The sequence below is a fragment of the Borostomias antarcticus genome (genome assembly GCF_949987555.1).
Source record: "Borostomias antarcticus genome assembly, chromosome: 27".
Taxonomy (NCBI): Eukaryota; Metazoa; Chordata; class Actinopteri; order Stomiiformes; family Stomiidae; genus Borostomias; species Borostomias antarcticus.
Window position 1 is genome coordinate 352868 of NC_140260.1, and position 72089 is coordinate 424956.

The 72089-nt window shown below is 45.1% G+C and overlaps 1 protein-coding gene across 1 annotated transcript; it reads left to right on the forward strand.

Annotated features, from left to right (window-relative positions):
- Positions 1-6454: 6454 nt before the first annotated feature.
- LOC311326408 (polyadenylate-binding protein 1-like) lies at positions 6455-24996 on the forward strand (the record flags this gene model as incomplete). The annotated part of the gene is made up of 4 exons (XM_084459301.1): positions 6455-7000; positions 16714-17176; positions 24573-24648; positions 24780-24996. 4 exons carry the CDS (start codon positions 6455-6457, stop codon positions 24994-24996), a joined length of 1302 nt encoding a protein of 433 aa, XP_084315427.1.
- Between the last annotated feature and the right edge of the window lie 47093 nt (positions 24997-72089).

The window sequence follows — 72089 nt, forward strand, 5'->3', positions numbered from 1 at the left end:
TATGGCCATTTCCTAAAATAAAACAACATATTCGTATCATCAAACCATGAGTCCTTGTTTCTAACAAGAAATTGTTATTCAAAATAATCATTTAAAAAAGGGAGCACCAACACATTATGTAAAACAGCGCCCTCTAATGGTGAAAACAAAAATTCCCTTAAATCAGGGTGAACAAATGGAAAAAATGCATTACTCAAACCAAAACAATAAATGAATAGCTTCATTATGGGGTTCTCAAACCATGAACAAATAATTTATCTAAACCGCTCCCAAAAGAACACTAGGGGTGTTATAATTTGAGCTCAATTTCAATAACCACATTTCTGCGTTTGAGGACAGAGGGTTATGAGCACGCTCAGGACGTGATGGTTCCTTGGGTCTGACAACCACTTGGTTACTATTCTTAAATTTAGCCCAGATCATATCTATCTCTTACCCACAGTCAGTTGGGCAACGTGGGGGTGAGGCGGTTGACCAGCGTCCCCACGAACCAAGGTGTCAGGCCATCTTAAAATGGGAAGTCAGTTACCCCGGTTGTATCCAATTCTTGGGGCAGCCTCCATCTCTCGTCCCGTGCCTGTGTCTACTCTGTAACCAAACTTCAGAAATGATACGTGACACATTTGTTTTACCATGCAGCTATCTCTGTGGGCCGTCAGACGCACAGACAGAGCTGCATGGGCAGTTTACATACAATAAAAGACAGACAAAATAAAAGACATTTCAATTTCTCACCACTCTTGTGGGTAACACCAATTCTTAGAAATTATGCGCCGGAGGCACATAAACATAACAAAATAAATCATAGACCGCAGTTTTGATAAATTGGAGTGATGTCTTTTCTTTTTCTTTTTTTTTCAAGAATATGTATCTGAGCATATTAAGTTAACATGACAATACAGTGAATTGAGCTTGAAGTTAGCAACATCTAACAACTTTAAGTGGCAGTCATTTCAAATTATTAAAATACTTGCGGTTCCAACCGGTTTGGCATTTATCCGGTAGTCCAGGAACGCCAATTCTCTGTAAAACTCAAAACCAATGAATGTGCATCTGAAATCAGTAAAACATGAAATCTTAAACAAAACAAAATTCTCAAAATTGGGTTGTCAGACAAATGTATCAGACTAAGATATTGGCAAATATGAATGATTTTTCTTTTTTCTCTTACCTCTACCCTCCCCCCCCCCCCCCCCCCCATGTCACGTACACTCTCACTCTCCCTAGAATGGGAGAGGAACCAGAGGGAGGTGTCTCAGAAGAGTAATACCCTAGGGGGGGCGTTATTTCAGACATCCCTGTTTGGGGTAAGGGTATGTAGCAGCCGTAAAGATGACAGTTGGTCGAACAGGAAGGGACGTTTGGACAGGAACAACGGACGTGGCCTGAACCAACAAAACTGTTTGGATAGGTGTCACAACAAGGAGGGGCCAGTATTGGGGGTTGGTTGAAATAGTTTACATCTGCTTAACAAGGGACATGGCCTGAAACAACAAAACTCTTGTTTGGATAAGAGGTCAGAACAGGAAGAGGGTCTATCTGTCCCTTCACTTCACACACACATGCTTCAGTGCACTAAAAATAACTCCCATTTTAAAAGAAAATATGAGAACAAACAATGTAATTAAAAAGTTACAGAAAAAAAACTAAACACGTTCAGTCAACCAAATTACTGCTGTGCTGAGAGATACTTTTTTTTTTTTTTTTTATCCTGTTATATATATTATTATTTTTTTTTCCCAAGATGGCAGTCATCAGAAGCCAAATTGGTTGACCCTCGAGAAGAGAAGAGGGAACAGGAAGTCTCTCTTTTTTTTTTTTTTCACACAAGCAGCAAAACAGGAAGTTAACCACGTTTGCACAGAGGATAGAACTAACTACCACGTGGGTAAAACAACATGTGGACGAACCAGCTAGCATTGAAACAATAGAACAGAGGAGAAAGCTAGTTTGTAGCTAGTTTGAGCAGAACAAGAACAGTAGCCTAGCTAGAACGCAGCTAGCACGAAAATCAATCACAAATGTACACAAACCAAAACCCAGCATAACCCCAAAACACCCAACATAACTATGGGTTTCAACAGTTAAACAGGACCTCAAATCCCAAAACAAAAACAGATCTACCTTGGCGTAGACTCAAACATACAATGGACCAAACATTGAAGAAGCCTCAGCTTCACATGAAACACAAAACGCAGCACAAACAGACATCCAAGTCTACAAACAAAACAATAAGGATTACGTCGTAGGTACGACTACCTAGCTAACCCCCCCGGGGATTCCAAATAATCTTTCGAAGTGAAACAGCCATCTTCGTGTCGTGCTCCTTCACAACACGAGAAACAGAAATAAAAAGAAATAATGAGCCCAAGATAACAAGCTCTCTCGCGCCGCGGCAACCTCCACAACGCGGATCCCAAAAACAATCAAAACAGTAGGCTTTCCGAAAGTGAGACGTCGTGTAGTACTAAACACACCCGTTCTCAGAAATGCACACTTACAAAACCAACCCTGGTATATTGGCCTTTAAGCGAACATGCGGTTCAACAACCGGCTTTCTACCCAGGACACGTGTGCGCGACACCGGCTCGAATAAACACTATTGTCTAAGTTTATCACACAGCTGAACAAACAAAAGACCACTCTTAACTAGGTTCAGTTAACAACGTACCAGACTCCAGCAAATTCCAGGGTGACTCGGGCCTCGGGGGAAAACCGCACCAACTAGATGCGTCCCCGAGATTGAACTCCCCCGTCCTTTGAGAAAAGGACGACACGCGTCCGTGAATGCAGCCCAAAACACACCGAAGTTCAGCAGTCGTTCCCATTTAGAGCATTATCGTCGCCATATTGTAAAGGATTTTTTTATCCTTATTTTAGTTAGATTGTCAAAGAACACGCTGAGTGGTCGATCAAGCTGGTTTTAACAAAGTACAATAGTTTATTCTATGTTACGATTCTGCAGAAGCGGACCCTCGCACCGGAAGTGATTCCAGGCAAGAGTGAGACATTGGAGGAGGGTTCGTTGGTTTATACATTGAAAGAGGAAGTGACAGTTTCAGGGGGAAGGCAGGGAAGTGATGTCACACAGGGAGGGATCTGTAGTTCTGACAGACTGATCTATGAGAACGAACTACAAGGTTTAGAATTACAGTCCAGGGGGAAAACAGAACACACTGTTGAGACTTGAAATTCATTCACAAGGGGAAGCTTGTCAACGACATGCGACAACAGGTCCTTATCTCTCACATACCTTGAGATGTCGTATGTCCACACCAAGGATTGAACTCACAACCTTCCGGTGATAGGCAGCGCACATGGAGGTATAATATAAACAGTGCACTATCCACTCAGCCACCACTGACCTGGGAATTCTGTGGAGTCTTTTTGTTTTGATGTTCTTGGACCACTGCCTCTTGTGGTAGCAACAATGGAACTGCAGGTCAATAACACGACGGAAAGAGGAAGGGAGCGACAAATAGGATTCCCTCTTCTTGGTGTGTCGGCTTACAGCCAACACACAAAAAGTTATGTATCCAATTGTATCCAGTTCTTTTTAAATGTCAATTTCTCTGCCATCTTGGGACACATGCACCATACACACATGTGAAATATCGAACCAGCCTTTGCTCATTGAACGGAGTTTATGGAGTTTCATGGGATAAAGTCGCATGGTGACATGGCTACTTTTCTACTAGACCGGTAAGCTAGCTAACTAGCTATTGTTATCTTTCTTGGAATCTGCATAGCCAGACCTAACGTTATCTCCAAACTACTGCATCTAACGTAACTTATTACATGGCACTCTGAAATACTTGATTGTGATTACTGATTAGTGTAACGTTATGTTCCTCTCGGAGTGAAGATCTTATCACAGTATGACTGAAACAGTGCTTTCTCTGGCAATTTGGCAACCAATACGTTGTGTTGTTGCAGTTCTTATCTTTAGACACTAGATGGGGAAATAATCCACATACAACATATTATACCTTTAGGTGCTGTAATAATTAAAATAAAAAAGTTTCTGGGATGTGTTCCCAACAGTATATTGTTTGTTCTAGATACCCCACTCTCTTGAACATTTGTTCTATTATATGTTAGATGTTTGTATTTTTATACATGTAAAACACTAACTACCTAAATGCGCTTTCAAAACCACTGTCGCACCCACATTAGGACTATTTATTTTCAATAAAGAGCCTATAGGCCGCGCGCTCTGTGCCGCTCCTTGCTGAGGTGATCGGAAGCGTGAAGGGATTTTTTCTTCAGTGAGCGGAATGATGTTACAACGAAAGATAGGTAGGCTATTGACGCTCAAATATTACCATACCACCGTGAATTACCAATTCACCATTGAATTGGGCCAAACACTGGTGCTGGCACCTAGGCCTACTCCTCAAAATGCCTAGCCTACCTTCCCTGATGACAACTAGCGGATCCTATAACCTAATATATCAATAACATTTTCCAGATGGGCATACAACGATTTTTGAAGAGGAAGAGAGAGGAGAATGATGAGACCAGTCAGGTAGGTTATTGCCGGCTAGCCATGATTCACACCGGGGGATTAAGGAACAAGGCAAACTACCTGTAGTAAGCTAACAGTTTTGCCCGCTTCCCAGGGACCAGTAAACTCTGTTCGGCCAAGAGGAATGCCTCATGCAGTTGTCTGATCGGACAAGTAAAAAATGAATATGATAAATTGGCCTTGTGTTACTAACGTTACTTAACGTTATCTGAAAATACAGTTTGAGCCGAAGCGGAGCTGCTCTATTTGAGCTACGCGCTGCTGTCTGTCTGTCAGTCAGCCCTTCAAGCGAGCGTTGTCAAGGAGACATCTACCTACTACTGTAGAGGGCCTCCGGTGTCTACTGTAGAGCACCTCTGTTACGCGCCTCTGGTGTCTACTGTAGAGGACCTCTGGTGTCTACAGCGCCTCTGGTGTCACTGGTCAGAGCATTGGACTCCCACCTGGGAGACTTTATGTTATCATCAGTGTAACTGCTTTAGCCACTGACCGCTACCATTAATGCTAGGAAGCTTCTGCTAGTTGTTGTGAGCTCATGGGCTAACTATCCCGCTCTTATTGTGCTGGATTAGCTTTGGAAGCATTGGAACTGATGTGTCCAGGCGACAAGACCTATCTTAATGTATCAGACCTTATTTCATGTCATTTCAATTCACAGCTATTTCAGTGGCATGGCTAGCTTCCATCCTAACAGTCCTGAACAGAAACAAGCCAGCCACGCACATAAACCAGGCTGGACTTGGTTTGGGTAATATGTAGTGTATACTGTATAGTACACTAGATGTAGCAGGCACAATCTGGATGTAGCATGCTGCATCTGGCGTAGCCTACTTAAAAGAACCAGAAGCACCCAACAGAGGGAGGAGCTGGTTACTGGGTTCAACAGAGGGAGGAGCTGGTTACTGGGTTCAATAGCGAATTGCGCTGCCACCACCTTTTATTAACCGGTGGGGTCCGGCGTCAGAACACACACACACCACACAGGCGTTAGAAAAAGGACATGGCTTTATTAATCATTTCATTTCAAATGCACACATCAGCATCGGGATGCTCCCCAAACCCCCTATAGCTGCCCCATCCCCAGGCGCTCCAGGCTTAAATTATAACACTGCACTCTCACTGCAAAATAATATAAACTGCACTGCAAAAGAATATAACTGCACTCTCACTGCAAACGAAACATGCGCGTGTAAAACCAAAACTCCAAAACAACCGGCCTGCCACACCGTCTGAGATCAGGACACATCACTTTCCCTCTCCGAAAGCTTAGCTTCAGTTAATATAGGATTCACTCATTAACAATGGTTATGGTTAGCCATAGTTTGTGACAGGCTGTTGACATGCGACAGCCCTGAAAATGATGTTGAAGGGAATTCCAAACGAGCGTTATTTTGACACTCTACTCCCCATGCCCATTTTACACTATTGCCACCCAGTGGATATAATCGGAATTACACACTCTATTCAAGGAGGGGAATCGGGACAAAATGAGTTTGGTCGAGTTTTTATTACAGTGATTTGATCACGATTCAAAGACCAACCGTGCGGTAACAGTGCCAGCATCGTATATATAAGGAATACATTGATTCTTTTGTATGTGGTTTTAAATGTTTAACTATGATTGGTGCATTTCATATATTCTGTAGGCTTAGTTGCCTTAGTCATATTCATTTTGTTATTTTTATTAAATTTTTTGCACAGGTCATAATAAGAAACTTATTTAACCTAACTATATAAATAGTTAATACTTCTTCCTTGACTTGAGTCAGTCATGGCAATTCTAGAATTCAAGTTTGGCCATGACAGATTGTGTCACAATGATATGACATCATATTGGAACACAATCTATGACAGCCACATTCTAGTTCATAGTTCCATTTTTCTCTGTCAGTGGTCAGTGACATTTTGAAGTGGTTGGTGTATGCAATGCAATCCAGTGCTCCTAACTTCTCCATGGCCTCCCTGTACGTTGGGGATCTGCACCCCGATGTGACAGAGGCCATGCTGTGTGATTTATTTAGCCCCATGGGGACACTCCATTCTATCCGGGTCTGTAGAGACAGGATCACCAGGCGCTCCTCAAGGTACGCATATGTCAACTTCCAGCAGCCAGCTGACGCCAAACGCGCTCTTGACACCTTGAGCCATGAAACAGTCATGGGCCGACAGCTCCGGATCACGTGGTCTCGACGCGACCGCACCCTGAGGGACAACGGAATTGGGAACGTCTTCCTGAAGGGTTTGGAGAAGTCCATCGACAGCCAGGCCCTGTATGACACCTTCTCCGCCTTCGGCACCATCCTCTCCTGTAAAGTGGAGAGTGACGAGAACGGCTCCAAGGGCTACGGCTTTGTGCACTTTGAGGCTCCGGAGGACGCTGAGAGGGCCATCAAGAGGATCAATGGCATGCTCCTCAACGGAAAAAAGGTGTTTGTTGGCCCTTTCAAATCCAGAAGAGTACGAGAGGCCGAGCTGGGCGACCAAATCAAACAGTGTACCGGCATCAGTCTCTACATAAAGAACTTGAAGGAAGAGATTGATGAGATGCGACTGAGGAAGGAGTTCTCTCCCTTTGGTACCATCATCAGTGCCAAAGTCGTGATGGAGCGCGGCCGCAGCAAGGGCTTTGGGTTTGTGTGTCTGTCCTCCCCTGAGGAGGCCACCCGGGCCATCGCAGGGATGAACGGACGCATCCTGGCCACCAAGCCCCTGTATGTGGCCCTGGCCCGGCCCAAGAAACAGCCACGGGTGTATCAAACCAACAGATACAGGCAGCGAATGTCCGTCAGGCGTGCCACGCCCAGCATGGAGATCAAACTGCCTGCACAGCCCTCTGGATCCTCCATGGCTGCCATCCCTCACGCGTCCATCCAGTGTGTCTCCGCCCAGACCACGGGCCCTCGTCCAACCTCGGCTCCTACAGCTCCTGCGCGTCCTGCTGTCTACCCGCTGGGCATTCGGGAGCGTGCGAGAGAATGGAGGTCTCGGACGACCTCCATTCTGGCTGCCACTCCACCACAGCAGCGGAAGCAGATGCTGGGTGAGTGTAGTGGTCTGGTTGACTGTTCACTGTTAATTGTCTGGTTCACTGCCAATTGCCTGACCCACACTTAAAGCCCTTGTAAAGACTGTGCCCCCAGTTAATTTCAATTAACTGTCCAATTTTCCCCTCAAGAACACAACATGGAGCCTTGGTCCAGCCCACACGGGACCATGTCGGGTTACCAAAAGGTAAGTAACCCCCCTAAAGGTTTACATTTCATATACCATGTAAGCATAGTTAGTCAACTTTATCTGGTTTTGTACAGTCCTGGACCTACACCCACTCTCTATTGAGACCAGACAACTCTTTAATGTCAGGCCACTATAAAGGTTCTCAGGATCTTGTCATTTCTCAATATCCATAGTCAATTTCTATAGCTGAGCTTAAGATGGAGAACCGCAAGCTCAGGATTTACTTACATACCATGAGCAATGAGCAAAGAAATTATTGGATTAGCTTCAATGACTTTCTTTTCATTAAAACAGAAAACTCCACCTCAGATGATCTCCTCAACAATTGAGGATGAGGTCAACGACCTAGCGCTGCAGCTGGAGACCAAGCTGAGCCCCCCTCGGCCAAGGGAGAGTGGGAAGATGGGATTTTGGCCTTGTGTTGCCCCTGCGCCAACTCCACCTACTGACCTGGCAATAGAGGCAGAGGGCAGGCCTCTGAGGAAGGACAGACAGACAGGGCACTCCTGCTCCTACATCCGTGCTCCTGTGAGTGCCCTTAAGCCTGCTCCACCTGTGATGGCCTCTCCAACACTCGAGGAGGAGGTCAACAACTTGGCACTTCAGATGGAGGCCAAGCTTGTGTTGAGCTGCCCTCTGGTCAGGGAGCAGGCTGGGGCTAACCCTCTGGCTAGGGAGCAGGCTGGGGCTAACCCTCCTCCTGCCAGTGGACCTGCCAGCACAACGCCTCACACCGTTGGTCCCAGTAAACCCACTCCACCTCTGAAGGCCTCCCCAACAATCGAGGAGGAGGTCAACGACCTAGCGCTGCAGCTGGAGGCCAAGCTGAGCCTCCATCACCTCAGGGAGAGTGTCGCCCCAGCTGCCTCAACTCCACCGATGGGCCTGGCGCTGAAGGAGGAGGACAAGCCTCTGAGGACGGAGAGACAGACACGACACTCCTGCTCCTCCACCCGTGCTCTGAAAGGCTCTGGACGAACAACTCGTAGACAGGAATGGGGTGAGGTCAAAACAGCCTGGACAGCCATTTGTTTTTTGATGCTTTCCATTTTGCAGGTTAAACAATATTAATTTTGTGATTTCAGATCTGACGGACATTAACGTCCATCTGAATCCTGCATCAGTGAGCTCGAGCTTCACTATTCAGCTGGGTGTTGCCCTTCAGACGAGAAAAAGCTGGTAAAGTCTATCTATCTATCTATCTATCTGTCTGTCTGTCTGTCTGTCTGTCGATCTATCAATTTATTTATCTGATATAATGTTCTGGGCTGAATTACACTGTCAGTGAGGATAATGCACTGAAAATCTTACTATTGTCTGTTTTGACAGATTTGACAGATCCAGTTTCGGATGTTCGCCTGCCTGTGCGGACAGTGCACACACACACACACACACACACACACACATACACACACACACACACACACACACACAGAACTACACACACACACACACACACAGAACAACTACACCCCCCCCCCCCCCACAGACACACACACACACACACACACACACACACACAGAACAAAAACATACACGTGCACACACACACACACACACATACAAACATTTGTATTCTCATGTTAGCTTTGACACCTAGACATTTCTAACATAGCACATTTAGATCAAGGTCCAAGTCAAATTACCTTAAAACCTGAGGTCATTATTTTGCTAGTACACTGCGCTACCAAGTGTGCTTCATGTTCTGCTGGAATGTTACCCGAGTTGGTGGAATGTTTTCCAGAGCTCCAGACTTCTGTGTGGAGAGCTGTCCTTCTGGTTCCTGGTTGAAAGAAGGTTCTCAAGGGTTCTAGACTTCTGTGTGAAGGGCTCTTCTTCTGGTTCCTGTTTGAAGGTAGGTTCACTACCTAGAGGGTCACTGTTACTGCTGGAGAGATTAGAGGTGCTGATGTACGACCCAACCAGAGAGTAGCACGGATGTGAACGATGCCAGGAGAACAGCTCTCCACACAGTAGTCTAGAACCCTGGAGAACCTACTTTCAACCAGGATCCAGAAGATCAGCTCTTTACACAGAAATCTAGAACCCTTGAGAACCTTCCTTCAACCAGGAACCAGAAGGACAGCTCTCCACACAGAGGTCTCGAACTCTGGAGAACATCCCACCATCCTGGGTAACACTCCAGCAGAACATGAAGCACACTTGCTAGCACAACGTACTAGCAAAAGAATGACCTCAGGTTTTAAAGTAATTTGACCTGGACCTTGATCTAAATGTGCTAGGCTTTTCTCATACATTCCGTTACATTACTACATACTGCATTTGTTGTACTGAAATAAATATTTTCAACAATATAGCCTACATTTGTCAATGTGTTTTTGTGCGTGGCTGTAAGCCAGCGTTAGTATAGTATAGCAGTTGTCCGGTTATAACTCCCTCCCTCCGTCACTCTGGACAATGTTGGCCTGCAATTCTCTGTTGGCAACACAAGAGGCAGTAGTCCCAGCACACCAAAATCAAGAAGGACACCAAAACCACCGCCCATCTCCACTGCACAAATAGAGTAGTGGTGAGAGCATTGGACTCCCACCCTGGAGACTGGGGTTGAAGACCCGGTGGGGATGACTTTATGGGACTATACCCCAAACCTCCACATGTTCATCCTTTCACTCCAACCTTTACCCCTTGCCTTATAGATCAGATCCTGTCCCAACTCCAACCCATATTCTAATCCCAACCCACACTAGGGATTGGAAGAACAACACCAAAACCAATTCGCTGATCTCCACTGCACAAGTAGAGTAGTGGTCAGCACGGCTTAAAAAACGAAATTATTTTTCAATCGGTTCGCTCCGAGCAGAACCAGCATATTTAACGTTTCCATTCTCATGTTCCGCCACCAACATAGCGTTCTTGAACCGGTTAAGAACGAAAAATAACGTTCCGTTCACCGTTCCGGGGGTGTTAGCCTATTACGACTCTATAGGCCTACAGTATTTCTTGTAAGGTATAACCTAATCAACAAGTCTAGGGTTGTGGTGGCCTTATTGCCAACAATATTAGTCTTGGTGATGTGTGCTGTAGTGTAGCCTTGTTGATTATTTTACAAGAAATACGCAACATTAGTCCTATTCCCGTATGCCCTTAATCCACACCACATAAAACTATGCGCAGGTTTATCATAAGTCATTATCATAGCTCATCATCCTTTTTAAAATATTTTCTTGTACTGTTGCTGCAAGCTATTTTATTCTGCGCCTGTAGGCCTATTGTTTGTTTTTATTTCGTTTTATAATGTTTTATGTCATTTATAAATAATTAGTCACCTCATTCATTCATCTGTGCAATCCCTATTGTTTATGCTGCGTTCCTTTTGTATGGGAGCTCCGGATTTGGCGCCTATACGCCTAATACATAGCCTATCGTCTGACATCCACGGTCTTTAATATTATTGTAATTTAACTTATGCTATTCAATGATCAGGGTTGCACGGCACATTGTCACTAAAGTGTGCTCATATTAATTAATGTAGCCTAATCATTTGGTTTGTGAAAGTCAAGACCTGACGGAAATCTGTGCAACAATAGGCTATGACTAGATTCCAAGAGGCGCGCTTGCTTTCACAGCCTAATTGCCGAGTTGAACTCTGAAGGAGGCAGACCAGTAAATTCGCAAAACATAGGTTTATGCATCCTAGTATAGATACTAGTATACATCCAAGCAACTGTCACAAAGTACTCTGTGTTTTTGTTTTTTTTTATACAATTTTTATTGGAATTTTCCTTTTTTATGACAAAGACAAACATACAAGACATCATACAACACAAAATCTATAGAAATACAATACAAGACACAAACAATACAATGCAAATAATACAAACATAATACGATACAAGGACAGAAAACTCATCCATTCATCAAAACACAAACCCATTCCTTATCCCCTACCCCAACCCTTTCCCCAGGTATCACATGACCCTAACCCCAACCCTTTCCCCAGGTATCACATGACCCTAACCCCAACCCTTTCCCCAGGTATCACATGACCCTAACCCCAACCCCAGGTATCACATGACCCTAACCCCAACCCTTTCCCCAGGTATCACATGACCCTAACCCTAAACCTAACCCCAACCCTATCCCCAGGTATCACAAGACCCTAACCCTAACCCCAACCCTATCCCCAGGTATCACATGACCCTAACCCCAACCCTATCCCCAGGTATCACATGACCCTAACCCCAACCCTATCCCCAGGTATCACATGACCCTAACCCTATCCCCAGGTATCACATGACCCTAACCCCAACCCTTTCCCCAGGTATCACATGACCCTAACCCCAACCCTTTCCCCAGGTATCACATGATAGGGATCCAAACCTACAGGTCTGGATCGCTTAAAGAAGGACCGGTTTTGACACAGCAGCAGTGTTTTTACATGCCAAACAAATTGATCATTTATCCCCCAATGTATCCACAGATAAATAAACACTAGAGATAGAGTAGAGATATGTACATTTACATGTCTATAGTAAACGATTAATCCTTTCTGATAGACTAGCCCAACAAAGGATGTTTCTGGAGTTGGCACCACGTAGTCGAGCAGTGGGGAGCTCTAACTGGGCAATATCTCTATAAGAGGAGAGCCATTCCTTTACTGATAATGAATGCGGAGGCTTCCAGCGACAGACTATAAGCTTTTTGGCAGCTGTAAGACCAAGGCATCTGTCATTGGTGGTAATCTTCATAGATGAAGTATCATTCAGTAATAGCAGACATTGGGAGTAAGGAATGGTCCTCTGCATAATAATAGAGAGAATGCTAGAGATGTTTTGCCAGAATCTGTTAACCTCCGGGCAGTGCCAGACCATATGTATGAAAGTACCAGCGGTGTTTTCTGAACAAAAATCACAAAATGGATTGTCTCTAAATTTCATTTAGTGCAGTCTTCTGGGAGTAAAATAGGATCTATGGATGAATTTGTAATGTATGAATTGATTTGGATTTCGAGAAGACAAGGAAATACTGGACCATATAGTATGCGAATTCAAATCGGAAGGAGAGCTGATGTCTTTCTTCCACAGAGTATTGAGTGGCAAAGGTTTGTAAGAGGCCACTGTCATGAATATATAAAGGTCTGAGACAACACCACTGGTCTTGCCTTTGGTGAGTATCCTATGTAGGTGGTGGGATCTCAGCTCTTCGCCCCATGGGACACCTTGGGCTTGCATTGCTGCACGCGGTTGTAAATTTAAAAAAGAAGGATGTGCCTGGAAGGTTAAAAGACCTTTGGAGATCCTGGAATGCTCGCAGACCCTGCTGCCCTGTGACGTCTTGGAGTGTGTGGACACCTTTCTCAACCCACCTATCTATCAGGAGGGCGTAGTTATGGAAAATTGGAGATTGGCAAAAGCAAATATTGTGTATTTTGGCAAATTGTTGAACTCTGTGCCAAAGGTGAAGAGTATATGATATAATTGATCCAAATTTTGATTTAATCTTATTGGGTAGATTTGAATATATCAAATTTGACAGTTTGTGTGGATGTGCCAGTTGCTCTTCGATGGGGAGCCATGATACCCGAGCTTCACAATTCAGCCAACTGGTTAGGGGGCGCAAAGCAAAACACCAGGAATACCACTCAAAATTGGGCAGATTGACACCACCTGATGCTTTATTCCTATGGAGGGTTAATGCTTTGATTCTAGGTTTTTTCTTATTCCATAAATAAGTGTTAGTAATAGAATGTAGCTTCTTCCAATAGCCCTTAGGTGGGGCTAAAGGTATCATAGAGCTGATAAATTAATCTGAGGGAGGACATCTTGATGACTGAAAGTCTAGACTGAAAGGATGTAGGAAGTGTACCCCATCGTTTTAGGTCAGCAGTTATGTAAGTACAAAGTACTCCGTGTTTTAAATAGTCAAACCATATTTGGAGCGAGATGCGCGGAGTGAAAATTGGCTTCCGCTGAATGTTGGTTAGAAAGATAGAGGAACTTTATTGCAGACACGCAGGTCCATATAAAACATTATATTTGCACAGTAGGCTATTATTTCTTTCACTTTATTATTTGCATCATTCTTTGTGGACCAATGTTGGAATAAATTTGCCTTTGAACGTTATTGCCCTCTCTGACATCCGCGGTCTTTATGTGAAATCTAGTTTTAGCCTACTGAAACATTACAGGCTATAGGCTAGCCTACTCTTCTTCAATTAAACAAAATAAATCACATTGATATCTTTGCTAAGTACTAAGCTGTAAGGACAGGCTGAACTACTGTTTTGCACAGGCAAACAAAGGAGAGTGTGTGACAGCCCTGCGCAACGTGTGCAAATTGGCTGCCGCTGAGCGGTTGGGAAACATCAAGAATAGTCGTGCATCTTAGCTTGCAGAGTTTGAGAAACATCCTCAATTTTTCTAAATAGCACTTGTTGTAGAAACTTGGGAATCCTGTTTTTAGACTATCGTGTAATCGGTTACAAAAGCACCATCTAGTCGTCAGTGAAAATACTCGCTGCGCACATCCTATAGTCTGAACTAGGCTATGGTGTGTTGTTGTAATATCTAAATCTTTTCATTTCGCTAAGCAAGCATTTAAGATCCTGACTGTGAAATAACAGATTTAGGGGCCTAGGCTACATTACAGAAACAGGACAAGATGTAGGCTACAAATTTTATAAATTTAATTTAGCCTATTCGGCCATAAAAGGCTCAGCTTTCTTCTTTTTTTAAACATTATTTTTAAGTTATATAGGCCTACTACAAAGACCGAAAAAATAATGTAATTAACCGGTTTTAAAGATTTCAAATTAACATTTCTGTTCTGGAACAATTTAAGACCATTTCGTTTTCGTTCCTGTTTCTGTTCCTCGTAAAATACCGTTCGTTTTCGGTTTTCGTTTCCGTTCCTTGAACCGGTTCGGAGCCTTGATGGTCAGAGCATTGGACTCCCACCTGGGAGACCGGGGTTCAAGACCCGGTGGGGATGACTTTATGTTATCATCAGTGTAACTGCTTTAGCCACTGACCGCTACCATAAATTTTATGGAAGCTGCTGCTAGTTGTTGTGAGCTCATGAGCTAACTATCCCGCTCTTATTGTGCTGGATTAGCATTGGAAGCATTGGAACTGATGTGTCCAGGCGACAAGACCTATCTTCATTTATCAGACATTATTTCATGTCATTTCAATTCACAGCTATTTCAGTGACATGGCTAGCTTCCATCCTACCAGTCCTGAACAGAAACAAGCCAGCTACACACATAAACCAGGCTGGACCTGGTTTGGGTAATTTCAGGAATATGTAGTGTATACTGTATAGTACACCAGATGTAGCAGCACAATCTGGATGTAGCATGCTGCATCTGGCGTAGCCTACTGAGAAGAACCAGAACCACCCAACAGAGGGAGGAGCTGGTTACTGGGTTCAATAGAGAATTGCGCTGCCACCACCTTTTATTAACCGGTGGGGTCCGGCGTCAGAACACACACACACCACACAGGCGTTAGAAAAAGGACATGGCTTTATTAATCATTTCATTTCAAATGCACACATCAGCATGGCTCGGGACGCTCCCCAAACCCCCTATAGCTGCCCCATCCCCAGGCGCTCCAGGCTTAAACTATAACACTGCACTCTCACTGCAAAATAATATAAACTGCACTGCAAAATAATATAACTGCACTCTCACTGCAAAATAATATAACTGCACTCTCCCTGAAAAATAATATAACTGCACTCTCACTGAAAAATAATATAACTGCACTCTCACTGAAAAATAATATAACTGCACTCTCACTGAAAAAGAATATAACTGCACTCTCACTGCAAACGAAACATGCGCGTGTAAAACCAAAACTCCAAAACAACCGGCCTGCCACACCGTCTGAGATCAGGACACATCACTTTCCCTCTCCGAAAGCTTAGCTTCAGTTAATATAGGATTCACTCATTAACAATGGTTATGGTTAGCCATAGTTTGTGACAGACTGTTGACATGCGACAGCCCTGAAAATGATGTTGAAGGGAATTCCAAACGAGCGTTATTTTGACACTCTACTCCCCATGCCCATTTTACAGCATTGCCACCCAGTGGATATAATCGGAATTACACACTCTATTCAAGGAGGGGAATCAGGACAAAATGTTTTGGTCGAGTTTTTATTACAGTGATTTGATCACGATTCAAAGACCAACCGTGCGGTTACAGTGCCAGCATTGTATATATAAGGAATACATTGATTATTTTGTATGTGGTTTTAAATGTTTAACTATGATTGGTGCATTCCATATATTCTGTAGGCTTAGTTGCCTTAGTCATATTCATTTTGTTATTTTTATTACTTTTTTTGCACAGGTCATAATAAGAAACTTATTTAACCTAACTATATAAATAGTTAATACTTCTTCCTTGACTTGAGTCAGTCATGGCAATTCTAGATTCAAGTTTGGCCATACTGTAACAGATTGTGTCACAATGATATGACATCATATTGGAACACAATCTATGACAGCCACATTCTAGTTCATAGTTCCATTTTTCTCTGTCAGTGGTCAGTGACATTTTGAAGTGGTTGGTGTATGCAATGCAATCCAGTGCTCCTAACTTCTCCATGGCCTCCCTGTACGTTGGGAATCTGCACCCCGACGTGACAGAGGCCATGCTGTGTGATTTATTTAGCCCCATGGGGATGATCCATTCTATCCGGGTCTGTAGAGACAGGATCACCAGGCGCTCCTCAAGGTACGCATATGTCAACTTCCAGCAGCCAGCTGACGCCAAACGCGCTCTTGACACCTTGAGCTATGAAACAGTCATGGGCCGACAGCTCCGGATCACGTGGTCTCGACGCGACCGCACCCTGAGGGACAACGGAATTGGGAACGTCTTCCTGAAGGGTTTGGAGAAGTCCATCGACAGCCAGGCCCTGTATGACACCTTCTCCGCCTTCGGCACCATCCTCTCCTGTAAAGTGGAGAGTGACGAGAACGGCTCCAAGGGCTACGGCTTTGTGCACTTTGAGGCTCCGGAGGACGCTGAGAGGGCCATCAAGAGGATCAATGGCATGCTCCTCAACGGAAAAAAGGTGTTTGTTGGCCCTTTCAAATCCAGAAGAGTACGAGAGGCCGAGCTGGGCGACCAAATCAAACAGTGTACCGGCATCAGTCTCTACATAAAGAACTTGAAGGAAGAGATTGATGAGATGCGACTGAGGAAGGAGTTCTCTCCCTTTGGTACCATCATCAGTGCCAAAGTCGTGATGGAGCGCGGCCGCAGCAAGGGCTTTGGGTTTGTGTGTCTGTCCTCCCCTGAGGAGGCCACCCGGGCCATCGCAGGGATGAACGGACGCATCCTGGCCACCAAGCCCCTGTATGTGGCCCTGGCCCGGCCCAAGAAACAGCCACGGGTGTATCCAACCAACAGATACAGGCAGCGAATGTCCGTCAGGCGTGCCACGCCCAGCATGGAGATCAAACTGCCTGCACAGCCCTCTGGATCCTCCATGGCTGCCATCCCTCACGCGTCCATCCAGTGTGTCTCCGCCCAGACCATGGGCCCTCGTCCAACCTCTGCTCCTACAGCTCCTGCGCGTCCTGCTGTCTACCCGCTGGGCATTCGGGAGCGTGCGAGAGAATGGAGGTCTCGGACGACCTCCATTCTGGCTGCCACTCCACCACAGCAGCGGAAGCAGATGCTGGGTGAGTGTAGTGGTCTGGTTGACTGTTCACTGTTAATTGTCTGGTTCACTGCCAATTGCCTGACCCACACTTAAAGCCCTTGTAAAGACTGTGCCCCCAGTTAATTTCAATTAACTGTCCAATTTTCCCCTCAAGAACACAACATGGAGCCTTGGTCCAGCCCACACGGGACCATGTCGGGTTACCAAAAGGTAAGTAACCCCCCTAAAGGTTTACATTTCATATACCATGTAAGCATAGTTAGTCAACTTTATCTGGTTTTGTACAGTCCTGGACCTACACCCACTCTCTATTGAGACCAGACAACTCTTTAATGTCAGGCCACTATAAAGGTTCTCAGGATCTTGTCATTTCTCAATATCCATACTCAATTTCTATAGCTGAGCTTAAGATGGAGAACCTCAAGCTCAGGATTTACTTACATACCATGAGCAATGAGCAAAGACATTATTGGATTAGCTTCAATGACTTTCTTTTCATTAAAACAGAAAACTCCACCTCAGATGATCTCCTCAACAATTGAGGATGAGGTCAACGACCTAGCGCTGCAGCTGGAGGCCAAGCTGAGCCCCCCTCGCCCAAGGGAGAGTGGGAAGATGGGATTTTGGCCTTGTGTTGCCCCTGCGCCAACTCCACCTACTGGCCTGGCACTGGAGGCAGAGGGCAGGCCTCTGAGGAAGGACAGAGAGACAGGGCACTCCTGCTCCTACATCCGTGCTCCTGTGAGTGCCTTTAAGCCTGCTCCCCCTGTGATGGCCTCTCCAACACTCGAGGAGGAGGTCAACGACTTGGCACTTCAGCTGGAGGCCAAGCTGAGCCCCCCTCGCCTCAGGGAGAGTGGGAAGACAGGTTTTTGGCCTTGTGTTGCCCCTACATCCACTGCAAAAATTGGCCTGGCAATAGAGGCAGAGGGCAGGCCTCTGAGGAAGGACAGACAGACAGGGCACTCCTGCTCCTACATCCGTGCTCCTGTGAGTGCCCTTAAGCCTGCTCCACCTGTGATGGCCTCTCCAACACTCGAGGAGGAGGTCAACAACTTGGCACTTCAGATGGAGGCCAAGCTTGTGTTGAGCTGCCCTCTGGTCAGGGAGCAGGCTGGGGATAACCCTCTGGTCAGGGAGCAGGCTGGGGCTAACCCTCCTCCTGCCAGTGGACCTGCCAGCACAACGCCTCACACCGTTGGTGCCACTAAACCCACTCCACCTCTGAAGGCCTCCCCAACAATCGAGGAGGAGGTCAACGACCTAGCGCTGCAGCTGGAGGCCAAGCTGAGCCTCTCTCACCTCAGGGAGAGTGTCGCCCCAGCTGCCTCAACTCCAGCGATGGGCCTGGCGCTGAAGGAGGAGGACAAGCCTCTGAGGACGGAGAGACAGACACGACACTCCTGCTCCTCCACCCGTGCTCTGAAAGGCTCTGGACGAACAACTCGTAGACAGGAATGGGGTGAGGTCAAAACAGCCTGGACAGCTATTTGTTTTTTGATGCTTTCCATTTTGCAGGTTAAACAATATTAATTTTGTGATTTCAGATCTGACGGACATTAACGTCCAGCTGAACCCTGCATCAGTGAGCTCGAGCTTCACTATTCAGCTGGGTGTTGCCCTTTCAGATGAGAAAAAGCTGGTAAAGTCTATCTATCTATCTATCTATCTGTCTGTCTGTCTGTCTGTCTGTCTGTCTGTCTGTCTGTCTGTCTGTCTGTCTGTCGTTCTATCGATCTATCAATTTATCTATCTTATATAATGTTCTGGGCTGAATTAAACTGTCAGCGAGGATAATGCACTGAAAATCTTACTATTGTCTGTTTTGACAGATTTGACAGATCCAGTTTCGGATGTTCGCCTGCCTGTGCGGACAGTGCACACACACACGCACACACACACACACACACACACACACACACACACACACACACACACACAGAACAACTGCACCCCCCCCCCCCCCCCACAGACACACACACACACACAGAACAAAAACATACACGTGCACACACACACACACACACATACAAACATTTGTATTCTCATGTTAGCTTTGACACTAGACATTTCTAACATAGCACATTTAGATCAAGGTCCAAGTCAAATTACTTTAAAACCTGAGGTCATTATTTTGCTAGTACACTGCGCTACCAAGTGTGCTTCATGTTCTGCTGGAATGTTACCCGAGTTGGTGGAATGTTTTCCAGAGCTCCAGACTTCTGTGTGGAGAGCTGTCCTTCTGGTTCCTGGTTGAAAGAAGGTTCTCAAGGGTTCTAGACTTCTGTGTGAAGGGCTCTTCTTCTGGTTCCTGTTTGAAGGTAGGTTCTCTAGGGTTCTAGACTACTGTGTGGAGAGCTGTTCTCCTGGCATCGTTCACGTCCGTCCTACTCTCTGGTTGGGTCGTACATCAGCACCACTAATCTCTCCAGCAGTAACATTGACCCTCCACTGTCCACTGGGCATGTAGAAGAATCCACTGAAAGCAGTGTTGACCTCTGAGGAACACGTCCACGTAGTCCAGGCGTCCTGTCAGACAGTGTAGATGTGTCCCAGCCTGTGAAAGGACTGGGTGGCTCAGACACTGGGTGGCATTCATAGTGGTAAAACATTTGGTGAACAGCTATGTACCGCGGGTGTGTGAATGAATTTCAAGTCTCAACAAAGTGTTTTGTTTTCCTAATTGACTGTTGTTCTAAACTTTGTAGTTCGTCCTCTTTGATCAGTCTGTTAGAACTACAAATTCCTCCCTGTGTGACATCACTTCCCTGTCTTCCCCCTGAAACTGTCACTTCCTCTTTCACTGTACATATATAACCTATATATATGTATAAATACATGTATAACCTAACGACCCCGGCCTCACGAATTCACTCTTGCCGGGATTCACTTCCTGTGCTAGGGTCCGACTCTGCAGAATCGTAACATAGAATAAACTATTGCCTTTGTTTAAAACCAGCTTGATCGACCACTCAGCGTGTTCTTTGACAATCTAACTAAACCAAGGATATAAAATCCTTAACAGGTGTATGTCTTTTTATTATGGCTTCATTCAGCATACAGCTCGTGATGTAGGTGTCGGCCTCTGGTGTCGGCTCAAACTTTTGGTACAGAGCTGTTCAACAAATGTTTTCTGAGTCTCCCAGTGCAGACGTGTCCCACAGGCTTGGACACGTCTGCACTGTCTGACAGAGGACACAGGACACCTGGGGAATGTGGACGTGTTTCTCAGAGGTCAACGCTGCTTTAATTGATCTCCTCAGCATGTCCAGTGAGGTCAGTAGAGGGTCACTGTTACTGCTGGAGAGATTAGAGGTGCTGATGTACCACCCAACCAGAGAGTAGCACGGATGTGAACGATGACAGGAGAACAGCTCTCCACACAGAAGTCTAGATCCCTGGAGAACCTACTTTCAACCAGGATCCAGAAGATCAGCTCTTTACACAGACGTCTAGAACCCTTGAGAACCTTCCTTCAACCAGGAACCAGAAGGACAGCTCTCCACACAGAGGTCTCGAACTCTGGAGAACATCCCACCATCCTGGGTAACACTCCAGCAGAACATGAAGCACACTTGCTAGCACAACGTACTAGCAAAAGAATGACCTCAGGTTTTCAAGTTATTTGACCTGGACCTTGATCTAAATGTGTTAGGCTTTTCTCATACATTCCGTTACATTACTACATACTGCATTTGTTGTACTGAAATAAATATTTTCAACAATATAGCCTACATTTGTGTATGTGTTTTTGTGCGTGGCTGTAAGCCAGCGTTAGTATAGTATAGTATTTGTCCAGTTATCACTCCCTCCCTCCATCACTCTGGACAATGTTGGCCTGCAGTTCTCTGTTGGCACCACAAGAGGCAGTAGTCCCAGCACACCAAAATCAAGAAGGACACCAAAACCACCGCCGATCTCCACTGCACAAATAGAGTAGTGGTGAGAGCATTGGACTCCCACCCTGGAGACTGGGGTTGAAGACCCGGTGGGGATGACTTTATGGGACTATACCCCAAACCTCCACATGTTCATCCTTTCACTCCAACCTTTACCCCTTGCCTTATAGGTCAGATTCTGTCCCAACCCCAACCCTTATTCTAACCCCAACCCACACTAGGGACTGGAAGAAGGACACCAAAACCAATTTGCTGATCTCCACTGCACAAGTAGAGTAGTGGTGAGAGCATTGGACTCCCACCCAGGAGACCGGGGTTCCCGGTGGGGATGACTTTATGTTGGGGATGCCGCCCATGTTGAGGATGATGCATTACATCTTAAATGGTGTTGAGAGACTCGCGTTGAGGAATCTGATTAGCGAGAGAACATTTACGCTGAGTTATTAACTATGGCAAATTTTAAACTTTAAAACATGTAAATAAAACATGTAAATAATGTAATGAAATGTAATGCATCATCCCCAACATGGGCGGCAGCAGTGAGTAGGCTAAACAAAGCGGAGGGGGCCGAATCGCCAGTAGAAGAAGACAGTCGATGCGCTGTGGATATTAGACATTTAAGTGTACAAATTTGCCTTTTATTTTAAAGGTGGGGGATTACAAACTGTAGCGACCTCGGAGAAAGGGCTTTCATCTTTCCAACGATGTTTTTACTTTGGTGAGTAACGAAACGGTTTTGTCTGTAGACTCGGACGAGCGGGCCGAGGAAGCGCATTCATAGGTAAATTGCATTGAGAGTAACAGGGCGTTATCTGTAGGATATCGCCCTGGACCAGGTCTACGACAACTCGTGCTCAAACACCACAACGCCTTTTATCAAACTGAAATAGCCCTGCCAGTGCTAACCTCTGGGCTACTGTATTTAACATAATAACATCGCATTCATAAGCCATCGTTCTGACACCATAAGGGGAAGCTTGTCAACGACATGCGACAACAGGTCCTTATCTCTCACATACCTTGAGATGTCGTATGTCCACACCAAGGATTGAACTCACAACCTTCCGGTGATAGGCAGCGCACATGGAGGTACAGATGTTGGAAGTTAGAAATGTAACTTGCTGCAGCATTTCACGTCGCGGTATTTGGCAGGGAAATCCCGTTGGAAATCTCGTGGGATTTCAGACGGGTGTTATTTCGTTTTAGTGATGCACCACCGCCAGGTGGCGTCTTTGAGTAGATTTAGCAGGCTGGGCTCTGTTTTTCTCCTATAGTCTACGAATGAAGCATCATTAAATTTCAAATTCTTTAATTTAAATGCTCTGTTGTAAAGCACTTTGAGCTTAAGGTATCTGTATGAAAGGGGCTATACAAATAACGTTTAATTGTTATTATTACCTTGTTCTCAAACACATGTTTTATCCATCTCGATGTAATTTAATTATTACGAACACCTATAATATATCTAGGCCTACAGTAGCCTATCTATCTCGGCAACTGACGTCGGGTCAAGACGTGGTGGCTGTTAGGTCAAATGCGCAAAATAACAGTATTGTAAATATATTTGTTAGTAAAGATATGGTGAACGTGGGGGTTTTGCGTTTTGTTTCTGGAACGCATTCAACTGGTAGGCTACTCGTAAACCCCGGAAGTAAATTTGAAGCCAGGGCACCATCTAATGTAGCCAAGTCTGAGCGCAGTAGGCTATATGGCTTCAGCACGATACAAAGACAAAATAAGCTTGATCGGAGGTGTGGATCCATACAAAATTGAAATAGTCGCCATGAGTAAAGATCACTCATTGCCAATCATATCCGGACATTAACTATCTTGTGCATATAGCGGCAGGTTTGACAGTGAGACATCAACCGATAATTGTAATAATGCGATTATTGAAATGGTCTTGTGAACGCCTTTATCTGATTTCCAAAATCGGGGTAAGGTCCATAGGACGATTGTGGGTTTTCATTTGCACATAACTATATTTTATATATATAAAACATTGAAGTCCGCCTGTCAATGACTTTCCCTAAAATTGTGTTCTGTTGCACCCCCTATTGTTAAATTATAAATGAAAAAACATACACAATATTTTGTTATTTGAATGATCTTGAATATTATATTCAAGATCATTCAAATAACAAAATATCGTGTATGTTTGTATTTATTTATACCGGCCGCCAGCTGTTCAATGAACGGCTATAGGGAATGCGCAGTTTCGCGCTGGCTACAGCCTATTATATGCACAGTTTCGCGCTATGTAGGCTATTATAAATATGTATTATTGATTGGGACTCGCTGGGGACTGGTGGAGAGACGCAGAGCCTCCCCAGACGCGACATCTCCAGTTGGCTGAAGAGCTGCGCGCTCTGGCGTCCGGCGCCCCTCGCAGTGTCCACAGAAGAATACCCCCCTTGCTGCAGCAAGAACAGAACTGTCTATCTACTGTCTACTTAGGCTATAAAAGAAATTCAATAGGGCCTATAGAACGCCTTACTTTGTACAGTAGGCTACAATTACAAGACGCATAGGCCTAGCCTACCGTACAAAATGATGCGTTCTCATATGCCTATATTAACTTAGATACTTAGAGATGTATTTCTCTTTCTGTTAGGATCAAAAGTATCATGAAAGCGGTTGTCATTTGATTCTGGAATAACAATGGAATGATGATTAATTTACTAAAATCCATTTTCGGTTTAAATAAATATCCAGTACTGTACCTAGGCTACTATAATCTAACGTTAGCTGAAACCAATCAACAGCGAAATTAGGTGAGGTGGAAAACCGTTTGGAAATGGAAAATGTGAACGCACTCAGTCTTGCACGCACGCAGTAGCCTTGTACTAGAATGGATTCCCTGTCTCACGTTCTGCCTTTATTCAGGCTATGCACCTTGCAATCAATGTATTTTTATATCTACAGTAGACTGTAGACTGTCTTTTATTTCGCTACTGGTATAGCCTACTTTCAGTGTGCGTCGTTATACTGTAGGCTAATAGGCTTTCGCGACCAAGGACCGAATGATATCCATTGAACAATCAAATCATCGCTAACTGTCCAGATTTTACCAGACTAGGCTACTCTGTCTAATAAACTCCCCTCTGGAAGGGTCTTCAAGAACGGTCTGGAATGGACCAACGCATCGTTTTTTTCAAGGTAGGCCATTGTAACGATGGGCTACACGCAAAGCACTCATTGAGTGAAAAATCTGTTGTTAAGCCTAAATTGGTGTGCCTAATATTTTTTCTCCCTTTATTTATGCAGACAACGACCCCAAGCACACTGCAGCTAGAGCCTACATCGCTGCCGAGGGGATCAATTGGATCAAAACACCAGCAGAGTAAGTTGTTTATGTAATATTGCATATGTTGTTTACAAACTACCGGATAGTGAGGCGATGACTTCGGGACAGTGACGGTGGAGTGGCCTACTTTTTAATATATTTAGCCTAATTTATTATCTTTTCTCAAGATCTCCAGATCTGAACCCCATCGAGATGGTGTGGAACCAGTTGAAGACGTACATTCGGCGCACGGCAAAACCCAGCAACAGACAGGAGCTGATTCATGCCATTGGAACTTTCTGGTATGAAGTACTGGATGTAAAGACATGCAACAACTACATCGACCATCTCAAGAACGTGTTGCCGAAGATCGTCGAGGTTGAAGGTGGCCCGACAGGAATGTGACATCCCCCGGGACTCTGTTGCAGGCTACTGGTAGCCTACTAGTACACAGCTGTTTTTTTGTTTTGTGTATCTATTTCGATGTGTGTACATAGCCTTTTTTGCAAATAAATAAAAACAAAAACACAACATTGACCAACGGCATCTTATTTCATTCAAAATGTTGTGCGTGTATCGTGTATTTGTCTAATGTGTAGCCTTCATTTAAACCACCATCTCATCTAGACTACTTCTGTTGCTGCATTTTTACATTTATGCTTTCATGATTTTAGAGCGCAATAAACATTTTCCAGGATTCCAATAAGTCCATCCATTCATCCAACTTTGTTCTGAGCGCAGCGCAGGCTGGTAGCCTACTGTCAAGGCTCACGACTGATGCACTCCCTTAACACGTCTCAACTCCCGAGACCATCAAGATAATTTCAATATGAAAGACCTTGGGATTCCAGGAGTCAAGGCCGTTTCAGACGGGGAGCGACATTCCGCCTGCGTTCTCACTCGGATCAGCGGGGGACGCACGCGTCCTGCGCGCAGCGGGGCAAGCTGACTACAATTCAGCTCTTGTCGCGGGCGGGCGCGCAGCCTAGTTCCATATGAGAACACTCCTCGGTCCAATTCCGTATAGTAGATCAGCCTGTGTACTTTCAACGAATGTATTATTAGACATAATATCATAATAATATATATAGCCTTCAACGACCTCCTGAGCTGCCTGCCTGATGGCCTCAGGGCTAAAGAGACCGCGCGTCGTTCCTCACCCTAACTATTGGCATGCTGTCATTGAAAGAAAATACATTGTAAATAAACATGGTTTTAGGCTATTGTTTTTATGTAGGCCTATAGATTAAGCTATTTGTGTTCATAAGGTAACGTCATTGTAAACGAAAGTAGCCTATAGCCTATAATCCAATTGACTGGAACCAAGGGGGACAAAAGTTATGAGGCAAAATAATTTGTCTTGACTGCATTCAAGATGTATCTTTCACATTAAAACGACATACAAAGCTGGGAATGCTAAGAAAATTGCATATGTTTGCAAACTAAAACAAGTGAACACAATTTTACAATCGAAAATGCTTATGAGACCATTATTTTACTTATATGGGGCAAAAGTGGTTTCTCTTCATGCTTCTGCCTAAGCCCTCCACAATACCACAACACAACGGTGTCATGTTTTACCGAAGGAGAAGTGAAGAAGACGGTAGCTATCAGTAGCTAAAGCAGTAGCTAATGTTAAGATCATTCCTCTAGCTGCTTTGCTGCTAATGCGAGTTCGTCTCCGTTCCTGCCCGAGAAACAGAAGTTGAACTAATAGCATCAAAATAGCTACAGCTGTACTATCGTGCAGCTTCACAGGCTGCTATTAGCAGACATCACTAAAGTTGACAAAATCACACTTGCACATCATTAGAATTCCAACCATTAATATGGGATTTATCATTCAACTAAACATGGAACCTGAATACTACCTGATATTTCAACCTGCTGCCATCAGTGATCGGCGCGTCTGCTTGTTTGAGTCATGGATATCTTACGCAGTTATATTCCATGTAGTGTCCCAAAACTGTTAAATCATTCCCCATGTAGTTCACTATGAGTCGCACTCAATACATCCATGGTAATAGGGAGGGAGTGAGTGAACCATTTCAAACACATCTCTGGTCATCTCCGTTAGCCATCTTACTCGTCCCGATGCCATGTTCCATATGAGAACACTCAGTCAGCCTAATGTATTAAACTTCTACTTGTCCCGACAGTTAACAGATATAGACCCGGCGACATTTACAGAGATAGAAACTATAAATAGATAGGCTTTGTTCGTAATAATTAAATTACAACCAGACAGAGAACAAGGAGTTTGAGAACGGTAGGCGAGATGAGCTACAGCGCTGGGTCAATGAGTGGTGTTACTGCGCCCCTATGGGCAGGCGAGCGGTGGTGCGGAATGACGTAAAGCGCCTGTTAGAATACCGCGGGTCAAGTTACATTCTTATGTTCCCACATCTGTATAATATAAACAGTGCACTATCCACTCAGCCACCACTGACCTGGGAATTCTGTGGAGTCTTTTTGTTTTGATGTTCTTGGACCACTGCCTCTTGTGGTAGCAACAATGGAACTGCAGGTCAATAACACGACGGAAAGAGGAAGGGAGCGACAAATAGGATTCCCTCTTCTTGGTGTGTCGGCTTACAGCCAACACACAAAAAGTTATGTATCCAATTGTATCCAGTTCTTTTTAAATGTCAATTTCTCTGCCATCTTGGGACACATGCACCATACACACATGTGAAATATCGAACCAGCCTTTGCTCATTGAACGGAGTTTATGGAGTTTCATGGGATAAAGTCGCATGGTGACATGGCTACTTTTCTACTAGACCGGTAAGCTAGCTAACTAGCTATTGTTATCTTTCTTGGAATCTGCATAGCCAGACCTAACGTTATCTCCAAACTACTGCATCTAACGTAACTTATTACATGGCACTCTGAAATACTTGATTGTGATTACTGATTAGTGTAACGTTATGTTCCTCTCGGAGTGAAGATCTTATCACAGTATGACTGAAACAGTGCTTTCTCTGGCAATTTGGCAACCAATACGTTGTGTTGTTGCAGTTCTTATCTTTAGACACTAGATGGGGAAATAATCCACATACAACATATTATACCTTTAGGTGCTGTAATAATTAAAATAAAAAAGTTTCTGGGATGTGTTCCCAACAGTATATTGTTTGTTCTAGATACCCCACTCTCTTGAACATTTGTTCTATTATATGTTAGATGTTTGTATTTTTATACATGTAAAACACTAACTACCTAAATGCGCTTTCAAAACCACTGTCGCACCCACATTAGGACTATTTATTTTCAATAAAGAGCCTATAGGCTGCGCGCTCTGTGCCGCTCCTTGCTGAGGTGATCGGAAGCGTGAAGGGATTTTTTCTTCAGTGAGCGGAATGATGTTACAACGAAAGATAGGTAGGCTATTGACGCTCAAATATTACCATACCACCGTGAATTACCAATTCACCATTGAATTGGGCCAAACACTGGTGCTGGCACCTAGGCCTACTCCTCAAAATGCCTAGCCTACCTTCCCTGATGACAACTAGCGGATCCTATAACCTAATATATCAATAACATTTTCCAGATGGGCATACAACGATTTTTGAAGAGGAAGAGAGAGGAGAATGATGAGACCAGTCAGGTAGGTTATTGCCGGCTAGCCATGATTCACACCGGGGGATAAAGGAACAAGGCAAAGTACCTGTAGTAAGCTAACAGTTTTGCCCGCTTCCCAGGGACCAGTAAACTCTGTTCGGCCAAGAGGAATGCCTCATGCAGTTGTCTGATCGGACAAGTAAAAAATGAATATGATAAATTGGCCTTGTGTTACTAACGTTACTTAACGTTATCTGAAAATACAGTTTGAGCCGAAGCGGAGCTGCTCCATTTGAGCTACGCGCTGCTGTCTGTCTGTCAGTCAGCCCTTCAAGCGAGCGTTGTCAAGGAGACATCTACCTACTACTGTAGAGGGCCTCCGGTGTCTACTGTAGAGCACCTCTGTTACGCGCCTCTGGTGTCTACTGTAGAGGACCTCTGGTGTCTACAGCGCCTCTGGTGTCACTGGTCAGAGCATTGGACTCCCACCTGGGAGACCGGGGTTCAAGACCCGGTGGGGATGACTTTATGTTATCATCAGTGTAACTGCTTTAGCCACTGACCGCTACCATTAATGTTATGGAAGCTTCTGCTAGTTGTTGTGAGCTCATGGGCTAACTATCCCGCTCTTATTGTGCTGGATTAGCTTTGGAAGCATTGGAACTGATGTGTCCAGGCGACAAGACCTATCTTAATGTATCAGACCTTATTTCATGTCATTTCAATTCACAGCTATTTCAGTGGCATGGCTAGCTTCCATCCTAACAGTCCTGAACAGAAACAAGCCAGCCACGCACATAAACCAGGCTGGACCTGGTTTGGGTAATATGTAGTGTATACTGTATAGTACACTAGATGTAGCAGGCACAATCTGGATGTAGCATGCTGCATCTGGCGTAGCCTACTTAAAAGAACCAGAAGCACCCAACAGAGGGAGGAGCTGGTTACTGGGTTCAACAGAGGGAGGAGCTGGTTACTGGGTTCAATAGAGGGAGGAGCTGGTTACTGGGTTCAATAGCGAATTGCGCTGCCACCACCTTTTATTAACCGGTGGGGTCCGGCGTCAGAACACACACACACCACACAGGCGTTAGAAAAAGGACATGGCTTTATTAATCATTTCATTTCAAATGCACACATCAGCATCGGGATGCTCCCCAAACCCCCTATAGCTGCCCCATCCCCAGGCGCTCCAGGCTTAAATTATAACACTGCACTCTCACTGCAAAATAATATAAACTGCACTGCAAAAGAATATAACTGCACTCTCACTGCAAACGAAACATGCGCGTGTAAAACCAAAACTCCAAAACAACCGGCCTGCCACACCGTCTGAGATCAGGACACATCACTTTCCCTCTCCGAAAGCTTAGCTTCAGTTAATATAGGATTCATTCATTAACAATGGTTATGGTTAGCCATAGTTTGTGACAGGCTGTTGACATGCGACAGCCCTGAAAATGATGTTGAAGGGAATTCCAAACGAGCGTTATTTTGACACTCTACTCCCCATGCCCATTTTACACTATTGCCACCCAGTGGATATAATCGGAATTACACACTCTATTCAAGGAGGGGAATCGGGACAAAATGAGTTTGGTCGAGTTTTTATTACAGTGATTTGATCACGATTCAAAGACCAACCGTGCGGTAACAGTGCCAGCATCGTATATATAAGGAATACATTGATTCTTTTGTATGTGGTTTTAAATGTTTAACTATGATTGGTGCATTTCATATATTCTGTAGGCTTAGTTGCCTTAGTCATATTCATTTTGTTATTTTTATTAAATTTTTTGCACAGGTCATAATAAGAAACTTATTTAACCTAACTATATAAATAGTTAATACTTCTTCCTTGACTTGAGTCAGTCATGGCAATTCTAGAATTCAAGTTTGGCCATGACAGATTGTGTCACAATGATATGACATCATATTGGAACACAATCTATGACAGCCACATTCTAGTTCATAGTTCCATTTTTCTCTGTCAGTGGTCAGTGACATTTTGAAGTGGTTGGTGTATGCAATGCAATCCAGTGCTCCTAACTTCTCCATGGCCTCCCTGTACGTTGGGGATCTGCACCCCGATGTGACAGAGGCCATGCTGTGTGATTTATTTAGCCCCATGGGGACACTCCATTCTATCCGGGTCTGTAGAGACAGGATCACCAGGCGCTCCTCAAGGTACGCATATGTCAACTTCCAGCAGCCAGCTGACGCCAAACGCGCTCTTGACACCTTGAGCCATGAAACAGTCATGGGCCGACAGCTCCGGATCACGTGGTCTCGACGCGACCGCACCCTGAGGGACAACGGAATTGGGAACGTCTTCCTGAAGGTTTTGGAGAAGTCCATCGACAGCCAGGCCCTGTATGACACCTTCTCCGCCTTCGGCACCATCCTCTCCTGTAAAGTGGAGAGTGACGAGAACGGCTCCAAGGGCTACGGCTTTGTGCACTTTGAGGCTCCGGAGGACGCTGAGAGGGCCATCAAGAGGATCAATGGCATGCTCCTCAACGGAAAAAAGGTGTTTGTTGGCCCTTTCAAATCCAGAAGAGTACGAGAGGCCGAGCTGGGCGACCAAATCAAACAGTGTACCGGCATCAGTCTCTACATAAAGAACTTGAAGGAAGAGATTGATGAGATGCGACTGAGGAAGGAGTTCTCTCCCTTTGGTACCATCATCAGTGCCAAAGTCGTGATGGAGCGCGGCCGCAGCAAGGGCTTTGGGTTTGTGTGTCTGTCCTCCCCTGAGGAGGCCACCCGGGCCATCGCAGGGATGAACGGACGCATCCTGGCCACCAAGCCCCTGTATGTGGCCCTGGCCCGGCCCAAGAAACAGCCACGGGTGTATCCAACCAACAGATACAGGCAGCGAATGTCCGTCAGGCGTGCCACGCCCAGCATGGAGATCAAACTGCCTGCACAGCCCTCTGGATCCTCCATGGCTGCCATCCCTCACGCGTCCATCCAGTGTGTCTCCGCCCAGACCACGGGCCCTCGTCCAACCTCGGCTCCTACAGCTCCTGCGCGTCCTGCTGTCTACCCGCTGGGCATTCGGGAGCGTGCGAGAGAATGGAGGTCTCGGACGACCTCCATTCTGGCTGCCACTCCACCACAGCAGCGGAAGCAGATGCTGGGTGAGTGTAGTGGTCTGGTTGACTGTTCACTGTTAATTGTCTGGTTCACTGCCAATTGCCTGACCCACACTTAAAGCCCTTGTAAAGACTGTGCCCCCAGTTAATTTCAATTAACTGTCCAATTTTCCCCTCAAGAACACAACATGGAGCCTTGGTCCAGCCCACACGGGACCATGTCGGGTTACCAAAAGGTAAGTAACCCCCCTAAAGGTTTACATTTCATATACCATGTAAGCATAGTTAGTCAACTTTATCTGGTTTTGTACAGTCCTGGACCTACACCCACTCTCTATTGAGACCAGACAACTCTTTAATGTCAGGCCACTATAAAGGTTCTCAGGATCTTGTCATTTCTCAATATCCATACTCAATTTCTATAGCTGAGCTTAAGATGGAGAACCTCAAGCTCAGGATTTACTTACATACCATGAGCAATGAGCAAAGAAATTATTGGATTAGCTTCAATGACTTTCTTTTCATTAAAACAGAAAACTCCACCTCAGATGATCTCCTCAACAATTGAGGATGAGGTCAACGACCTAGCGCTGCAGCTGGAGACCAAGCTGAGCCCCCCTCGGCCAAGGGAGAGTGGGAAGATGGGATTTTGGCCTTGTGTTGCCCCTGCGCCAACTCCATCTACTGACCTGGCACTGGAGGCAGAGGGCAGGCCTCTGAGGAAGGACAGAGAGACAGGGCACTCCTGCTCCTACATCCGTGCTCCTGTGAGTGCCCTTAAGCCTGCTCCCCCTGTGATGGCCTCTCCAACACTCGAGGAGGAGGTCAACGACTTGGCACTTCAGCTGGAGGCCAAGCTGAGCCCCCCTCGCCTCAGGGAGAGTGGGAAGACAGGTTTTTGGCCTTGTGTTGCCCCTACATCCACTGCAACAATTGGCCTGGCCATAGAGGCAGAGGGCAGGCCTCTGAGGAAGGACAGAGAGACAGGGCACTCCTGCTCCTACATCCGTGCTCCTGTGAGTGCCCTTAAGGCCGCTCCACCTGTGATGGCCTCTCCAACATTCGAGGAGGAGGTCAACAACTTGGCACTTCAGATGGAGGCCAAGCTTGTGTTGAGCTGCCCTCTGGTCAGGGAGCAGGCTGGGGCTAACCCTCTGGTCAGGGAGCAGGCTGGGGCTAACCCTCCTCCTGCCAGTGGACCTGCCAGCACAACGCCTCACACCGTTGGTGCCTGTAAACCCACTCCACCTCTGATGGCCTCCCCAACAATCGAGGAGGAGGTCAACGACCTAGCGCTGCAGCTGGAGGCCAAGCTGAGCCTCCATCACCTCAGGGAGAGTGTCGCCCCAGCTGCCTCAACTCCAGCGATGGGCCTGGCGCTGAAGGAGGAGGACAAGCCTCTGAGGACGGAGAGACAGACACGACACTCCTGCTCCTCCACCCGTGCTCTGAAAGGCTCTGGACGAACAACTCGTAGACAGGAATGGGGTGAGGTCAAAACAGCCTGGACAGCCATTTGTTTTTTGATGCTTTCCATTTTGCAGGTTAAACAATATTAATTTTGTGATTTCAGATCTGACGGACATTAACGTCCAGCTGAACCCTGCATCAGTGAGTTCGAGCTTCACTATTCAGCTGGGTGTTGCCCTTCAGACGAGAAAAAGCTGGTAAAGTCTATCTATCTATCTATCTATCTATCTATCTATCTATCTATCTATCTATCTATCTATCTATCTATCTATCTATCTATCTATCTATCTGTCTGTCTGTCTGTCTGTCTGTCTGTCTGTCTGTCTGTGTGTGTGTCTGTCTGTCTGTCTGTCTGTCTGTCTGTCTGTCGTTCTATCGATCTATCAATTTATCTATCTGATATAATGTTCTGGGCTGAATTACACTGTCAGTGAGGATAATGCACTGAAAATCTTACTATTGTCTGTTTTGACAGATTTGACAGATCCAGTTTCGGATGTTCGCCTGCCTGTGCGGACAGTGCACACACACACACACACACACACACACACACACACACACACACACACACCCACAGAACTACACACACACACACACACACACACACACACACACACACACAGAACAACTACACCCCCCCCCCCACAGACACACACACACACACAGAACTACACACACACACACACACACACACACACACCCAGAACAACTACACCCCCCCCCCGCCCACAGACACACACACACACACACAGAACAACAAAATACACGTGCACGTGCACACACGCACACATACAAACATTTGTATTCTCATGTTAGCTTTGACACTAGACATTTCTAACATAGCACATTTAAATCAAGGTTCAAGTCAAATTACCTTAAAACCTGAGGTCATTATTTTGCTAGTACACTGCGCTACCAAGTGTGCTTCATGTTCTGCTGGAATGTTACCCGAGTTGGTGGAATGTTTTCCAGAGCTCCAGACTTCTGTGTGGAGAGCTGTCCTTCTGGTTCCTGGTTGAAAGAAGGTTCTCCAGGGTTCTAGACTACTGTGTGGAGAGCTGATCTTCTGGCATCGTTCACATCCGTGCTACTCTCTGGTTGGGTCGTACATCAGCACCACTAATCTCTCCAGCAGTAACATTGACCCTCTACTGACCAGGGTTATAATAGTTTTTCTTTTTTCATTAGTTTTTCTTTTTATATCGTTTTAACTTTTTGTGTTCAATTTCAGTTTAGTTTTAATTAGTTTTTAAAGCAGATTTGCTAGTTTAGTTTATTTTTTATTTTTTGATAATTCTTAGTTTTAGTTTAGTTTTTATTAGTTTCAGTATTAGTTTTTTTTTTTTCGGCGCTAGCCTCGTGAGACCATCCTGATCTCGTGAGCTCATGTTGTTTCACTCTGTGCAAAACAAACCATCTGGCGCACGTCAGGTTACTTCTGCGCAGCGGCACAGCTAAAGAAATAATGGAGGACAGATTAAATATCCACCCAAAATACTAGGCTTATGTATGAAATGAAAAAGACTAAAACTAAGGACATTTTCTCTACAATTTTAGTTTATTTTAGTTAGTTTTGTAAACACACAATACAGTTTTAGTTAGTTATCGTTTTTTTGTAAAGCCTAGTTTTTATTTTTATTTCAGTTAACTAAAATGTTTTTTCACACCTAGTTTTCGTTTTTTAGTTAGTTTTCGTTAACTATAATAACCTTGCTACTGACCTCACTGGGCATGTAGAAGAGTCCACTGAAAGCAGTGTTGACCTCTGAGGAACACGTCCACGTTGTCCAGGCGTCCTGTCAGACAGTGTAGATGTGTCCCAGCCTGTGAAAGGACTGGGTGGCTCAGACACTGGGTGGCATTCATAGTGGTAAAACATTTGGTGAACAGCTATGTACCGCGGGTGTATGTCTTTTTATTATGGCTTCATTCAGCATACGGCTCGTGATGTAGGTGTCGGCCTCTGGTGTCGGCTCAAACCTTTGGTACAGAGCTGTTCAACAAATGTTTTCTGAGTCTCCCAGTCCTTTCACAGGCTGGGACACGTCTGCACTGTCTGACAGAGGAAACAGGACACCTGGGGAATGTGGACGTGTTTCTCAGAGGTCAACGCTGCTTTAATTGATCTCCTCAGCATGTCCAGTGAGGTCAGTAGAGGGTCAATGCTACTGCTGGAGAGATTAGAGGTGCTGATGTACGACCCAACCAGAGAGTAGCACGGATGTGAACGATGACAGGAGAACAGCTCTCCACACAGAAGTCTAGAACCCTGGAGAACCTACTTTCAACCAGGATCCAGAAGATCAGCTCTTTACACAGAAGTCTAGAACCCTTGAGAACCTTCCTTCAACCAGGAACCAGAAGGACAGCTCTCCACACATAGGTCTCGAACTCTGGAGAACATCCCACCATCCTGGGTAACACTCCAGCAGAACATGAAGCACACTTGCTAGCACAACGTACTAGCAAAAGAATGACCTCAGGTTTTAAAGTAATTTGACCTGGACCTTGATCTAAATGTGCTAGGCTTTTCTCATACATTCCGTTACATTACTACATACTGCATTTGTTGTACTGAAATAAATATTTTCAACAATATAGCCTAGATTTGTGTATGTGTTTTTGTGCATGGCTGTAAGCCAGCGTTAGTATAGTATAGCAGTTGTCCGGTTATCACTCCCTCCCTCCGTCACTCTGGACAATGTTGGCCTGCAGTTCTCTGTTGGCACCACAAGAGGCAGTAGTCCCAGCACACCAAAATCAAGAAGGACACCAAAACCACCGCCGATCTCCACTGCACAAATAGAGTAGTGGTGAGAGCATTGGACTCCCACCCTGGAGACTGGGGTTGAAGACCCGGTGGGGATGACTTTATGGGACTATACCCCAAACCTCCACATGTTCATCCTTTCACTCCAACCTTTACCCCTTGCCTTATAGGTCAGATTCTGTCCCAACCCCAACCCTTATTCTAACCCCAACCCACACTAGGGACTGGAAGAAGGACACCAAAACCAATTTGCTGATCTCCACTGCACAAGTAGAGTAGTGGTGAGAGCATTGGACTCCCACCCAGGAGACCGGGGTTCCCGGTGGGGATGACTTTATGTTGGGGATGCCGCCCATGTTGAGGATGATGCATTACATCTTAAATGGTGTTGAGAGACTCGCGTTGAGGAATCTGATTAGCGAGAGAACATTTACGCTGAGTTATTAACTATGGCAAATTTTAAACTTTAAAACATGTAAATAAAACATGTAAATAATGTAATGAAATGTAATGCATCATCCCCAACATGGGCGGCAGCAGTGAGTAGGCTAAACAAAGCGGAGAGCGCCGAATCGCCAGTAGAAGAAGACAGTCGATGCGCTGTGGATATTAGACATTTAAGTGTACAAATTTGCCTTTTATTTGAAAGGTGGGGGATTACAAACTGTAGCGACCTCGGAGAAAGGGCTTTCATCTTTCCAACAATGTTTTTACTTTGGTGAGTAACGAAACGGTTTTGTCTGTAGACTCGGACGAGCGGGCCGAGGAAGCGCATTCATAGGTAAATTGCATTGAGAGTAACAGGGCGTTATCTGTAGGATATCGCCCTGGACCAGGTCTACGACAACTCGTGCTCAAACACCACAACGCCTTTTATCAAACTGAAATAGCCCTGCCAGTGCTAACCTCTGGGCTACTGTATTTAACATAATAACATCGCATTCATAAGCCATCGTTCTGACACCATAAGGGGAAGCTTGTCAACGACATGCGACAACAGGTCCTTATCTCTCACATACCTTGAGATGTCGTATGTCCACACCAAGGATTGAACTCACAACCTTCCGGTGATAGGCAGCGCACATGGAGGTATAATATAAACAGTGCACTATCCACTCAGCCACCACTGACCTGGGAATTCTGTGGAGTCTTTTTGTTTTGATGTTCTTGGACCACTGCCTCTTGTGGTAGCAACAATGGAACTGCAGGTCAATAACACGACGGAAAGAGGAAGGGAGCGACAAATAGGATTCCCTCTTCTTGGTGTGTCGGCTTACAGCCAACACACAAAAAGTTATGTATCCAATTGTATCCAGTTCTTTTTAAATGTCAATTTCTCTGCCATCTTGGGACACATGCACCATACACACATGTGAAATATCGAACCAGCCTTTGCTCGTTGAACGGAGTTTATGGAGTTTCATGGGATAAAGTCGCATGGTGACATGGCTACTTTTCTACTAGACCGGTAAGCTAGCTAACTAGCTATTGTTATCTTTCTTGGAATCTGCATAGCCAGACCTAACGTTATCTCCAAACTACTGCATCTAACGTAACTTATTACATGGCACTCTGAAATACTTGATTGTGATTACTGATTAGTGTAACGTTATGTTCCTCTCGGAGTGAAGATCTTATCACAGTATGACTGAAACAGTGCATTCTCTGGCAATTTGGCAACCAATACGTTGTGTTGTTGCAGTTCTTATCTTTAGACACTAGATGGGGAAATAATCCACATACAACATATTATACCTTTAAGTGCTGTAATAATTAAAATAAAAAAGTTTCTGGGATGTGTTCCCAACAGTATATTGTTTGTTCTAGATACCCCACTCTCTTGAACATTTGTTCTATTATATGTTAGATGTTTGTATTTTTATACATGTAAAACACTAACTACCTAAATGCGCTTTCAAAACCACTGTCGCACCCACATTAGGACTATTTATTTTCAATAAAGAGCCTATAGGCCGCGCGCTCTGTGCCGCTCCTTGCTGAGGTGATCGGAAGCGTGAAGGGATTTTTTCTTCAGTGAGCGGAATGATGTTACAACGAAAGATAGGTAGGCTATTGACGCTCAAATATTACCATAGTGTTAACCAGTGTTTGAATTGGGCCAAACACTGGTGCTGGCACCTAGGCCTACTCCTCAAAATGCCTAGCCTACCTTCCCTGATGACAACTAGCGGATCCTATAACCTAATATATCAATAACATTTTCCAGATGGGCATACAACGATTTTTGAAGAGGAAGAGAGAGGAGAATGATGAGACCAGTCAGGTAGGTTATTGCCGGCTAGCCATGATTCACACCGGGGGATTAAGGAACAAGGCAAACTACCTGTAGTAAGCTAACAGTTTTGCCCGCTTCCCAGGGACCAGTAAACTCTGTTCGGCCAAGAGGAATGCCTCATGCAGTTGTCTGATCGGACAAGTAAAAAATGAATATGATAAATTGGCCTTGTGTTACTAACGTTACTTAACGTTATCTGAAAATACAGTTTGAGCCGAAGCGGAGCTGCTCTATTTGAGCTACGCGCTGCTGTCTGTCTGTCAGTCAGCCCTTCAAGCGAGCGTTGTCAAGGAGACATCTACCTACTACTGTAGAGGGCCTCCGGTGTCTACTGTAGAGCACCTCTGTTACGCGCCTCTGGTGTCTACTGTAGAGGACCTCTGGTGTCTACAGCGCCTCTGGTGTCACTGGTCAGAGCATTGGACTCCCACCTGGGAGACTTTATGTTATCATCAGTGTAACTGCTTTAGCCACTGACCGCTACCATTAATGTTATGGAAGCTTCTGCTAGTTGTTGTGATCTCATGGGCTAACTATCCCGCTCTTATTGTGCTGGATTAGCTTTGGAAGCATTGGAACTGATGTGTCCAGGCGACAAGACCTATCTTAATGTATCAGACCTTATTTCATGTCATTTCAATTCACAGCTATTTCAGTGGCATGGCTAGCTTCCATCCTAACAGTCCTGAACAGAAACAAGCCAGCCACGCACATAAACCAGGCTGGACCTGGTTTGGGTAATATGTAGTGTATACTGTATAGTACACTAGATGTAGCAGGCACAATCTGGATGTAGCATGCTGCATCTGGCGTAGCCTACTTAAAAGAACCAGAAGCACCCAACAGAGGGAGGAGCTGGTTACTGGGTTCAACAGAGGGAGGAGCTGGTTACTGGGTTCAATAGCGAATTGCGCTGCCACCACCTTTTATTAACCGGTGGGGTCCAGCGTCAGAACACACACACACCACACAGGCGTTAGAAAAAGGACATGGCTTTATTAATCATTTCATTTCAAATGCACACATCAGCATCGGGATGCTCCCCAAACCCCCTATAGCTGCCCCATCCCCAGGCGCTCCAGGCTTAAATTATAACACTGCACTCTCACTGCAAAATAATATAAACTGCACTGCAAAAGAATATAACTGCACTCTCACTGCAAACGAAACATGCGCGTGTAAAACCAAAACTCCAAAACAACCGGCCTGCCACACCGTCTGAGATCAGGACACATCACTTTCCCTCTCCGAAAGCTTAGCTTCAGTTAATATAGGATTCACTCATTAACAATGGTTATGGTTAGCCATAGTTTGTGACAGGCTGTTGACATGCGACAGCCCTGAAAATGATGTTGAAGGGCATTCCAAACGAGCGTTATTTTGACACTCTACTCCCCATGCCCATTTTACACTATTGCCACCCAGTGGATATAATCGGAATTACACACTCTATTCAAGGAGGGGAATCGGGACAAAATGTTTTGGTCGAGTTTTTATTACAGTGATTTGATCACGATTCAAAGACCAACCGTGCGGTAACAGTGCCAGCATCGTATATATAAGGAATACATTGATTCTTTTGTATGTGGTTTTAAATGTTTAACTATGATTGGTGCATTTCATATATTCTGTAGGCTTAGTTGCCTTAGTCATATTCATTTTGTTATTTTTATTAAATTTTTTGCACAGGTCATAATAAGAAACTTATTTAACCTAACTATATAAATAGTTAATACTTCTTCCTTGACTTGAGTCAGTCATGGCAATTCTAGAATTCAAGTTTGGCCATACTGTAACAGATTGTGTCACAATGATATGACATCATATTGGAACACAATCTATGACAGCCACATTCTAGTTCATAGTTCCATTTTTCTCTGTCAGTGGTCAGTGACATTTTGAAGTGGTTGGTGTATGCAATGCAATCCAGTGCTCCTAACTTCTCCATGGCCTCCCTGTACGTTGGGAATCTTCACCCCGACGTGACAGAGGCCATGCTGTGTGATTTATTTAGCCCCATGGGGACACTCCATTCTATCCGGGTCTGTAGAGACAGGATCACCAGGCGCTCCTCAAGGTACGCATATGTCAACTTCCAGCAGCCAGCTGACGCCAAACGTGCTCTTGACACCTTGAGCTACGACACCGTCATGGGCCGACAGCTCCGGATCACGTGGTCTCGACGCGACCGCACCCTGAGGGACAACGGAATTGGGACCGGCATCAGTCTCTACATAAAGAACTTGAAGGAAGAGATTGATGAGATGCGACTGAGGAAGGAGTTCTCTCCCTTTGGTACCATCATCAGTGCCAAAGTCGTGATGGAGCGCGGCCGCAGCAAGGGCTTTGGGTTTGTGTGTCTGTCCTCCCCTGAGGAGGCCACCCGGGCCATCGCAGGGATGAACGGACGCATCCTGGCCACCAAGCCCCTGTATGTGGCCCTGGCCCGGCCCAAGAAACAGCCACGGGTGTATCTAACCAACAGATACAGGCAGCGAATGCCCGTCAGGCGTGCCACGCCCAGCATGGAGATCAAACTGCCTGCACAGCCCTCTGGATCCTCCATGGCTGCCATCCCTCACGCGTCCATCCAGTGTGTCTCCGCCCAGACCAAGGGCCCTCGTCCAACCTCGGCTCCTACAGCTCCTGCGCGTCCTGCTGTCTACCCGCTGGGCATTCGGGAGCGTGCGAGAGAATGGAGGTCTCGGACGACCTCCATTCTGGCTGCCACTCCACCACAGCAGCGGAAGCAGATGCTGGGTGAGTGTAGTGGTCTGGTTGACTGTTCACTGTTAATTGTCTGGTTCACTGCCAATTGCCTGACCCACACTTAAAGCCCTTGTAAAGACTGTGCCCCCAGTTAATTTCAATTAACTGTCCAATTTTCCCCTCAAGAACACAACATGGAGCCTTGGTCCAGCCCACACGTGACCATGTCGGGTTACCAAAAGGTAAGTAACCCCCCTAAAGGTTTACATTTCATATACCATGTAAGCATAGTTAGTCAACTTTATCTGGTTTTGTACAGTCCTGGACCTACACCCACTCTCTATTGAGACCAGACAACTCTTTAATGTCAGGCCACTATAAAGGTTCTCAGGATCTTGTCATTTCTCAATATCCATAGTCAATTTCTATAGCTGAGCTTAAGATGGAGAACCGCAAGCTCAGGATTTACTTACATACCATGAGCAATGAGCAAAGACATTATTGGATTAGCTTCAATGACTTTCTTTTCATTAAAACAGAAAACTCCACCTCAGATGATCTCCTCAACAATTGAGGATGAGGTCAACGACCTAGCGCTGCAGCTGGAGACCAAGCTGAGCCCCCCTCGCCCAAGGGAGAGTGGGAAGATGGGATTTTGGCCTTGTGTTGCCCCTGCGCCAACTCCACCTACTGACCTGGCACTAGAGGCAGAGGGCAGGCCTCTGAGGAAGGACAGAGAGACAGGGCACTCCTGCTCCTACATCCGTGCTCCTGTGAGTGCCCTTAAGCCTGCTCCCCCTGTGATGGCCTCTCCAACACTCGAGGAGGAGGTCAACGACTTGGCACTTCAGCTGGAGGCCAAGCTGAGCCCCCCTCGCCTCAGGGAGAGTGGGAAGACAGGTTTTTGGCCTTGTGTTGCCCCTACATCCACTGCAACAATTGGCCTGGCAATAGAGGCAGAGGGCAGGCCTCTGAGGAAGGACAGACAGACAGGGCACTCCTGCTCCTACATCCGTGCTCCTGTGAGTGCCCTTAAGCCTGCTCCACCTGTGATGGCCTCTCCAACACTCGAGGAGGAGGTCAACAACTTGGCACTTCAGATGGAGGCCAAGCTTGTGTTGAGCTGCCCTCTTGTCAGGGAGCAGGCTGGGGCTAACCCTCTGGCTAGGGAGCAGGCTGGGGCTAACCCTCCTCCTGCCAGTGGACCTGCCAGCACAACGCCTCACACCGTTGGTCCCAGTAAACCCACTCCACCTCTGAAGGCCTCCCCAACAATCGAGGAGGAGGTCAACGACCTAGCGCTGCAGCTGGAGGCCAAGCTGAGCCTCCATCACCTCAGGGAGAGTGTCGCCCCAGCTGCCTCAACTCCACCGATGGGCCTGGCGCTGAAGGAGGAGGACAAGCCTCTGAGGACGGAGAGACAGACACGACACTCCTGCTCCTCCACCCGTGCTCTGAAAGGCTCTGGACGAACAACTCGTAGACAGGAATGGGGTGAGGTCAAAACAGCCTGGACAGCCATTTGTTTTTTGATGCTTTCCATTTTGCAGGTTAAACAATATTAATTTTGTGATTTCAGATCTGACGGACATTAACGTCCATCTGAATCCTGCATCAGTGAGCTCGAGCTTCACTATTCAGCTGGGTGTTGCCCTTCAGACGAGAAAAAGCTGGTAAAGTCTATCTATCTATCTATCTATCTGTCTGTCTGTCTGTCTGTCTGTCGATCTATCAATTTATTTATCTGATATAATGTTCTGGGCTGAATTACACTGTCAGTGAGGATAATGCACTGAAAATCTTACTATTGTCTGTTTTGACAGATTTGACAGATCCAGTTTCGGATGTTCGCCTGCCTGTGCGGACAGTGCACACACACACACACACACACACACACACACACATACACACACACACACACACACACACACACACACAGAACTACACACACACACACACACACACAGAACAACTACACCCCCCCCCCCCCCCCCACAGACACACACACACACACACACACACACAGAACAAAAACATACACGTGCACACACACACACACACACATACAAACATTTGTATTCTCATGTTAGCTTTGACACCTAGACATTTCTAACATAGCACATTTAGATCAAGGTCCAAGTCAAATTACCTTAAAACCTGAGGTCATTATTTTGCTAGTACACTGCGCTACCAAGTGTGCTTCATGTTCTGCTGGAATGTTACCCGAGTTGGTGGAATGTTTTCCAGAGCTCCAGACTTCTGTGTGGAGAGCTCTTCTTCTGGTTCCTGTTTGAAGGTAGGTTCTCCAGGGTTCTAGACTACTGTGTGGAGAGCTGTTCTCCTGGCATCGTTCACATCCGTGCTACTCTCTGGTTGGGTCGTACATCAGCACCACTAATCTCTCCAGCAGTAACATTGACCCTCTACTGACCAGGGTTATAATAGTTTTGCTTTTTTTATTAGTTTTTATTTTTATATTGTTTTAACTTTTTGTGTTCAATTTCAGTTTAGTTTTAATTAGTTTTTAAAGCAGATTTGCTAGTTTAGTTTTTAGTTTTTGATAATGCTTAGTTTTAGTTTATTTTTTATTAGTTTCAGTATTAGTTTTAGTTTTTTTCTTCTGCGCTAGCCTTGTGAGACCATCCTGATCTCGTGAGCTCATGTTGTTTCACTCTGTGCAAAACAAACCATCTGGACCACGTCAGGTTACTTCTGCGCAGGGGCACAGCTAAATAAATAATGGAGGATAGATTTAATATCCACCCAAAATACTAGGCTTATGTATGAAATGAAAAAGACTAAAACTAAGGACATTTTCTCTACAATTTTAGTTTATTTTAGTTAGTTTTGTAAACACACAATACAGTTTTAGTTAGTTATCGTTTTTTTGTAAAGCCTAGTTTTTATTTTTATTTCAGTTAACTAAAATGTTTTTTCACACCTAGTTTTCGTTTTTTAGTTAGTTTTCGTTAACTATAATAACCTTGCTACTGACCTCACTGGGCATGTAGAAGAGTCCACTGAAAGCAGTGTTGACCTCTGAGGAACACGTCCACGTTGTCCAGGCGTCCTGTCAGACAGTGTAGATGTGTCCCAGCCTGTGAAAGGACTGGGTGGCTCAGACACTGGGTGGCATTCATAGTGGTAAAACATTTGGTGAACAGCTATGTACCGCGGGTGGATGTCTTTTTTATTATGGCTTCATTCAGCATACGGCTCGTGATGTAGGTGTCGGCCTCTGGTGTCGGCTCAAACTTTTGGTACAGAGCTGTCCAACAAATGTTTTCTGAGTCTCCCAGTCCTTTCACAGGCTGGGACACGTCTGCACTGTCTGACAGAGGAAACAGGACACCTGGGGAATGTGGACGTGTTTCTCAGAGGTCAACGCTGCTTTAATTGATCTCCTCAGCATGTCCAGTGAGGTCAGTAGAGGGTCACTGTTACTGCTGGAGAGATTAGAGGTGCTGATGTACGACCCAACCAGAGAGTAGCACGGATGTGAACGATGCCAGGAGAACAGCTCTCCACACAGTAGTCTAGAACCCTGGAGAACCTACTTTCAACCAGGATCCAGAAGATCAGCTCTTTACACAGAAATCTAGAACCCTTGAGAACCTTCCTTCAACCAGGAACCAGAAGGACAGCTCTCCACACAGAGGTCTCGAACTCTGGAGAACATCCCACCATCCTGGGTAACACTCCAGCAGAACATGAAGCACACTTGCTAGCACAACGTACTAGCAAAAGAATGACCTCAGGTTTTAAAGTAATTTGACCTGGACCTTGATCTAAATGTGCTAGGCTTTTCTCATACATTCCGTTACATTACTACATACTGCATTTGTTGTACTGAAATAAATATTTTCAACAATATAGCCTACATTTGTCAATGTGTTTTTGTGCGTGGCTGTAAGCCAGCGTTAGTATAGTATAGCAGTTGTCCGGTTATAACTCCCTCCCTCCGTCACTCTGGACAATGTTGGCCTGCAATTCTCTGTTGGCAACACAAGAGGCAGTAGTCCCAGCACACCAAAATCAAGAAGGACACCAAAACCACCGCCCATCTCCACTGCACAAATAGAGTAGTGGTGAGAGCATTGGACTCCCACCCTGGAGACTGGGGTTGAAGACCCGGTGGGGATGACTTTATGGGACTATACCCCAAACCTCCACATGTTCATCCTTTCACTCCAACCTTTACCCCTTGCCTTATAGATCAGATCCTGTCTCAACTCCATCCCATATTCTAATCCCAACCCACACTAGGGATTGGAAGAACAACACCAAAACCAATTCGCTGATCTCCACTGCACAAGTAGAGTAGTGGTCAGCACGGCTTAAAAAACGAAATTATTTTTCAATCGGTTCGCTCCGAGCAGAACCAGCATATTTAACGTTTCCATTCTCATGTTCCGCCACCAACATAGCGTTCTTGAACCGGTTAAGAACGAAAAATAACGTTCCGTTCACCGTTCCGGGGGTGTTAGCCTATTACGACTCTATAGGCCTACAGTATTTCTTGTAAGGTATAACCTAATCAACAAGTCTAGGGTTGTGGTGGCCTTATTGCCAACAATATTAGTCTTGGTGATGTGTGCTGTAGTGTAGCCTTGTTGATTATTTTACAAGAAATACGCAACATTAGTCCTATTCCCGTATGCCCTTAATCCACACCACATAAAACTATGCGCAGGTTTATCATAAGTCATTATCATAGCTCATCATCCTTTTTAAAATATTTTCTTGTACTGTTGCTGCAAGCTATTTTATTCTGCGCCTGTAGGCCTATTGTTTGTTTTTATTTCGTTTTATAATGTTTTATGTCATTTATAAATAATTAGTCACCTCATTCATTCATCTGTGCAATCCCTATTGTTTATGCTGCGTTCCTTTTGTATGGGAGCTCCGGATTTGGCGCCTATACGCCTAATACATAGCCTATCGTCTGACATCCACGGTCTTTAATATTATTGTAATTTAACTTATGCTATTCAATGATCAGGGTTGCACGGCACATTGTCACTAAAGTGTGCTCATATTAATTAATGTAGCCTAATCATTTGGTTTGTGAAAGTCAAGACCTGACGGAAATCTGTGCAACAATAGGCTATGACTAGATTCCAAGAGGCGCGCTTGCTTTCACAGCCTAATTGCCGAGTTGAACTCTGAAGGAGGCAGACCAGTAAATTCGCAAAACATAGGTTTATGCATCCTAGTATAGATACTAGTATACATCCAAGCAACTGTCACAAAGTACTCTGTGTTTTTGTTTTTTTTTATACAATTTTTATTGGAATTTTCCTTTTTTATGACAAAGACAAACATACAAGACATCATACAACACAAAATCTATAGAAATACAATACAAGACACAAACAATACAATGCAAATAATACAAACATAATACGATACAAGGACAGAAAACTCATCCATTCATCAAAACACAAACCCATTCCTTATCCCCTACCCCAACCCTTTCCCCAGGTATCACATGACCCTAACCCCAACCCTTTCCCCAGGTATCACATGACCCTAACCCCAACCCTTTCCCCAGGTATCACATGACCCTAACCCTAAACCTAACCCCAACCCTATCCCCAGGTATCACATGACCCTAACCCTAACCCCAACCCTATCCCCAGGTATCACATGACCCTAACCCCAACCCCAGGTATCACATGACCCTAACCCCAACCCTTTCCCCAGGTATCACATGACCCTAACCCTAAACCTAACCCCAACCCTATCCCCAGGTATCACATGACCCTAACCCTAACCCCAACCCTATCCCCAGGTATCACATGACCCTAACCCCAACCCTTTCCCCAGGTATCACATGACCCTAACCCTATCCCCAGGTATCACATGACCCTAACCCTAACCCCAACCCTTTCCCCAGGTATCACATGACCCTAACCCTAACCCCAACCCTTTCCCCAGGTATCACATGATAGGGATCCAAACCTACAGGTCTGGATCGCTTAAAGAAGGACCGGTTTTGACACAGCAGCAGTGTTTTTACATGCCAAACAAATTGATCATTTATCCCCCAATGTATCCACAGATAAATAAACACTAGAGATAGAGTAGAGATATGTACATTTACATGTCTATAGTAAACGATTAATCCTTTCTGATAGACTAGCCCAACAAAGGATGTTTCTGGAGTTGGCACCACGTAGTCGAGCAGTGGGGAGCTCTAACTGGGCAATATCTCTATAAGAGGAGAGCCATTCCTTTACTGATAATGAATGCGGAGGCTTCCAGCGACAGACTATAAGCTTTTTGGCAGCTGTAAGACCAAGGCATCTGTCATTGGTGGTAATCTTCATAGATGAAGTATCATTCAGTAATAGCAGACATTGGGAGTAAGGAATGGTCCTCTGCATAATAATAGAGAGAATGCTAGAGATGTTTTGCCAGAATCTGTTAACCTCCGGGCAGTGCCAGACCATATGTATGAAAGTACCAGCGGTGTTTTCTGAACAAAAATCACAAAATGGATTGTCTCTAAATTTCATTTAGTGCAGTCTTCTGGGAGTAAAATAGGATCTATGGATGAATTTGTAATGTATGAATTGATTTGGATTTCGAGAAGACAAGGAAATACTGGACCATATAGTATGCGAATTCAAATCGGAAGGAGAGCTGATGTCTTTCTTCCACAGAGTATTGAGTGGCAAAGGTTTGTAAGAGGCCACTGTCATGAATATATAAAGGTCTGAGACAACACCACTGGTCTTGCCTTTGGTGAGTATCCTATGTAGGTGGTGGGATCTCAGCTCTTCGCCCCATGGGACACCTTGGGCTTGCATTGCTGCACGCGGTTGTAAATTTAAAAAAGAAGGATGTGCCTGGAAGGTTAAAAGACCTTTGGAGATCCTGGAATGCTCGCAGACCCTGCTGCCCTGTGACGTCTTGGAGTGTGTGGACACCTTTCTCAACCCACCTATCTATCAGGAGGGCGTAGTTATGGAAAATTGGAGATTGGCAAAAGCAAATATTGTGTATTTTGGCAAATTGTTGAACTCTGTGCCAAAGGTGAAGAGTATATGATATAATTGATCCAAATTTTAATTTAATCTTATTGGGTAGATTTGAATATATCAAATTTGACAGTTTGTGTGGATGTGCCAGTTGCTCTTCGATGGGGAGCCATGATACCCGAGCTTCACAATTCAGCCAACTGGTTAGGGGGCGCAAAGCAAAACACCAGGAATACCACTCAAAATTGGGCAGATTGACACCACCTGATGCTTTATTCCTATGGAGGGTTAATGCTTTGATTCTAGGTTTTTTCTTATTCCATAAATAAGTGTTAGTAATAGAATGTAGCTTCTTCCAATAGCCCTTAGGTGGGGCTAAAGGTATCATAGAGCTGATAAATTAATCTGAGGGAGGACATCTTGATGACTGAAAGTCTAGACTGAAAGGATGTAGGAAGTGTACCCCATCGTTTTAGGTCAGCAGTTATGTAAGTACAAAGTACTCCGTGTTTTAAATAGTCAAACCATATTTGGAGCGAGATGCGCGGAGTGAAAATTGGCTTCCGCTGAATGTTGGTTAGAAAGATAGAGGAACTTTATTGCAGACACGCAGGTCCATATAAAACATTATATTTGCACAGTAGGCTATTATTTCTTTCACTTTATTATTTGCATCATTCTTTGTGGACCAATGTTGGAATAAATTTGCCTTTGAACGTTATTGCCCTCTCTGACATCCGCGGTCTTTATGTGAAATCTAGTTTTAGCCTACTGAAACATTACAGGCTATAGGCTAGCCTACTCTTCTTCAATTAAACAAAATAAATCACATTGATATCTTTGCTAAGTACTAAGCTGTAAGGACAGGCTGAACTACTGTTTTGCACAGGCAAACAAAGGAGAGTGTGTGACAGCCCTGCGCAACGTGTGCAAATTGGCTGCCGCTGAGCGGTTGGGAAACATCAAGAATAGTCGTGCATCTTAGCTTGCAGAGTTTGAGAAACATCCTCAATTTTTCTAAATAGCACTTGTTGTAGAAACTTGGGAATCCTGTTTTTAGACTATCGTGTAATCGGTTACAAAAGCACCATCTAGTCGTCAGTGAAAATACTCGCTGCGCACATCCTATAGTCTGAACTAGGCTATGGTATGTTGTTGTAATATCTAAATCTTTTCATTTCGCTAAGCAAGCATTTAAGATCCTGACTGTGAAATAACAGATTTAGGGGCCTAGGCTACATTACAGAAACAGGACAAGATGTAGGCTACAAATTTTATAAATTTAATTTAGCCTATTCGGCCATAAAAGGCTCAGCTTTCTTCTTTTTTTAAACATTATTTTTAAGTTATATAGGCCTACTACAAAGACCGAAAAAATAATGTAATTAACCGGTTTTAAAGATTTCAAATTAACATTTCTGTTCTGGAACAATTTAAGACCATTTCGTTTTCGTTCCTGTTTCTGTTCCTCGTAAAATACCGTTCGTTTTCGGTTTTCGTTTCCGTTCCTTGAACCGGTTCGGAGCCTTGATGGTCAGAGCATTGGACTCACACCTGGGAGACCGGGGTTCAAGACCCGGTGGGGATGACTTTATGTTATCATCAGTGTAACTGCTTTAGCCACTGACCGCTACCATAAATTTTATGGAAGCTTCTGCTAGTTGTTGTGAGCTCATGAGCTAACTATCCCGCTCTTATTGTGCTGGATTAGCATTGGAAGCATTGGAACTGATGTGTCCAGGCGACAAGACCTATCTTCATTTATCAGACATTATTTCATGTCATTTCAATTCACAGCTATTTCAGTGACATGGCTAGCTTCCATCCTACCAGTCCTGAACAGAAACAAGCCAGCTACACACATAAACCAGGCTGGACCTGGTTTGGGTAATTTCAGGAATATGTAGTGTATACTGTATAGTACACCAGATGTAGCAGCACAATCTGGATGTAGCATGCTGCATCTGGCGTAGCCTACTGAGAAGAACCAGAACCACCCAACAGAGGGAGGAGCTGGTTACTGGGTTCAATAGAGAATTGCGCTGCCACCACCTTTTATTAACCGGTGGGGTCCGGCGTCAGAACACACACACACACACACACACACACACCACACAGGCTTTAGAAAAAGGACATGGCTTTATTAATCATTTCATTTCAAATGCACACATCAGCATGGCTCGGGACGCTCCCCAAACCCCCTATAGCTGCCCCATCCCCAGGCGCTCCAGGCTTAAACTATAACACTGCACTCTCACTGCAAAATAATATAAACTGCACTGCAAAATAATATAACTGCACTCTCACTGCAAAATAATATAACTGCACTCTCCCTGAAAAATAATATAACTGCACTCTCACTGAAAAATAATATAACTGCACTCTCACTGAAAAATAATATAACTGCACTCTCACTGAAAAATAATATAACTGCACTCTCACTGAAAAATAATATAACTGCACTCTCACTGAAAAATAATATAACTGCACTCTCACTGCAAACGAAACATGCGCGTGTAAAACCAAAACTCCAAAACAACCGGCCTGCCACACCGTCTGAGATCAGGACACATCACTTTCCCTCTCCGAAAGCTTAGCTTCAGTTAATATAGGATTCACTCATTAACAATGGTTATGGTTAGCCATAGTTTGTGACAGGCTGTTGACATGCGACAGCCCTGAAAATGATGTTGAAGGGCATTCCAAACGAGCGTTATTATGACACTCTACTCCCCATGCCCATTTTACACTATTGCCACCCAGTGGATATAATCGGAATTACACACTCTATTCAAGGAGGGGAATCGGGACAAAATGAGTTTGGTCGAGTTTTTATTACAGTGATTTGATCACGATTCAAAGACCAACCGTGCGGTAACAGTGCCAGCATCGTATATATAAGGAATACATTGATTATTTTGTATGTGGTTTTAAATGTTTAACTATGATTGGTGCATTTCATATATTCTGTAGGCTTAGTTGCCTTAGTCATATTCATTTTGTTATTTTTATTAAATTTTTTGCACAGGTCATAATAAGAAACTTATTTAACCTAACTATATAAATAGATAATACTTCTTCCTTGACTTGAGTCAGTCATGGCAATTCTAGAATTCAAGTTTGGCCATACTGTAACAGATTGTGTCACAATGATATGACATCATATTGGAACACAATCTATGACAGCCACATTCTAGTTCATAGTTCCATTTTTCTCTGTCAGTGGTCAGTGACATTTTGAAGTGGTTGGTGTATGCAATGCAATCCAGTGCTCCTAACTTCTCCATGGCCTCCCTGTACGTTGGGGATCTGCACCCCGATGTGACAGAGGCCATGCTGTGTGATTTATTTAGCCCCATGGGGACACTCCATTCTATCCGGGTCTGTAGAGACAGGATCACCAGGCGCTCCTCAAGGTACGCATATGTCAACTTCCAGCAGCCAGCTGACGCCAAACGCGCTCTTGACACCTTGAGCCATGAAACAGTCATGGGCCGACAGCTCCGGATCACGCTGTCTCGACGCGACCGCACCCTGAGGGACAACGGAATTGGGAACGTCTTCCTGAAGGGTTTGGAGAAGTCCATCGACAGCCAGGCCCTGTATGACACCTTCTCCGCCTTCGGCACCATCCTCTCCTGTAAAGTGGAGAGTGACGAGAACGACTCCAAGGGCTACGGCTTTGTGCACTTTGAGGCTCCGGAGGACGCTGAGAGGGCCATCAAGAGGATCAATGGCATGCTCCTCAACGGAAAAAAGGTGTTTGTTGGCCCTTTCAAATCCAGAAGAGTACGAGAGGCCGAGCTGGGCGACCAAATCAAACAGTGTACCGGCATCAGTCTCTACATAAAGAACTTGAAGGAAGAGATTGATGAGATGCGACTGAGGAAGGAGTTCTCTCCCTTTGGTACCATCATCAGTGCCAAAGTCGTGATGGAGCGCGGCCGCAGCAAGGGCTTTGGGTTTGTGTGTCTGTCCTCCCCTGAGGAGGCCACCCGGGCCATCGCAGGGATGAACGGACGCATCCTGGCCACCAAGCCCCTGTATGTGGCCCTGGCCCGGCCCAAGAAACAGCCACGGGTGTATCTAACCAACAGATACAGGCAGCGAATGCCCGTCAGGCGTGCCACGCCCAGCATGGAGATCAAACTGCCTGCACAGCCCTCTGGATCCTCCATGGCTGCCATCCCTCACGCGTCCATCCAGTGTGTCTCCGCCCAGACCATGGGCCCTCGTCCAACCTCGGCTCCTACAGCTCCTGCGCGTCCTGCTGTCTACCCGCTGGGCATTCGGGAGCGTGCGAGAGAATGGAGGTCTCGGACGACCTCCATTCTGGCTGCCACTCCACCACAGCAGCGGAAGCAGATGCTGGGTGAGTGTAGTGGTCTGGTTGACTGTTCACTGTTAATTGTCTGGTTCACTGCCAATTGCCTGACCCACACTTAAAGCCCTTGTAAAGACTGTGCCCCCAGTTAATTTCAATTAACTGTCCAATTTTCCCCTCAAGAACACAACATGGAGCCTTGGTCCAGCCCACACGTGACCATGTCGGGTTACCAAAAGGTAAGTAACCCCCCTAAAGGTTTACATTTCATATACCATGTAAGCATAGTTAGTCAACTTTATCTGGTTTTGTACAGTCCTGGACCTACACCCACTCTCTATTGAGACCAGACAACTCTTTAATGTCAGGCCACTATAAAGGTTCTCAGGATCTTGTCATTTCTCAATATCCATACTCAATTTCTATAGCTGAGCTTAAGATGGAGAACCGCAAGCTCAGGATTTACTTACATACCATGAGCAATGAGCAAAGAAATTATTGGATTAGCTTCAATGACTTTCTTTTCATTAAAACAGAAAACTCCACCTCAGATGATCTCCTCAACAATTGAGGATGAGGTCAACGACCTAGCGCTGCAGCTGGAGGCCAAGCTGAGCCCCCCTCGCCCAAGGGAGAGTGGGAAGATGGGATTTTGGCCTTGTGTTGCCCCTGCGCCAACTCCACCTACTGACCTGGCACTAGAGGCAGAGGGCAGGCCTCTGAGGAAGGACAGAGAGACAGGGCACTCCTGCTCCTACATCCGTGCTCCTGTGAGTGCCTTTAAGCCTGCTCCCCCTGTGATGGCCTCTCCAACACTCGAGGAGGAGGTCAACAACTTGGCACTTCAGATGGAGGCCAAGCTTGTGTTGAGCTGCCCTCTTGTCAGGGAGCAGGCTGGGGCTAACCCTCTGGCTAGGGAGCAGGCTGGGGCTAACCCTCCTCCTGCCAGTGGACCTGCCAGCACAACGCCTCACACCGTTGGTCCCAGTAAACCCACTCCACCTCTGAAGGCCTCCCCAACAATCGAGGAGGAGGTCAACGACCTAGCGCTGCAGCTGGAGGCCAAGCTGAGCCTCCATCACCTCAGGGAGAGTGTCGCCCCAGCTGCCTCAACTCCACCGATGGGCCTGGCGCTGAAGGAGGAGGACAAGCCTCTGAGGACGGAGAGACAGACACGACACTCCTGCTCCTCCACCCGTGCTCTGAAAGGCTCTGGACGAACAACTCGTAGACAGGAATGGGGTGAGGTCAAAACAGCCTGGACAGCCATTTGTTTTTTGATGCTTTCCATTTTGCAGGTTAAACAATATTAATTTTGTGATTTCAGATCTGACGGACATTAACGTCCATCTGAATCCTGCATCAGTGAGCTCGAGCTTCACTATTCAGCTGGGTGTTGCCCTTCAGACGAGAAAAAGCTGGTAAAGTCTATCTATCTATCTATCTATCTGTCTGTCTGTCTGTCTGTCTGTCTGTCGATATATCAATTTATTTATCTGATATAATGTTCTGGGCTGAATTACACTGTCAGTGAGGATAATGCACTGAAAATCTTACTATTGTCTGTTTTGACAGATTTGACAGATCCAGTTTCGGATGTTCGCCTGCCTGTGCGGACAGTGCACACACACACACACACACACACACACACACACACACATACACACACACACACACACACACACACACACACACACACACAGAACTACACACACACACACACACACACAGAACAACTACACCCCCCCCCCCCCCCCCACAGACACACACACACACACACACACAGAACAAAAACATACACGTGCACACACACACACACACACATACAAACATTTGTATTCTCATGTTAGCTTTGACACCTAGACATTTCTAACATAGCACATTTAGATCAAGGTCCAAGTCAAATTACCTTAAAACCTGAGGTCATTATTTTGCTAGTACACTGCGCTACCAAGTGTGCTTCATGTTCTGCTGGAATGTTACCCGAGTTGGTGGAATGTTTTCCAGAGCTCCAGACTTCTGTGTGGAGAGCTGTCCTTCTGGTTCCTGGTTGAAAGAAGGTTCTCAAGGGTTCTAGACTTCTGTGTGAAGGGCTCTTCTTCTGGTTCCTGTTTGAAGGTAGGTTCTCCAGGGTTCTAGACTACTGTGTGGAGAGCTGTTCTCCTGGCATCGTTCACATCCGTGCTACTCTCTGGTTGGGTCGTACATCAGCACCTCTAATCTCTCCAGCAGTAACATTGACCCTCTACTGACCAGGGTTATAATAGTTTTGCTTTTTTTATTAGTTTTTATTTTTATATTGTTTTAACTTTTTGTGTTCAATTTCAGTTTAGTTTTAATTAGTTTTTAAAGCAGATTTGCTAGTTTAGTTTTTAGTTTTTGATAATGCTTAGTTTTAGTTTATTTTTTATTAGTTTCAGTATTAGTTTTAGTTTTTTTCTTCTGCGCTAGCCTTGTGAGACCATCCTGATCTCGTGAGCTCATGTTGTTTCACTCTGTGCAAAACAAACCATCTGGCGCACGTCAGGTTACTTCTGCGCAGGGGCACAGCTAAATAAATAATGGAGGATAGATTTAATATCCACCCAAAATACTAGGCTTATGTATGAAATGAAAAAGACTAAAACTAAGGACATTTTCTCTACAATTTTAGTTTATTTTAGTTAGTTTTGTAAACACACAATACAGTTTTAGTTAGTTATCGTTTTTTTGTAAAGCCTAGTTTTTATTTTTATTTCAGTTAACTAAAATGTTTTTTCACACCTAGTTTTCGTTTTTTAGTTAGTTTTCGTTAACTATAATAACCTTGCTACTGACCTCACTGGGCATGTAGAAGAGTCCACTGAAAGCAGTGTTGACCTCTGAGGAACACGTCCACGTTGTCCAGGCGTCCTGTCAGACAGTGTAGATGTGTCCCAGCCTGTGAAAGGACTGGGTGGCTCAGACACTGGGTGGCATTCATAGTGGTAAAACATTTGGTGAACAGCTATGTACCGCGGGTGTATGTCTTTTTATTATGGCTTCATTCAGCATACGGCTCGTGATGTAGGTGTCGGCCTCTGGTGTCGGCTCAAACTTTTGGTACAGAGCTGTCCAACAAATGTTTTCTGAGTCTCCCAGTCCTTTCACAGGCTGGGACACGTCTGCACTGTCTGACAGAGGAAACAGGACACCTGGGGAATGTGGACGTGTTTCTCAGAGGTCAACGCTGCTTTAATTGATCTCCTCAGCATGTCCAGTGAGGTCAGTAGAGGGTCACTGTTACTGCTGGAGAGATTAGAGGTGCTGATGTACGACCCAACCAGAGAGTAGCACGGATGTGAACGATGCCAGGAGAACAGCTCTCCACACAGAAGTCTAGAACCCTGGAGAACCTACTTTCAACCAGGATCCAGAAGATCAGCTCTTTACACAGAAGTCTAGAACCCTTGAGAACCTTCCTTCAACCAGGAACCAGAAGGACAGCTCTCCACACATAGGTCTCGAACTCTGGAGAACATCCCACCATCCTGGGTAACACTCCAGCAGAACATGAAGCACACTTGCTAGCACAACGTACTAGCAAAAGAATGACCTCAGGTTTTAAAGTAATTTGACCTGGACCTTGATCTAAATGTGTTAGGCTTTTCTCATACATTCCGTTACATTACTACATACTGCATTTGTTGTACTGAAATAAATATTTTCAACAATATAGCCTAGATTTGTCTATGTGTTTTTGTGCATGGCTGTAAGCCAGCGTTAGTATAGTATAGCAGTTGTCCGGTTATCACTCCCTCCCTCCGTCACTCTGGACAATGTTGGCCTGCAGTTCTCTGTTGGCACCACAAGAGGCAGTAGTCCCAGCACACCAAAATCAAGAAGGACACCAAAACCACCGCCGATCTCCACTGCACAAATAGAGTAGTGGTGAGAGCATTGGACTCCCACCCTGGAGACTGGGGTTGAAGACCCGGTGGGGATGACTTTATGGGACTATACCCCAAACCTCCACATGTTCATCCTTTCACTCCAACCTTTACCCCTTGCCTTATAGGTCAGATTCTGTCCCAACCCCAACCCTTATTCTAACCCCAACCCACACTAGGGACTGGAAGAAGGACACCAAAACCAATTTGCTGATCTCCACTGCACAAGTAGAGTAGTGGTGAGAGCATTGGACTCCCACCCAGGAGACCGGGGTTCCCGGTGGGGATGACTTTATGTTGGGGATGCCGCCCATGTTGAGGATGATGCATTACATCTTAAATGGTGTTGAGAGACTCGCGTTGAGGAATCTGATTAGCGAGAGAACATTTACGCTGAGTTATTAACTATGGCAAATTTTAAACTTTAAAACATGTAAATAAAACATGTAAATAATGTAATGAAATGTAATGCATCATCCCCAACATGGGCGGCAGCAGTGAGTAGGCTAAACAAAGCGGAGAGCGCCGAATCGCCAGTAGAAGAAGACAGTCGATGCGCTGTGGATATTAGACATTTAAGTGTACAAATTTGCCTTTTATTTGAAAGGTGGGGGATTACAAACTGTAGCGACCTCGGAGAAAGGGCTTTCATCTTTCCAACGATGTTTTTACTTTGGTGAGTAACGAAACGGTTTTGTCTGTAGACTCGGACGAGCGGGCCGAGGAAGCGCATTCATAGGTAAATTGCATTGAGAGTAACAGGGCGTTATCTGTAGGATATCGCCCTGGACCAGGTCTACGACAACTCGTGCTCAAACACCACAACGCCTTTTATCAAACTGAAATAGCCCTGCCAGTGCTAACCTCTGGGCTACTGTATTTAACATAATAACATCGCATTCATAAGCCATCGTTCTGACACCATAAGGGGAAGCTTGTCAACGACATGCGACAACAGGTCCTTATCTCTCACATACCTTGAGATGTCGTATGTCCACACCAAGGATTGAACTCACAACCTTCCGGTGATAGGCAGCGCACATGGAGGTATAATATAAACAGTGCACTATCCACTCAGCCACCACTGACCTGGGAATTCTGTGGAGTCTTTTTGTTTTGATGTTCTTGGACCACTGCCTCTTGTGGTAGCAACAATGGAACTGCAGGTCAATAACATGACGGAAAGAGGAAGGGAGCGACAAATAGGATTCCCTCTTCTTGGTGTGTCGGCTTACAGCCAACACACAAAAAGTTATGTATCCAATTGTATCCAGTTCTTTTTAAATGTCAATTTCTCTGCCATCTTGGGACACATGCACCATACACACATGTGAAATATCGAACCAGCCTTTGCTCATTGAACGGAGTTTATGGAGTTTCATGGGATAAAGTCGCATGGTGACATGGCTACTTTTCTACTAGACCGGTAAGCTAGCTAACTAGCTATTGTTATCTTTCTTGGAATCTGCATAGCCAGACCTAACGTTATCTCCAAACTACTGCATCTAACGTAACTTATTACATGGCACTCTGAAATACTTGATTGTGATTACTGATTAGTGTAACGTTATGTTCCTCTCGGAGTGAAGATCTTATCACAGTATGACTGAAACAGTGCTTTCTCTGGCAATTTGGCAACCAATACGTTGTGTTGTTGCAGTTCTTATCTTTAGACACTAGATGGGGAAATAATCCACATACAACATATTATACCTTTAGGTGCTGTAATAATTAAAATAAAAAAGTTTCTGGGATGTGTTCCCAACAGTATATTGTTTGTTCTAGATACCCCACTCTCTTGAACATTTGTTCTATTATATGTTAGATGTTTGTATTTTTATACATGTAAAACACTAACTACCTAAATGCGCTTTCAAAACCACTGTCGCACCCACATTAGGACTATTTATTTTCAATAAAGAGCCTATAGGCTGCGCGCTCTGTGCCGCTCCTTGCTGAGGTGATCGGAAGCGTGAAGGGATTTTTTCTTCAGTGAGCGGAATGATGTTACAACGAAAGATAGGTAGGCTATTGACGCTCAAATATTACCATACCACCGTGAATTACCAATTCACCATTGAATTGGGCCAAACACTGGTGCTGGCACCTAGGCCTACTCCTCAAAATGCCTAGCCTACCTTCCCTGATGACAACTAGCGGATCCTATAACCTAATATATCAATAACATTTTCCAGATGGGCATACAACGATTTTTGAAGAGGAAGAGAGAGGAGAATGATGAGACCAGTCAGGTAGGTTATTGCCGGCTAGCCATGATTCACACCGGGGGATAAAGGAACAAGGCAAAGTACCTGTAGTAAGCTAACAGTTTTGCCCGCTTCCCAGGGACCAGTAAACTCTGTTCGGCCAAGAGGAATGCCTCATGCAGTTGTCTGATCGGACAAGTAAAAAATGAATATGATAAATTGGCCTTGTGTTACTAACGTTACTTAACGTTATCTGAAAATACAGTTTGAGCCGAAGCGGAGCTGCTCTATTTGAGCTACGCGCTGCTGTCTGTCTGTCAGTCAGCCCTTCAAGCGAGCGTTGTCAAGGAGACATCTACCTACTACTGTAGAGGGCCTCCGGTGTCTACTGTAGAGCACCTCTGTTACGCGCCTCTGGTGTCTACTGTAGAGGACCTCTGGTGTCTACAGCGCCTCTGGTGTCACTGGTCAGAGCATTGGACTCCCACCTGGGAGACCGGGGTTCAAGACCCGGTGGGGATGACTTTATGTTATCATCAGTGTAACTGCTTTAGCCACTGACCGCTACCATTAATGTTATGGAAGCTTCTGCTAGTTGTTGTGAGCTCATGGGCTAACTATCCCGCTCTTATTGTGCTGGATTAGCTTTGGAAGCATTGGAACTGATGTGTCCAGGCGACAAGACCTATCTTAATGTATCAGACCTTATTTCATGTCATTTCAATTCACAGCTATTTCAGTGGCATGGCTAGCTTCCATCCTAACAGTCCTGAACAGAAACAAGCCAGCCACGCACATAAACCAGGCTGGACCTGGTTTGGGTAATATGTAGTGTATACTGTATAGTACACTAGATGTAGCAGGCACAATCTGGATGTAGCATGCTGCATCTGGCGTAGCCTACTTAAAAGAACCAGAAGCACCCAACAGAGGGAGGAGCTGGTTACTGGGTTCAACAGAGGGAGGAGCTGGTTACTGGGTTCAATAGCGAATTGCGCTGCCACCACCTTTTATTAACCGGTGGGGTCCGGCGTCAGAACACACACACACCACACAGGCGTTAGAAAAAGGACATGGCTTTATTAATCATTTCATTTCAAATGCACACATCAGCATCGGGATGCTCCCTAAACCCCCTATAGCTGCCCCATCCCCAGGCGCTCCAGGCTTAAATTATAACACTGCACTCTCACTGCAAAATAATATAAACTGCACTGCAAAATAATATAACTGCACTCTCACTGCAAAATAATATAAACTGCACTGCAAAAGAATATAACTGCACTCTCACTGCAAACGAAACATGCGCGTGTAAAACCAAAACTCCAAAACAACCGGCCTGCCACACCGTCTGAGATCAGGACACATCACTTTCCCTCTCCGAAAGCTTAGCTTCAGTTAATATAGGATTCACTCATTAACAATGGTTATGGTTAGCCATAGTTTGTGACAGGCTGTTGACATGCGACAGCCCTGAAAATGATGTTGAAGGGAATTCCAAACGAGCGTTATTTTGACACTCTACTCCCCATGCCCATTTTACACTATTGCCACCCAGTGGATATAATCGGAATTACACACTCTATTCAAGGAGGGGAATCGGGACAAAATGAGTTTGGTCGAGTTTTTATTACAGTGATTTGATCACGATTCAAAGACCAACCGTGCGGTAACAGTTCCAGCATCGTATATATAAGGAATACATTGATTCTTTTGTATGTGGTTTTAAATGTTTAACTATGATTGGTGCATTTCATATATTCTGTAGGCTTAGTTGCCTTAGTCATATTCATTTTGTTATTTTTATTAAATTTTTTGCACAGGTCATAATAAGAAACTTATTTAACCTAACTATATAAATAGTTAATACTTCTTCCTTGACTTGAGTCAGTCATGGCAATTCTAGAATTCAAGTTTGGCCATGACAGATTGTGTCACAATGATATGACATCATATTGGAACACAATCTATGACAGCCACATTCTAGTTCATAGTTCCATTTTTCTCTGTCAGTGGTCAGTGACATTTTGAAGTGGTTGGTGTATGCAATGCAATCCAGTGCTCCTAACTTCTCCATGGCCTCCCTGTACGTTGGGGATCTGCACCCCGATGTGACAGAGGCCATGCTGTGTGATTTATTTAGCCCCATGGGGACACTCCATTCTATCCGGGTCTGTAGAGACAGGATCACCAGGCGCTCCTCAAGGTACGCATATGTCAACTTCCAGCAGCCAGCTGACGCCAAACGCGCTCTTGACACCTTGAGCCATGAAACAGTCATGGGCCGACAGCTCCGGATCACGCTGTCTCGACGCGACCGCACCCTGAGGGACAACGGAATTGGGAACGTCTTCCTGAAGGGTTTGGAGAAGTCCATCGACAGCCAGGCCCTGTATGACACCTTCTCCGCCTTCGGCACCATCCTCTCCTGTAAAGTGGAGAGTGACGAGAACGGCTCCAAGGGCTACGGCTTTGTGCACTTTGAGGCTCCGGAGGACGCTGAGAGGGCCATCAAGAGGATCAATGGCATGCTCCTCAACGGAAAAAAGGTGTTTGTTGGCCCTTTCAAATCCAGAAGAGTACGAGAGGCCGAGCTGGGCGACCAAATCAAACAGTGTACCGGCATCAGTCTCTACATAAAGAACTTGAAGGAAGAGATTGATGAGATGCGACTGAGGAAGGAGTTCTCTCCCTTTGGTACCATCATCAGTGCCAAAGTCGTGATGGAGCGCGGCCGCAGCAAGGGCTTTGGGTTTGTGTGTCTGTCCTCCCCTGAGGAGGCCACCCGGGCCATCGCAGGGATGAACGGACGCATCCTGGCCACCAAGCCCCTGTATGTGGCCCTGGCCCGGCCCAAGAAACAGCCACGGGTGTATCCAACCAACAGATACAGGCAGCGAATGTCCGTCAGGCGTGCCACGCCCAGCATGGAGATCAAACTGCCTGCACAGCCCTCTGGATCCTCCATGGCTGCCATCCCTCACGCGTCCATCCAGTGTGTCTCCGCCCAGACCACGGGCCCTCGTCCAACCTCGGCTCCTACAGCTCCTGCGCGTCCTGCTGTCTACCCGCTGGGCATTCGGGAGCGTGCGAGAGAATGGAGGTCTCGGACGACCTCCATTCTGGCTGCCACTCCACCACAGCAGCGGAAGCAGATGCTGGGTGAGTGTAGTGGTCTGGTTGACTGTTCACTGTTAATTGTCTGGTTCACTGCCAATTGCCTGACCCACACTTAAAGCCCTTGTAAAGACTGTGCCCCCAGTTAATTTCAATTAACTGTCCAATTTTCCCCTCAAGAACACAACATGGAGCCTTGGTCCAGCCCACACGGGACCATGTCGGGTTACCAAAAGGTAAGTAACCCCCCTAAAGGTTTACATTTCATATACCATGTAAGCAAAGTTAGTCAACTTTATCTGGTTTTGTACAGTCCTGGACCTACACCCACTCTCTATTGAGACCAGACAACTCTTTAATGTCAGGCCACTATAAAGGTTCTCAGGATCTTGTCATTTCTCAATATCCATACTCAATTTCTATAGCTGAGCTTAAGATGGAGAACCTCAAGCTCAGGATTTACTTACATACCATGAGCAATGAGCAAAGAAATTATTGGATTAGCTTCAATGACTTTCTTTTCATTAAAACAGAAAACTCCACCTCTGAAGGCCTCCCCAACAATCGAGGAGGAGGTCAACGACCTAGCGCTGCAGCTGGAGGCCAAGCTGAGCCTCCATCACCTCAGGGAGAGTGTCGCCCCAGCTGCCTCAACTCCAGCGATGGGCCTGGCGCTGAAGGAGGAGGACAAGCCTCTGAGGACGGAGAGACAGACACGACACTCCTGCTCCTCCACCCGTGCTCTGAAAGGCTCTGGACGAAGTACTCGTAGACAGGAATGGGGTGAGGTCAAAACAGCCTGGACAGCTATTTGTTTTTTGATGCTTTCCATTTTGCAGGTTAAACAATATTAATTTTGTGATTTCAGATCTGACGGACATTAACGTCCAGCTGAACCCTGCATCAGTGAGTTCGAGCTTCACTATTCAGCTGGGTGTTGCCCTTTCAGATGAGAAAAAGCTGGTAAAGTCTATCTATCTGTCTGTCTGTCTGTCTGTCTGTCTGTCTGTCTGTCTGTCTGTCTGTCTGTCTGTCGTTCTATCGATCTATCAATTTATCTATCTTATATAATGTTCTGGGCTGAATTAAACTGTCAGCGAGGATAATGCACTGAAAATCTTACTATTGTCTGTTTTGACAGATTTGACAGATCCAGTTTCGGATGTTCGCCTGCCTGTGCGGACAGTGCACACACACACGCACACACACACACACACACACACACACACAGAACAACTGCACCCCCCCCCCCACCCCCCCACAGACACACACACACACACAGAACAAAAACATACACGTGCACACACACACACACACACATACAAACATTTGTATTCTCATGTTAGCTTTGACACTAGACATTTCTAACATAGCACATTTAGATCAAGGTCCAAGTCAAATTACTTTAAAACCTGAGGTCATTATTTTGCTAGTACACTGCGCTACCAAGTGTGCTTCATGTTCTGCTGGAATGTTACCCGAGTTGGTGGAATGTTTTCCAGAGCTCCAGACTTCTGTGTGGAGAGCTGTCCTTCTGGTTCCTGGTTGAAAGAAGGTTCTCAAGGGTTCTAGACTTCTGTGTGAAGGGCTCTTCTTCTGGTTCCTGTTTGAAGGTAGGTTCTCTAGGGTTCTAGACTACTGTGTGGAGAGCTGTTCTCCTGGCATCGTTCACGTCCGTCCTACTCTCTGGTTGGGTCGTACATCAGCACCACTAATCTCTCCAGCAGTAACATTGACCCTCCACTGTCCACTGGGCATGTAGAAGAATCCACTGAAAGCAGTGTTGACCTCTGAGGAACACGTCCACGTAGTCCAGGCGTCCTGTCAGACAGTGTAGATGTGTCCCAGCCTGTGAAAGGACTGGGTGGCTCAGACACTGGGTGGCATTCATAGTGGTAAAACATTTGGTGAACAGCTATGTACCGCGGGTGTGTGAATGAATTTCAAGTCTCAACAAAGTGTTTTGTTTTCCTAATTGACTGTTGTTCTAAACTTTGTAGTTCGTCCTCTTTGATCAGTCTGTTAGAACTACAAATTCCTCCCTGTGTGACATCACTTCCCTGTCTTCCCCCTGAAACTGTCACTTCCTCTTTCACAGTACATATATAACCTATATATATATGTATAAATACATGTATAACCTAACGACCCCGGCCTCACGAATTCACTCTTGCCGGGATTCACTTCCTGTGCTAGGGTCCGACTCTGCAGAATCGTAACATAGAATAAACTATTGCCTTTGTTTAAAACCAGCTTGATCGACCACTCAGCGTGTTCTTTGACAATCTAACTAAACCAAGGATATAAAATCCTTAACAGGTGTATGTCTTTTTATTATGGCTTCATTCAGCATACAGCTCGTGATGTAGGTGTCGGCCTCTGGTGTCGCCTCAAACTTTTGGTACAGAGCTGTTCAACAAATGTTTTCTGAGTCTCCCAGTGCAGACGTCTCCCACAGGCTTGGACACGTCTGCACTGTCTGACAGAGGACACAGGACACCTGGGGAATGTGGACGTGTTTCTCAGAGGTCAACGCTGCTTTAATTGATCTCCTCAGCATGTCCAGTGAGGTCAGTAGAGGGTCACTGTTACTGCTGGAGAGATTAGAGGTGCTGATGTACCACCCAACCAGAGAGTAGCACGGATGTGAACGATGACAGGAGAACAGCTCTCCACACAGAAGTCTAGATCCCTGGAGAACCTACTTTCAACCAGGATCCAGAAGATCAGCTCTTTACACAGAAGTCTAGAACCCTTGAGAACCTTCCTTCAACCAGGAACCAGAAGGACAGCTCTCCACACAGAGGTCTCGAACTCTGGAGAACATCCCACCATCCTGGGTAACACTCCAGCAGAACATGAAGCACACTTGCTAGCACAACGTACTAGCAAAAGAATGACCTCAGGTTTTAAAGTAATTTGACCTGGACCTTGATCTAAATGTGCTAGGCTTTTCTCATACATTCCGTTACATTACTACATACTGCATTTGTTGTACTGAAATAAATATTTTCAACAATATAGCCTAGATTTGTCTATGTGTTTTTGTGCATGGCTGTAAGCCAGCGTTAGTATAGTATAGCAGTTGTCCGGTTATCACTCCCTCCCTCCGTCACTCTGGACAATGTTGGCCTGCAGTTCTCTGTTGGCACCACAAGAGGCAGTAGTCCCAGCACACCAAAATCAAGAAGGACACCAAAACCACCGCCGATCTCCACTGCACAAATAGAGTAGTGGTGAGAGCATTGGACTCCCACCCTGGAGACTGGGGTTGAAGACCCGGTGGGGATGACTTTATGGGACTATACCCCAAACCTCCACATGTTCATCCTTTCACTCCAACCTTTACCCCTTGCCTTATAGGTCAGATTCTGTCCCAACCCCAACCCTTATTCTAACCCCAACCCACACTAGGGACTGGAAGAAGGACACCAAAACCAATTTGCTGATCTCCACTGCACAAGTAGAGTAGTGGTGAGAGCATTGGACTCCCACCCAGGAGACCGGGGTTCCCGGTGGGGATGACTTTATGTTGGGGATGCCGCCCATGTTGAGGATGATGCATTACATCTTAAATGGTGTTGAGAGACTCGCGTTGAGGAATCTGATTAGCGAGAGAACATTTACGCTGAGTTATTAACTATGGCAAATTTTAAACTTTAAAACATGTAAATAAAACATGTAAATAATGTAATGAAATGTAATGCATCATCCCCAACATGGGCGGCAGCAGTGAGTAGGCTAAACAAAGCGGAGGGGGCCGAATCGCCAGTAGAAGAAGACAGTCGATGCGCTGTGGATATTAGACATTTAAGTGTACAAATTTGCCTTTTATTTGAAAGGTGGGGGATTACAAACTGTAGCGACCTCGGAGAAAGGGCTTTCATCTTTCCAACGATGTTTTTACTTTGGTGAGTAACGAAACGGTTTTGTCTGTAGACTCGGACGAGCGGGCCGAGGAAGCGCATTCATAGGTAAATAGCATTGAGAGTAACAGGGCGTTATCTGTAGGATATCGCCCTGGACCAGGTCTACGACAACTCGTGCTCAAACACCACAACGCCTTTTATCAAACTGAAATAGCCCTGCCAGTGCTAACCTCTGGGCTACTGTATTTAACATAATAACATCGCATTCATAAGCCATCGTTCTGACACCATAAGGGGAAGCTTGTCAACGACATGCGACAACAGGTCCTTATCTCTCACATACCTTGAGATGTCGTATGTCCACACCAAGGATTGAACTCACAACCTTCCGGTGATAGGCAGCGCACATGGAGGTATAATTATAAACAGTGCACTATCCACTCAGCCACCACTGACCTGGGAATTCTGTGGAGTCTTTTTGTTTTGATGTTCTTGGACCACTGCCTCTTGTGGTAGCAACAATGGAACTGCAGGTCAATAACACGACGGAAAGAGGAAGGGAGCGACAAATAGGATTCCCTCTTCTTGGTGTGTCGGCTTACAGCCAACACACAAAAAGTTATGTATCCAATTGTATCCAGTTCTTTTTAAATGTCAATTTCTCTGCCATCTTGGGACACATGCACCATACACACATGTGAAATATCGAACCAGCCTTTGCTCGTTGAACGGAGTTTATGGAGTTTCATGGGATAAAGTCGCATGGTGACATGGCTACTTTTCTACTAGACCGGTAAGCTAGCTAACTAGCTATTGTTATCTTTCTTGGAATCTGCATAGCCAGACCTAACGTTATCTCCAAACTACTGCATCTAACGTAACTTATTACATGGCACTCTGAAATACTTGATTGTGATTACTGATTAGTGTAACGTTATGTTCCTCTCGGAGTGAAGATCTTATCACAGTATGACTGAAACAGTGCATTCTCTGGCAATTTGGCAACCAATACGTTGTGTTGTTGCAGTTCTTATCTTTAGACACTAGATGGGGAAATAATCCACATACAACATATTATACCTTTAAGTGCTGTAATAATTAAAATAAAAAAGTTTCTGGGATGTGTTCCCAACAGTATATTGTTTGTTCTAGATACCCCACTCTCTTGAACATTTGTTCTATTATATGTTAGATGTTTTTATTTTTATACATGTAAAACACTAACTACCTAAATGCGCTTTCAAAACCACTGTCGCACCCACATTAGGACTATTTATTTTCAATAAAGAGCCTATAGGCCGCGCGCTCTGTGCCGCTCCTTGCTGAGGTGATCGGAAGCGTGAAGGGATTTTTTCTTCAGTGAGCGGAATGATGTTACAACGAAAGATAGGTAGGCTATTGACGCTCAAATATTACCATAGTGTTAACCAGTGTTTGAATTGGGCCAAACACTGGTGCTGGCACCTAGGCCTACTCCTCAAAATGCCTAGCCTACCTTCCCTGATGACAACTAGCGGATCCTATAACCTAATATATCAATAACATTTTCCAGATGGGCATACAACGATTTTTGAAGAGGAAGAGAGAGGAGAATGATGAGACCAGTCAGGTAGGTTATTGCCGGCTAGCCATGATTCACACCGGGGGATTAAGGAACAAGGCAAACTACCTGTAGTAAGCTAACAGTTTTGCCCGCTTCCCAGGGACCAGTAAACTCTGTTCGGCCAAGAGGAATGCCTCATGCAGTTGTCTGATCGGACAAGTAAAAAATGAATATGATAAATTGGCCTTGTGTTACTAACGTTACTTAACGTTATCTGAAAATACAGTTTGAGCCGAAGCGGAGCTGCTCTATTTGAGCTACGCGCTGCTGTCTGTCTGTCAGTCAGCCCTTCAAGCGAGCGTTGTCAAGGAGACATCTACCTACTACTGTAGAGGGCCTCCGGTGTCTACTGTAGAGCACCTCTGTTACGCGCCTCTGGTGTCTACTGTAGAGGACCTCTGGTGTCTACAGCGCCTCTGGTGTCACTGGTCAGAGCATTGGACTCCCACCTGGGAGACCGGGGTTCAAGACCCGGTGGGGATGACTTTATGTTATCATCAGTGTAACTGCTTTAGCCACTGACCGCTACCATTAATGTTATGGAAGCTTCTGCTAGTTGTTGTGAGCTCATGGGCTAACTATCCCGCTCTTATTGTGCTGGATTAGCTTTGGAAGCATTGGAACTGATGTGTCCAGGCGACAAGACCTATCTTAATGTATCAGACCTTATTTCATGTCATTTCAATTCACAGCTATTTCAGTGGCATGGCTAGCTTCCATCCTACCAGTCCTGAACAGAAACAAGCCAGCCACGCACATAAACCAGGCTGGACCTGGTTTGGGTAATATGTAGTGTATACTGTATAGTACACTAGATGTAGCAGGCACAATCTGGATGTAGCATGCTGCATCTGGCGTAGCCTACTTAAAAGAACCAGAAGCACCCAACAGAGGGAGGAGCTGGTTACTGGGTTCAACAGAGGGAGGAGCTGGTTACTGGGTTCAACAGAGGGAGGAGCTGGTTACTGGGTTCAACAGAGGGAGGAGCTGGTTACTGGGTTCAATAGCGAATGGCGTCAGAACACACACACACCACACAGGCGTTAGAAAAAGGACATGGCTTTATTAATCATTTCATTTCAAATGCACACATCAGCATCGGGATGCTCCCCAAACCCCCTATAGCTGCCCCATCCCCAGGCGCTCCAGGGTCAGGGTATCATCGTATAATTCCTTATTCCATAATAATTTCAAAACGAATAAACGGTAAATCGACCATAATTCTGTTTTTTGTGTCTAAACCAATAATGGAAACACCTCTTCCAAAATGGCCTTTTTTTGGTTCTCGGCTCGTTCCTTTTATCATTATTCCTTTTGGGACTGAAGAATGTGCCCACAGTTATCTATCACTATATTCATTATTTGGTTTCGAGCCGTGAAATGGATAAATGAAATCACGTGGTCTGTTGGTCACGTGGCCCAGTCTAGCATCACGGGAAGCGAAAAAACGTGTTCAAACATTACAAAATAAAAGTCCATTGCATTGAATGGCCATCTTTCAAGGTTTAATTAACACACAAGTAGCGTATATATATATATATATATATATATATATATATATATATATATATATATATGGATGGATTTAATGTACACACTATTTTATTTAGTTAAAGTGTGGATTAATAGCCTGGAAATAGCAAGTGCTGTTGCCGCGCTGGTCAGTTTACTACGATGACCAGCAGAAGTCCCTGTTTAGCAGGGGTGTAGTGGTGACTAAATAGCCTACGTGGGTAAACTCTGAGTAAAGAAGTGGGTATATGTTACAGTTTTTACATTAGTGGTGTTTAAAGAAGGGAATAGGCCTATACTGTGGATAAAGAAGTGGATAGACCCCATGAAGACCCTCCACTACACCACTGTTGTTTACCATATCTGCCAGAGCTGGTATCCATACTGTGTCGGTCTGTCATCTGTTACTATCATGGCTGCAAAATGTCCTCAAACTGATATGAGGAAATTAACTTGATAAGTCGCGCTGTCATCCTCCCCAGACACCTGTGTGTGAAATGGACCAGTGGCACAGTGACATGTAGCGATGACACTATATGTAGTTTTACTTCAATGCGTGCTGTACTTATGTATGGATGTTTTTATGTGAGTATAGGTGCCTCAGCATCCTGAATATGTAGCAGAAATATCCCCATGAAACACAATGCCGATCACTGTCCGTTTGGTTATTTTGAGTGATATAACACAACTCTCAGCTTGTGCAAGTTGAGAGGTTTGCCCTCAGTGAAATAAGAGTTATGACCAAATTCAATCATCTTTGTGGGCATTAACAGTCAATCTTGGAGTTTTAAACAAGCCCATCGCCACCACAAAACCAAAGCCTTGCTTTTAAATTTCAACTTTATTAAATGAATCCTTTATACCCAGGGTTCTTTGGTGAATGCATTGAATATGGGACAGTCGAGATGCAGACATGATCTACTTCTTGGGGCAAAGAGGCTCCTCCAGCTAACTGTTCTCCTGTTGAGGCGTTCATGATCCTGCTGCTGCAGGCAGGGTAGGCCTATCACCAAACCCTGCAAGCAAGGATGACCCCTACTCTTTAAGATAGACCCCAAGAACCCAGGATGATGTGAGCTCCTTCTTATAGACCCTACCCACCATGAATAACCCCTAGCCTACATCTTGACCTTGACCTAATCCACTTGAGCTCACTAGCATAGGCACCAGTAGGGTGATGATCCTTCCATGCTCCTACATATCTTGGGTCAATCATACATGCACCTGTGTGGATTGTTATTAGGAAGAGCCAATCCTGATTTTAGATCTGTCTTTTAGATCTGATTTGTCTGACCTAGGAAGTTTAACCCTCCTGAACTAGTTTGTGTGACATGTTCCACCAGCAATAACCTACAGTAGTTGTCTAGGTAGCTTTTAGCACCTACTGTAGGGCAGACCCCATTATCAATGTACTGATGATAAAATATAGTCTACATTTATCAGTCTGGAGCAGCAGCACACAGGATCACAAGGCCCTACAGAGAGTGGTGTGGTCGACTGAATGTACCTTAGGGGGCCACTCCCCCACCTTGAGGACATCTACACTAGAAGGTGCAAGACCGAGGCCAACAGAATCCTGAAGGATCCCAGCCACCCAGGCAATGGACTGTTCTCTCTTCTTTGGTCAGGGAAAAGGTACCGCACACATATGGAAAACACAGACTCAGGAAGAGCTTCTTCCCACAAGCCAGCCGGCACCTGGATGAGTTCAACTAATGTATACAGTGCCACTATATCTAGTGTGTCAGAATATCTAGTGTATATGTGAATCCTCTGTATACATTGGTATTTATCCTGCTATGCAATGTATGTATATCAAGTAGTGTACAGAAGCTGGTTATCCTGAAACAGGCTTGTTCTGTTCTGACTGCTGTGTTGCTTCAATGACTCAGTGTGCTACTAACCGTTTTCTGCCTCCCCTAGTGCCTCTCTCTCTCCCTCCTATCCTCTAACCAGGTCCAGTGTCAGCTGCGGAGCTGTGGATATCGTAGTATTTAGTACACACACACACACACACACACGTACACACAGACACACATCATTCCACATCCGGCTTAGGCCTGGACCTGATGCTCTTAGCCTTTCTTGCTCTGAAAATTTAATTTAATGTATTGTTAAATGTTCTTAGCCATTAGACAAATATACTCCAGGAGCTTGCCCCAGGTTGCCTGTTTCAATATCTGTGTGGTCTGTATGGCTCTATGTGCTACTAACCCTGTTCTGCCTTCCTTCTCCCTAGTGCCTCTCTCTCTCCCTCCTATCTTCTAACCAGGTCCAGTGGATGCCCCACTGTCACCAGCAGACCTCCCGGAGTCCGATAGATACCCCCGTGTCTGCTGTGGATGTCGTAGCATGTCTGTAGAATGTTCTCTCTCCTATGATGCTTTTAGCCTCTCCTACTCTGAAATCTAATTTAATGTATTGCTTTATAAATGTTCTTGGCCGGTAGACAAACATACTCCTGGAGCTTGCTCGATCGCCTTGTTGAGAGGGGTCAGGGAAGAATTTTTACAGCTCACTTATCTGGCCCCCGGGTGATTACTGTTTTTTTGCTTCCCTCTGGAATATGTAGAGAGTGGGTCGTATGCCCACCTCCCTTGTTCTCTGTAAAGCGCATTGTGTTGCCTCTGGGTATGAAATGCGCTATACAAATAAAGCTTTGATTGATTGATTGATTGATTGATATGACATCACCACACATGTAAATGCAGACAACAGTATTGTATATACTAATATCTCACCCCCGGGATTATTTATTCAAAGCTATAGCATATACATAACACAGCGGGTATGTATATCCATAATAGCACATCACGGAGCCTGCAGCTACATTTCACTGTGAATTCCAAGATTGACTGTTAATGCCTACAAAGATGATTGAATTTGGTCATAACTCTTATTTCACTGAGGGCAAACCTCTCAACTTGCACAAGCTGAGAGTTGTGTTGTATCACTCAAAATAACAAAACGGACAGTGATCGGTATATATATATACACGCTACTTGTGTGTTAATTAAACCTTGAAAGATGGCCATTAAATGCAATGGACTTTTATTTTGTAATGTTTGAACACGTTTTTTCGCTTCCCGTGATGCTAGACTGGGCCACGTGACCAACAGACCACGTGATTTCATTTATCCATTTCACGGCTCGAAACCAAATAATGAATATAGTGATAGATAACTGTGGGCACATTCTTCAGTCCCAAAAGGAATAATGATAAAAGGAACGAGCCGAGAACCAAAAAAAGGCCATTTTGGAAGAGGTGTTTCCATTATTGGTTTAGACACAAAAAACAGAATTATGGTCGATTTACCGTTTATTCGTTTTGAAATTATTATGGAATAAGGAATTATACGATGATACCCTGACCCTCCAGGCTTAAATTATAACACTGCACTCTCACTGCAAAATAATATAAACTGCACTGCAAAAGAATATAACTGCACTCTCACTGCAAAATAATATAAACTGCACTGCAAAAGAATATAACTGCACTCTCACTGCAAAATAATATAAACTGCACTGCAAAAGAATATAACTGCACTCTCACTGCAAACGAAACATGCGCGTGTAAAACCAAAACTCCAAAACAACCGGCCTGCCACACCGTCTGAGATCAGGACACATCACTTTCCCTCTCCGAAAGCTTAGCTTCAGTTAATATAGGATTCACTCATTAACAATGGTTATGGTTAGCCATAGTTTGTGACAGGCTGTTGACATGCGACAGCCCTGAAAATGATGTTGAAGGGAATTCCAAACGAGCGTTATTATGACACTCTACTCCCCATGCCCATTTTACACTATTGCCACCCAGTGGATATAATCGGAATTACACACTCTATTCAAGGAGGGGAATCGGGACAAAATGAGTTTGGTCGAGTTTTTATTACAGTGATTTGATCACGATTCAAAGACCAACCGTGCGGTAACAGTGCCAGCATCGTATATATAAGGAATACATTGATTATTTTGTATGTGGTTTTAAATGTTTAACTATGATTGGTGCATTTCATATATTCTGTAGGCTTAGTTGCCTTAGTCATATTCATTTTGTTA